The following is a 72,089-nucleotide window of genomic DNA, read 5'->3' on the forward strand; positions in this document are numbered from 1 at the left end:
GGAAACTTTAGAGGTTTATCATAATAAGTATATGCATATTCTAGTTACTGGGTAGGATTAGTAACCAGATTAAATCGGGTTAATTTTTTTATCAGACGCAAATGCTGCCCCCATTCAACAGGTTAAACAACTCTTCTTCCCCTCATTTCGGAATATTCAATAAGGTACATTTCCAACTGTTGGAATGTGGATATCTTACAAAAAAAAATGTTTAAGTACTATCCTCTAGCTAATACCTTTTCCTAACTACACTACTATATTTCCCTTGACACATTGCTTAGCCTATGTATCAATATTACTGTGTATCCACAATAATGTTTGCAGGATAAGTAAATATCCTTATGTCAGACCTTCTCTTGTAAGGCCCCATTTCATTTTCCACATGTCCAACCCTCCCTGGGGCCTTCATCCTTGGCTATAATTTAACAATCCTCTGTCATGCTCTTACCTTCTTTAAGATGTATCTGTGCTGTTTTGTATGGTTTTAAATGTCTATGTGCTTGTCTGTTAACAGTAACTTTCTCTCCTTTTCTGCTTCAACGTTCTAGCCAATGCTACTATTTCGCCTACTGTGCAGAATAGGGTGTCTGGGCAATGGTTCATGTTAACACCTGAAACCAACTAAGCTTTCATTGCCCTTTTAGTTAGGGGTAACAATTATCAAATACAAAATTATATAATCTCCTCCTAATAATTTGTTTCAAACATCATATAAATTTTTTTTAAATCAAAAACTAAAAATACATGCCTGCCAATGAGCCGATAGTCTCTCAATGAATTAATATCCTAGAGCTTAGTGTGGAACCAAATCTCTTCCTATCTACTCTCGCTGGCTCCCTCCTTTCTTCCTGCTACTCCCAACCCTCAAGGTTTCAGCAGCAGGGGAGGATTTCTCCGCCTGTCCTTCTCTGTCTCAAAGCCATAATATGGTTGTTTCCAAATATTGACTAAATGTCTCATTGTTCTTGTTGCACTCCTGAACCTTAGAAAATCCACCTGTCTTTAGATATTGCATATCTACTTAAATTTATCTCACACCCTCAATAATCCTGGATCACCTACAGATGTCATATATCCCTGTCCTGTTGACATAAGTCTACCATTATTAAACTTATTCACAACAAAAATATAGTAATATTACATCCATTCCACAGCCTTGTACCCTTACATCTAGACGTTCGCTTAGTAACACCTGCTCCAATATCCAATACGATGGGCGACACAACACAAACTCCTCTAAAACCGAAACTTCAATTTTTCAAACATATGACTATTTTACAGCATTTTAAAGACAAGACTCTCGTTAATCTAACCACACTGTCCGAGTTTAAAAAAAGGCTTTAAGTTAAAGCAAAACATTACATTATATTAGCAGAGTACCCAGCCAGAAATAATCAGACACCCATTTTTTTCAAATAGCAAATGTCAAAACCACAAAACAGTAAATGCAGCACTAACCTTTGATGATCTTCATCAGATAAATTTTTCCTAGGACATTATATTATACAATGCAAACAGTTTTTGTTCAATCAAGTTCATATTTATATCAAAAACCAGCTTTTACATTAGCATGTGACGTTCAGAACTAAGATACCCCCAGGAATTTTCTCCGGAATTTACCAAATTACTCAACATAAGGTTCACCAAAAAACACAACAATTATTTTAAGAATTGCTAGTACAGAACTCCGTATGCACCGAGGTGTCCCGATTTTAAGAAGCTTTTAGGGTAAAACATTTAAAATATTCTCAGTAGATAGCCAGCCATCACGGGCTAGCTATTTAGACACCGAACAAGCTTTAGCCGGACCACAAACTCCGATTTACGATTACAAAAGTTTGATTACCTTTGTTGTCTTGGTCAGAATGCAATCCCAGGACTGCTATCAATAACTAAATGTTGGTTTGTTCAAAAAGAATCCATAGTTATATCCAAATAGCGGCGTTTTGTTCGTGCGTTCGGACACTCATCGAAAGGGTGAAATAAAGGTTACGAGCTGGCGCAATTCGCGACAAAAGATTTCAAATATTCCAATGCAACCTTGAACTCGCATGTCAACCACTGTTTAAAAATCAATTTTTATGCCATTTTTCGCAGAAAAAGTGAAATATTCCGACCGGGAATCTCGTTTGAGTAAACAGAGGAAAGAAAAAGAAAGCAGTGGGTCGAACGGGCTCGCGGCGTTAGATCTCACAGTACTGTAACCAGCCACTACCCGAACGGCGCTTTCTCTTTTTTCAAAGCGTAGAGCCTGCAAAGCCACGATTCAGCTTTTTGCCGCCTTCTGAGAGACCATGGAGCGGAGGAAGTAACATGTAGCATGGGAGATCCTTTTTAATGGACGGAGATGGCAAGAAGGCCAAGAGAAATGGTACAGACAGGGTACTTCCTGGTACCTAAAATCTTCTCAGGTTTTGGCCTGCCAATTGAGTTTGTTCGCCTCACAGACACCATTCAAACAGTTTTAGAAACTTTCGGAGTGTTTTCTTTCAGAAGCCAATTATATGCATATTCTAGTTTCTGGGCAGGAGTAATAACCGTTCGTCGAGTTTTATCCAGCCGTGTTACTGCCCCCTGCTAGAGGGGCAGGATTTTTCGGGCTCGGGATTTACCAAAACTCTAACCAATACTCCTCCAACCTCTTGGGGCTGGGTGGGACGCTAGCGTGCCGCCCGTGGTGCACCCATCAACAGCAGGTGATTTCAAGAGCCGGCGGAAATTTGAATCCAAATAAATGTCAAAATTCAAATTTTTCAAAAAATTTGCCAACAATTTTGACCAAAGATAAACATCTCCTTAATCTAACCACGTTTTAAATTTCAAAAAGGTTTTACAAGTGAAAGCATAAATTTAAGTATGTTAGACAATTGCATTTACAAGAGTTTGTGTGTAATGTTTTGTCAAGTCAAAGACAGGGTCACCAAAACCATAAAACCAGCAAAATGATGTACTAACCTTTACAATCTCCATCAGATGACACTCCCTAGGACATTATGTTAGACAATGCATGCATTTTAGTTCCCTATCAAGTTCATTTTTATATCCAAAAGCAGCGCGTTTTACTATGGCATTGATGTTGGAGGAAATCGTTTCTCCAATAACCCGCAGTCAAGTCAGCCGTCAGAAATTAAATAATTAAAATTAGAAAACATTGTTAAAAGTATTATATTGTCATTTAAAGAATTATCCATCTCTTTGACGCTAACCAACGTCCAGATTTAAAAATAACCTTACTGGGAAATCACACTTTGCAATAATCCGAGCACTGGCAGAAAAATACGTTGCATACAGACTAGATGCATGTTTGGGGAGATCTAAAATCGAATACCATGTAAATAATCCATTACCTTTGATTCCCTTCAGATGTACTTCCCAGGTATCACAGGTCCTACGAATGTAGTTTTGTTCAAAAAAAGCTCCATCATTTATGTCCCAAAATCTCCGTTCGTTAGCACATGACGTAAGCCGCCGGACTTCGTCGTCATGAACAGGGGAAAATATATTTCCGTTCGTTCAAACATGGTCACCGTTGTATAGCATAAATCATTAGGGCCTTTTTAACCAGAACATGAATAATATTCAAGGTGGGACCAATGCATACTCTTTTTATAACGTATTGGAACGAGGGTATCCCAACGATGAAGGTAGCGCAGGTGCTCCAATGGGCCATCACCGTTCCATGGCTCTTTAATTCGGTCAGATCTCCCCAGAAGACTCAAAACACTTTTGTAAAGGCTGGTGACATCTAGTGGAAGCAATAGGAAGTGCCTAAAACATTTCCTAAACCCCTGTGTTTTTCAATGGGATAGGTTTAAAGTCAATACAACACATCAGTAATCCACTTCCTGTACAGAATCTTCTCAGGGTTTGGCCTGCCAAATGAGTTCTGTTATACTCACAGACACCATTCAAACAGTTTTAGAAACTTTGGAGTGTTTTCTATCCAAAGCTAATAATTATATGCATATTCTAGTTTCTGGGCAGGAGTAATAATCAGATTAACCTGTTATGGCTAGGGGGCAGTATTTTCACGGCTGGATAAAAAACTTACCCGATTTAATCTGGTTACCACTCCTACCCAGTAACTAGAATATGCATATACTTATTACATATGGATAGAAAACACCCTAAAGTTTCTAAAACTGTTTGAATGGTGTCTGTGAGTATAACAGAACTCATTTGGCAGGCAAAAAACTGAGAAGGTTTCATGCAGGAAGTGGCCTGTCTGACAAGGTGTCGTTCTTCTTGTCTCTGTTTATTGAAGAGTGAGGATCTTAGCTGTCCCGTGACACTTCCTACGGCTGCCATAGGGTCTCAGAAGGCGGTAAAAAGCTGAATCGTGGCTTTGCAGGCTCTGGCTGAAACAAAGTAGCGCGTTTGGGTAGGGGCTTGTTACAGTACTGTGAGACTCAGGCTCGTGCCCGCGTCGACCGAAAGCTTTGTTTACTTTCCTCTGTTTAGCTAAATGGACATTCCCGGTCGGATTATTATCGCTTTTTTTACGAGAAAAATGGCATAAAAATGGATTTTAAACAGCGGTTGACATGCTTCGAAGTATGGTAATGGAATATTTAGATTTTTTTTTGTCACGAATTGCGCCATGCCCTTCGACCCTTCTTTACCATTCGGATAGTGTCTGGGACGCACGAACAAAACGCCGCTATTCGGATATATAACGATGGATTATTTTGGACCAAACCAACATTTGTTATTGAAGTAGCAGTCCTGGGAGTGCATTCTGACGAAGACAACAAAAGGTAATCAAACTTTTATAATAGTAAATCTGATATTGGTGAGTGCTAAACTTGCCGGGTGTCTAAATAGCTAGCCCGTGATGCCTGGGCTATGTACTTAGAATATTGCAAAATGTGCTTTCACCATAAAGCTATTTTAAAATCGGATATATCGAGTGCATAGAGGAGTTCTGTATCTATAATTCTTAAAATAATTGTTATGCTTTTTGTGAACGTTTATCGTGAGTAATTTAGTAAATTGTTAGCAAATTCCCCGGAGTTCTGAACGTCACATGCTAATGTAAAAAGCTGTTTTTTGATATAAATATGAACTTGATTGAACAAAACATGCATGTATTGTATAACATAATGTCCTAGGTGTGTCATCTGATGAAGATCATCAAAGGTTAGTGCTGCATTTAGCTGTCTTCTGGGTTTTTGTGACATTATATGCTAGCTTGAAAAATGGGTGTCTGATTATTTCTGGCTTGGTACTCTGCTGACATAATCTAATGTTTTGCTTTCGCTGTAAAGCCTTTTTGAAATCGGACAGTGTGGTTAGATAAAGGAGAGTCTTGTCTTTAAAATGCTGTGAAATAGTCATATGTTTGAAAAATTGAAGTTTTTGTATTTTTGAGGAATTTGTAATTCGCGCCACGCCTATCATTGGATATTGGAGCAGGTGTTCCGCTAGCGGAACGTCTAGATGTAAGAGGTTAAATCGGGTACGTTTTTTATCCGGTTGTGAAAATACTGCCCCCTATCCATAACAGGTTAAATCTCTTACACTGCTTTCAACAACAGCTGACTTCCTAAGGGAAAATAAACGTATCTAGATCACGTTAAAAAAAAAATACCCCTGCTACTGGTCAAAATATTTTAAAATAACATAATCAGATCAAAATGACTAATCTGATTTACTCCACCAAGAAAAATTATTTTACCCTTATTGTTATAGGAAAATAGACTTAAGGAAGCCTACCCTTAGTCTAAAGCTTTGCCCTTTTAGTCCTCTCATTGGTTCAAATTATCAATTGTGTTTAAGAACTTTAACTCCTCATAATTATCAGTTCTACAAATTCCCTTAAAATCAATATCACCAATGACCTTAAATTCACCATCCATGGCTTTTCAATGTGGCTGATCAGACCACACAGGAAGAGTCACCAGAGGGGTCAAAAGTCATACCACCCTTTCGGAACCGTGTTTCTTACTACATTAAACAAATTAAAGCTAAGAACTTTATTTACATTTTGTATCCCAGGGTCCCAGAACATTCCCTATCAAAAGAATTTCACGTGTTTAATTAAACTCAGAAAACAAAACTTCCAAAATGCCATGTGTGTAAACCCCTTTAAGATATCATGTCCCTAGGAATTTTTTTTTTTCCAAAGAGAGCTAAGCGCTTCTTTTTCCATAAAATAAGTACTTGGTCAGCGTTTCATCCTACCACACTGATTCAAAAACCCAAAAGTTGACTATAAACAAAACTTCATAGTACTTATAACTCCATTGTACTCGCACCACCGCGGTTACACTCACCCCCTTACAAATAGCGCGTCCTCGAGTTAGCTTGCGACTCTACGTCCTACAGGAACGCGCACGCCGGCCAGGCTCACGCACAACTATAATTAATTTACACTGTTCCTGCGAAATAAAATAAACTCGCCCTGCAATCCACCTTTCTGACCTGACATTGTTTCATGCAATGAAAACATAATGTTAGCATACATCCACTTCCCGTTCAAATCACTGGTGTTACTAAACAATCAAACCACGAATCTATAACCAGAATTTATCACCAAACTTTTACGATTCCATTATTCAGACCAGAATCGCTTCCAGCCACATATGTTTTCAGTGCTCACAACCAACGCTTCTCATTTTACCCGTATTCGAAAAAAATAATATATATCTCTTTTCAAACAGCGTTCTGCCTTACCTCTATCGTAAGATTAAACCCAATGTTACAACTTTATCTCTCCTTCGGCTTCACTCTTATGAAATGTCCAAGGGTTTAAAAAATATCATGTATATCACCACAATTCTGTCGCAATTATTACTTTCCGCTCCTTATAATTCATTAGATTTAGGTAACTGCCTTTTCCTTGATTCCGTCATTGAAATACAACTCCCATTCTCTATAAATCATTTAAGCAGGCCATTTAGACCACAAACAACGTACTTTATCGAATTCGCCTCGCTATTATTTTGAATGAATCTGTCTTTCAATTTAACCTCAACAAGCTATCAAAGCATTTGGTTTCTATCTTAAACAAACACTAACAACCGTATGCTTCTAGTCATAACATAAAAATAATTAAATTAAATTTTAGTCCCATGGTGCATGGGCTGGGAACCGAACCCGGGCCCCCCCGCATAGCAGGCAAGAATTCTACCACTGAACCAAAATGCTATTGCTTAGAGCTGCAATTCCGGTGGTTGTGTCCTACTCGGTCACAACGTTTACAGGCTGTTTTACAGTTTCTGGCGAAATGTCCTGTTCTATCTCAATTAAAACACCACTTCTCTCCGTCTTTGTCAGCGCGTCTCCCTGTTTTTCCCCTTCTGTCTACAGTGACTGTCTCTATCCACTTTTCTCAATAAGTTTGCTAAATCCTGTTCTCCTCTCTGTCTATCCCTAAACTGTCTCTGTCTATGGTTCCTTGGTGGGGCCTTACAATCCTCTGCCATGTGGCCGGTTATATTGCAGTTGTAGCACTTTCTGTCCTCAGGTTCTATCCACTTTCTACTCTCCCTGTTTCCCCCTTTCTTTTTAAAATCTTTCCTGCTTTTTCCTGCAATTTCTCCAAGAGTGGCGATCAAATGTTCTGCTCCTGTCTGTTCTTTCTTACTTTTCTTTTCCTTGCCATTATGCTCATGGTGTATAGCATACCTCTTTACTTCGGCCAATGTGGCTGTTCCCCACCCTATCAGAGTCTCTTTTATGATTTGACAAATTTCAGGCTCCATACCACTCAAGAAGGCTATTTTTAACTGTTGGTGGTAAGGTCCGTCGTCTCCCTGTCTAGGCTCTACCAGTCCACTATTAGCATTGAACACATCTCTCAGTCTCTCTAAATACTGGCAAACAGTTTCCCCATCCCCTTGTTTACACTCATGTATTTTTGAAAAGTCTGCATGTCTACGGTAATAGTCCCTAAGATTATTACAGAGCTGTGTCAATTTGTCTGCATAATCCCCATCTCCTGCCCATGGTAAAACCGGTTCTTCTCCTTGCCCTGGAACCCAGGCTCCCTTCACTGCTGCCCAGTCTTTCCCCACTATCTGTCGGACAGCCCTTTCCAATTCTCCTGTATTTAGTTTAAAACTCTCGGTCAGTCCCACCATATCTCTCCTAAACCCTTCTATTCCTGTTTTTGGATGTGCTATTCCCTCAACTGCTCTTGCTACATCTCTCTGAGTCCAGGGTCGATACATTTGTAAGATATCCGATTGATCAGCTTCGCCTGCCCTAGGATTAGGAAGCTCTATGAGAGGACACTGATCCTCCTCCCAATCTGATTGAACCTCCCTCAGCCCTGGCTTATTATACAGCGCCAGTCGCTTTTTAAGGTTAGACTCTCTTGGTTCTGGCTCTTCTTTCCTCTCCTTTGAGGATTTACCACCCATGTTTATTCAATTACTGTTATTCCTATTGTCACAATATGTGTGTACTTACTCAATTACTTCGTTTATTTTCTAATATGTATTCTCACTTTCTATGGGTGTAACCTCCTTCCTCCTGTTTGGAATAATCAGACCTATTTTGCGCGCCTCTGGTAGATCTCGATTATCCCCTCTAAAATGTATTTTGACAGGCGATCTATATTCATACAAATTATGTCCCTGACCTACGTTCTTATAAATGTTATTATTATATTTCGCCTTCCATATTATGTTTTCCGCCTAATATATTATTGACCAGGTATCATTTAGGTCTCAATATTAGCTCCAATTCTCACAATCTATGTGTATGCTTCTATAATTCTGTTATTATACTTAAATCTCACAATCTATGTGTGTGCTCTACTGTTATCTCACTTACTCCTGTTAGTCCTATACTAACGTAACTTACTTATCTTTATTTCGCCTTCTATATTACGTTTTCCGGCTACTGTACTTCGACCAGTTTTACTGTTAGGTCTTACTGCAACCAGTTTTACTGTTAGGTCTTACTGCAACCAGTTTTACTGTTAGGTCTTACTGCAACCGGTTTTACTTTTAGGTCTTACTTAGATCTGTGACCCAGTGCCGCCAACACTAACATAGATACTTTTGTCTTAAACTTTCTCTACATTAGATTATATGGACGGTATACCCGATACAAATCTTACTTTTTGTTAGTTTTACGGTTAATATCCTCCCTCACATTTATCTTGACCAATGCTTAATAGGAACCTAATCCAGTCCATTCTAAGTCAATTTTTAGTAAGTTTAGAATTTAACCCCAAACTAATGAATAAAGATTACTGACCTTATTTTGCAGCTGAGAATTCAATGTAGGTTGGATCTCGTCACCGCTTCTGTCACATACCAGTTTGCCACCGGCCTGTAAAGAACCCACAGAAAAGGGCCGGGTCTTTGATTTACGGATATTTCATCCGCCCGTGCACGGTTTTGGTGTCTCCTTGGAACGACAGGAGCGGGTATTGAAATCCGGCTCGAAGGACCAATTGTTAAAGGAATTTTATATCTTGATGATAATAATCAATAATCAATTCGCCTTGACTAATGCCCAAGGTTTGTAAGACAATGGGTTAAAATAATTAGGCAAGGACTCAGCTTTCTGCAAAAGGTTTCTGTAGCTTTATTCAGAGAACGTTCTGGCGTCAGGATAACAAAACAGTCATTATATAGTTCTTGCTTACTTACGCATGTTATGAGAATTTTGTTCCCAATGTTCATAAACTGAACTTCAATTAAACTACTCAGTCTGCACCCCAGAGTTTGTAAGGTTCTGGTTAAATGACACAGACGGAGGCCCAGCCTACAATAGTCAACCAAGTTTATTCACGAGAGCTCAGAATATCATACAATGTACACAGCCTTTTATACCTAACATTTGGTCATATCATATGTCATACCCCTTACAGATGCCCCCTCCTCTTATTTAACACTGTCAATGCTTATTTACAAGTCTTCTCCATCACAAATCCTGCCCCATGTTACATAATCTACTGCAAGCCTAAAGTTTTCTCCCCTCTCTGGGTGGGGGAGACCTTCTTCCTGTTATCAGTTTCACTGTGGTCACAAGTTGTCTTCTGTCTGGTAACAGTTCCCCTTTTCCCTTGAATGTCTTGCCTATATTGCTAAATCATTAAGCTTAAACTTTTCCAACACACACACATTAGTACATTCATCTTATAATCACTCGGTTATACCTTTTCAGGGTGAAATCATTTAGTCAAACCTTTAATCATATAATTTCCATTACAACGCACATGCATTTACACACAATCCGTTGGTGACCTGCAACCCCCATAAACTTCTCACACTGTTTATCACCTTCTGGCTCAGCCTGTTCCTTTCCTTCAAGGTTAGGAACTCTCTGAAGTTTTACTCCCTTGACCATCTGCTTCTGTAGCTATACTAATTGCATACACACATTTCTTTCCCTCTCCAGTGGTTCCTGGACTTTCCGGAACTAATCAGACCAATCGATCCCTACATTGATCATTACATTGATTATTCATTAACCCTGCTGTATGACTAATAATTCATCATGGTTTATTGATTCATTTACCTTTATTAGATAATTCTCTTATCAACCACTTCCAGCAGCAACTGGTCTCCAATCTAGGGACTGACCAGGACCAACCCTGCTTAGCTTCAGAAGCAAGCCAGCTGTGGGATGCAGGGTGTTAAGCAGCGAATAAGATCCAACATGATTATACCACTCTACATGGAGAAATATACACTAATGGGTTCTTGTATTTGTTGCTATTTAATCAACTCAAAGTCACCACACTATTTCATTGATGTAGCCTAGTTTTAACCGGTCTATGAGGCACTGTTGGCCGACGGGTCAAATATGAGGTTATTACAGTAGCCTACCTTTCACTGAAAGATGCATTTTGGTCCTTTCCTCTCCCCTTACACCTGGCTATCAAGGGAATTTGGGAAGGTTGTGGCTGTTTATACTTCGGTTATTGTGATGATTTTGTCAGAGGAAACAAATCTGAATCTCTGATAATCTAACAGTTACGCTGTAGCGGAGATTCAGCACAATGGATAGCGCCGCAGTTGATCAATTGCACGTGAATCTAAACCCGCAGTTTATCATGTGCCATTCTTCAGCTATATTTACATCAAATCTTCTCAGGCCTACCTATTGCATCTGTTCTCCAGCAATAAAGTCAATTATCAAGTTAATATTCATTTAGTCACAGCATAAATTAAACGTGAGCCTACACAATCAAATTAACTTGTCAAGACCCTGCAATTCTTCTCCGTTATTACTTTTATTCAGGACAAAATACCCCCAGTTCTCGCATTATTTTACAGACTTGGTCAGAAAGGGTAACTGATTCTCAAGACCCAGACAAACAAATGTAGAATAACATTCAATACACAATCTTAGGCTACATAACAGGGGCGGAAATCCCAGGGGGGACGGGGGTACACGACCCCCCCATCCTGGGAAAAATATGATTTGTCCCCCCAATATATCACTGTAAACATAACTCTGTAATTTAAATAATAATAATAATACGCAATGAAAGCAATTGTGCTGATTATAGACACTTAATAGAGCTTTTTTAAGTTTCAAAAGATTGCGACCCCCCACCCTTTGCCTCACAATGGTTTGATCCACTGCCAGTTCCTTAGTTGGCAAGGTAACAGAGGGTTCGTATCTACTGTCTGAAAGGCACTCAATGCACGTGACTGACATGAGGTTAATCCAGTCAATCGCGCCATAGCAATGATTTGTTTTATGTTGGCAGGGTTCACACACACACACACACTAGCTGAATTTGCAGAGCTAGCGTGCAAATATTAACTATTAAGCTAGCTAGTACCTATTCCATTTATGTGGCGTCGTCAAAGATGGAATCTTTGCTATCGTCAATTTATTCCAAGATCAGCAATGTAAGTTAGTGCTTCAAAGTCCCTGTGATAAGGTTAGCGATAAACTGAAGTCCAAACTGAACAGAACTACACTCTCTTCTACCGTTGTCTTAAATATATTTAATGGTCTCGTTGCAAAAGCTAAATTGTCGCAAGGGAACTTTTTTATTTATTTTATTTCACCTTTATTTAACCCGGGTAGCAAAGATTATAGCAAACACCACTGAAACGGAATTTGTGCTCGCTAGCTTTGCAAATTCAGCTATTGTTGGAAGCCAGCCAATATGAAACAAACGGTTAAAATTACAAAAGGTTGCAGCATATGTTGTGTAAATGGTGAACTCATACAGCTGTCAACTCTTGTCACTGCAATCCGTTTCACATTTGCTAGCTACCTTTTAGATCGAAGCCCATATAGAATGATAGAAGATATGATAGAAGCCCATCTCCTACTGTAAATAACCTACACACTGTGTGTGTGTGTGTGTGTGTGGCCAGCCAGGTAGAAAAATGGCGGACATCAGAGTATTTTTCAGTACACCAAAACGCAAAGTAAGAACCCTAGTAGCCTAATATCTCAAAGACTAGTTGATAAAATGTTCATAAGAAAGAAGTGAAATGCTAATGAAAATGTTTCACAATGATGTCATTAGGCAGAGCAGGCAACAGATGGCACACAGACGGCAGAGCTGGGGACAGACTGGCAGAGACAGGGAGTCTCAGGTAAGTTTGTTGAGTCTTTGTTTGGCAACATTATGAAAGGTTCTCCATTTTTTTGACTTGTAAAATAGGAACATAATTGGAAAATGCCATGGATACCCCCACTCTCAACTTACACTGGTGACTGAACTAAGATCTGTTAAAGGCAATGGTATTGCTGTTGTGATTAGTTGTGTAGTTTTGGGTACCGGTAGTTAGGAGTACGGCAAACACCTTATTTCTTTGGTTCCTCAATATACATTTACCATATTACAACGTAGGCTGTGTGTTACAGCACTACTTTTGGTGTCCCCCTCAGGAATTGCTCTTCAGAAAATGTCATGTAATTGTCCCCTCCAAAGTTGATATCAGATTTTCGCCCCTGCTACATAAAATAACCTGGAAGGCCTACCCTGTAGCAAACAAAATATTTGCATAGGCCGTAACGGTTTAACTTGCTTCAAAACAGGCTGAATTCAGGTTGGCATAAGTGAGTAAAGCGGTGCCACAGAAATTGTTTTGAATTAAAGCAGATACCTACCGGTAGCTCAAAAGTTGGAGCCAATTTTGTTGCTGTATTAACTGCATTTAAAGGTTGCGTGTACATGCTCTTTGAATTCATGGCGACTATAAGTACGACGCACACCCCGAGCGTTGATCATGCGGATAGAGAAGGCCTGTATGAACAGACTTCACCTCACGCTTTTCATAGAAATTAACCGGTTAATTTCTCCCATGTAATCGGAGTGGGTGGGAAATCCTGGTAAAACTGTTCCCCCCCATCAAACCCTAGGTTAGAGGCGCTACAAGCAACTCTGGGAGAGCTAGGACCTGATAGCAGCCTGCCAGCTAAAGCAGGTTAGCATTGACTTATTTAACCTGAAAGTTTGGATTGTCACTGGGATATGAAGACCAACCGCCAAAACGATGGGCTAATGAGACGAGAGCTGGTTTCACATGTAAGCATTCACTAATAGGAAACCAAGTCAGTCAGGAGAGAAGACACCCAGCAGAGTAATTTAAATGCAAGTTGACAACCGTGATATTAGTTAGCACTGAAACCCCGATTCTAGCAACATCCTCATATGTACCAACCCCAGACACTGTGTTCCACAACCATCAAGTTAAAATGAACTAGAACCCATTCCACATCAGTGATGCTACTAGCATAAATTGACCAACACTGAGCAAATGTAGCTTAAACACAGGGGTCAAAGTATTAATATATTGCAGAAAATAAATGTTGCCAAGTAGGAACCGCCAAAACAATACTGAGGACACAAGTATTACAGTTAATGTTTAATTGAGCCAAAACAAGCAAATGCAGTTACACACACAGACAACCTGGACTAGAGTACCCATGAACTCTTGCATGTCCCACGTCAGATATCCATGTTTGTGGTCAACGGGGGCTCCGATGAAGCGGTGAACAGTTCCTTAGAGGTAGCGTCGTCAGACGGGCCAGTCGCAGCTTCAGAGGTAGCGTCGTCAGACGGGGCCAGTCGCAGCTTCAGAGGTAGCGTCGTCAGACGGGCCAGTCGCAGCTTCAGAGGTAGCGTCGTCAGACGGGGGCCAGTCGCAGCTTCAGAGGTAGCGTCGTCAGACGGGCCAGTCGCAGCTTCAGAGGTAGCGTCGTCAGACGGGGGCCAGTCGCAGCTTCAGAGGTAGCGTCGTCAGACGGGCCAGTCGCAGCTTCAGAGGTAGCGTCGTCAGACGGGCCAGTCGCAGCTTCAGAGGTAGCGTGCGTCAGACGGGCCAGTCGCAGCTTCAGAGGTAGCGGCGTCGGACGGGCCAGTCGCAGCTTCAGAGGTAGCGTCGTCAGACGGGGCCAGTCGCAGCTTCAGAGGTAGCGGCGGTCAGACGGGGGCCAGTCGCAGCTTCAGAGGTAGCGGCCAGACAGTCCTCAGAGGCATGGTCAGACGGGGGGCCAGTCGCAGCTTCAGAGGTAGCGTCGCCAGACGGTCCAGCTTCAGAGGCGTGGTCAGACGGGGGCCAGTCGCAGCTTCAGAGGTAGCGGAGACAGTCCTCAGAGGCTGGTCAGACGGGGGGCCAGTCGCAGCTTCAGAGGTAGCGGCCAGAGGCAGTTCCTCAAAGGCATGGTCAGACGGGGGCCAGTCGCAGCTTCAGAGGTAGCGGCCAGACGGGCCAGTTCCTCAGAGGCGTGGTCAGACGGGGGCCAGTCGCAGCTTCAGAGGTAGCGGCCAGACGGGCCAGTTCCTCAAAGGCATGGTCAGACGGGGGCCAGTCGCAGCTTCAGAGGTAGCGGCCAGACAGTTCCTCAGAGGCGGTCAGACGGGGGCCAGTCGCAGCTTCAGAGGTAGCGGCCAACAGTTCTCAGAGGCGGTCAGACGGGGGGCCAGTCGCAGCTTCAGAGGTAGCGGCCAGACGCAGTTCCTCAGAGGCGTGGTCAGACGGGGCCAGTCGCAGCTTCAGAGGTAGCGTCGTCAGACGGGCCAGTCGCAGCTTCAGAGGTAGCGTCGTCAGACGGGGCCAGTCGCAGCTTCAGAGGTAGCGTCGTCAGACGGGCCAGTCGCAGCTTCAGAGGTAGCGTCGTCAGACGGGCCAGTCGCAGCTTCAGAGGTAGCGTCGTCAGACGGGCCAGTCGCAGCTTCAGAGGTAGCGTCGTCAGACGGGCCAGTCGCAGCTTCAGAGGTAGCGTCGTCAGACGGGCCAGTCGCAGCTTCAGAGGTAGCGTGCGTCAGACGGGCCAGTCGCAGCTTCAGAGGTAGCGTCGTCAGACGGGCCAGTCGCAGCTTCAGAGGTAGCGTCGTCAGACGGGCCAGTCGCAGCTTCAGAGGTAGCGTCGTCAGACGGGCCAGTCGCAGCTTCAGAGGTAGCGTCGTCAGACGGGCCAGTCGCAGCTTCAGAGGTAGCGTCGTCAGACGGGCCAGTCGCAGCGTCGTCAGAGGACATGCGCCTCAGCTTCTCCTCAGAGGACAGGGCATCATTTGCCTGAGAGCTACCATGGTTTGGAGAAGCTTGGGATTCTACTTCGTTAGTCTCTAAATACTCTATAGAAAAAACAAAAGGAACAGTTGGGTATTCTACAGCAACACATCTGTTCCACACGGTCTAGGCCGAATTGCCAGTCGAATGTTGAACCCAACAGTTTTCAAAGTATATGTTTCAGGCCGTACCTTCTCTGTCTTGTTTAGCGTCAGACCCTATGGATCGGAGCAAGGCCAGGGCATGCTCAATGGAGACGTCATTTGATGACAGCTCTGAAAAACGTAGGTTAAGGTACACAAGCAAAATTACCAAATCAAAGGCTTTGACAACGTTATTTAGACTGAGTTACTCTATGGTGTTGAATGAGTGTCAAACACAGCAGCACCATAGACAGTGACAAAGAACATAGCTAGAAGGGTTGTGGAAAGAAACACTTACCTCCAAGTCTCCTCTGCAGAGAGACTTGATCTTGCTTCTGGGACTTTCCAACAGGGTAACAAGAAACTGAGGAGAAAGTGTTGACAGAAGTTGAGTTCACACAAAATAGCTACATATATTAATAATAGATGACCAATGCGGAAGAAACAGACAGTCAAATTTGAATCTCCAACTTATAAAGTTAAGCATATTTCCCAAACAAATCCCTTCAATCCAAATAAAACGTTAGTGAACCAACCTTTGACAACCCCCACAGTCATCACAAAGAGCAGCAATTCTCTCACACCTCCCATGATCATGAGAATAGTCTGTGTTATCAACAGGTAATGTCTTCCCATGGCCTGTATGAGGCTTATATAGGCCACTAATGACCGTTTACCTGACAAACATGACTTAACGATCAATTAACAAGCTTGATTGAGGTGTTACATTCAGATAGAAATAGACCATGTAGAACATATGTTGATTCTTTGGTGGGCAGGCAATCTTTTCTACTCCATATATTGCATTTATATCTGTAATGTTTAACCCTAATGGTCTCAGAATCTTCAAAGATATTAGGGGGAAATAAACACTGTACCCAAATCCACTTTTTACAATGCTCCTGGGAAATGGGTAGGCCTCCACCATACAGTTTTACAGCTGTGATATATTTATTTATTTACATAGATCACATACTTAAATATATATATGTTAGCTGTAGGTAGCTTTGGGATAAAATTCCCATATTGTATTGTTACTAACATAAATCATAATATATCATATTTTCCTCATTTGCTCTGTAGGAGGTTCGTCATATGAAGGACATTCAAGTGGATGTGACCCCTAACCTGACATAATGTAAACGTTATACATTAAGCTCTCTCCCTCAGTGACATGAATTAGTATATTTCATATTCTCAGAACCCAACAGTAGGTTTTAAGGTGTGGCTGCATGTTTGTCGTGGACGCATCGTCACTCTTGATGTTCTTTTTCCAGATTGCAAGTGAAACACCTTTAGATGTGGTAAGTGCCAGTTGGTAACTTTTCCTCACACTTGCTTGTTTAAGGTATGGATGCAACACCCCAGTATGTCTGCAGGGGCTGGTCACTGAGATTTACCATGTTACACATGCTACTAGACTAACCTTCCAAGTAAATATGTTACAAGTCTGAACTGGCCGTCCTTGTCTTTCCTCAACTAATTGAAAGCTCAGGGACAGACATCCTGAACGACTTTGATGTCAGAGCTCCCATCAGCCCTCTACACCTCGCTGTGAGTAAAGCCTACCTGCTCCTGTAGTGGTCTCCATATGACAAATGGCACCCTATTCCCTATTTAGTACACTACTTTTGACCAGATCCTTATAGGCCCTGATCAAAAGTAGTTCACTACATAGGGAATAGGGTGCTATCTGGGAAGCAGGCATGGTGTTGATTTTCCACAGGAAGTTGACTGTCCAGACAGACTCACACACCAAATTCCTATCTATTCCTGATTCGTGTAAAATACATGCATATTCTACACAGTGATGATGAGGATGATTTCCTTATTTTGCCATTTGAGTTAATCAACCTCAGAGGAGAAGTAGAGTGTTTGTTTCTCAATCCCACGCTTGGCAGGGACCTCCGATGTTGATGCTGGGCGGGAGCAAAAATGGGCTCCCGATTGAAAGACTCTGGTCTACTTTAGAGGTCTAGCACTGTATTTCTGTTCAGGCGTACCACTGGTCTACTATAGGACATTGATTATATATCTATTCAGGCGTACCACTGGACTTTGCTTGAGACTGTGTTTGTGTTTCTATTCAGGCGTACCACGGCCACCACCATGCTATGGAGGTTCTGGTTCAGTCTCTGCTGGATCTAGACGTGAGGGACAGCCAGGGGCGCACCCTCTGGACCTGTCTGCCTTAAAAAGCCATGTGGAGTGTGTTGACGTCCTCATCAACCAGGGAGCCTCCATCCTGGTTAAGGACTTCACCCTGAAGAGGACCCCCATCCACACTGCATGTACACATAGAATATCACATAGAGCTTCTGTAATTAAAAAGTTTTCCTGACCAAGATGGCCATTTGTTTGGTCATGTTGCTAGGACGACAATGTCCACTCTAGGGATGTTACATGGTATAGTGTGAAAATACACACTAGACACTGATCTAAGGTCATTTTTTTGTCATGTTCTCCACTAATGATTGAGGATCTAGGGAGGGTAAGCTGATCCTACATCAGTGCACAGGGGAGACTTCTATCCAGAGCCAGGTACACAGCTAGCAGGTGACAGGCTTCGATGGCCTCAGCCCCAAAATTCTTTATTATCTGCTGTGTTAACATCATGAGGATGTCATCTAGCAACACCACTGTTCTAGAAATCTGTCTGTTCATGTGAAGGTTATAGTCGTCCAGCAATCTGCTCATATCCTCTCTGTTTATCCTCCTCTAGCTACCAACGGTCAATCATCTGACATTCTTATATCCTCTCTGTTTATCCTCCTCTAGCTACCAACGGTCAATCATCTGACATTCTTATATCCTCTCTGTTTATCCTCCTCTAGCTACCAACGGTCAATCATCTGACATTCTTATATCCTCTCTGTTTATCCTCCTCTAGCTACCAACGGTCAATCATCTGACATTCTTATATCCTCTCTGTTTATCCTCCTCTAGCTACCAACGGTCAATCATCTGACATTCTTATATCCTCTCTGTTTGTCCTCCTCTAGCTACCAACGGTCATTCAGAGTGTTTGCGTTTGCTGATTGGAAATGCTGACCTCCAGAGTGCAGTGGACTTTCAAGACGGGAATAGACAGTAAGTCACTTGGGTTTTGGATACAATTCCTGAAATAAAGAGATTTTGACATTGGGGCTGCATCCCAAATGGCAACCTATACCCTACTTCGTGCACTACTTTAAACCAAAGCCCTATGGGCTCAGGTCAAAAGTAGTGTACGATATAGGGAATAGGGTTGCCATTTGGGACTCAACCCTGGTTATTACCAGTTTTTTGTCTTTTCCACCCTTGTCTGTCAGACGTGGTCAAGTGTAAATATGACTTCTTACATGAGCCTGACAGTGCATCTCACGAAAGACTGAACACTATCTCAGGCTAACATAGTTTGGAAAGCAATTGGCTATTGCTTCAAAGAGAAGACAATGAAAAGACTAATCTGTCTTTTAGTTATCAAAATTCTCAACTTAATTGAGCGAACAGTATTTTTGGCATTGGCTATATCCCCGGTGAGTGTGCATATTCACTTTCTTTATCCCTGGGTCAGTGCCACTTGAAAGTCATATTGAAAAAGATTCTGCTAATCTCTATAGTCATATAAAGTGTAGTAGAATTGCACGATAAAACATATTTTAAAAAGGCCAATTTTTTTTCCTGTAAAGAGAAACATATCTGATATAGCCTAGCCTAGCCTTACTCCATCACGCGCTGCATTGAACAGCCGTTTTTTTGCGAACGGTGATTGAGTTATATTATTAGCCTAAATAATGACTATCCAATTTACTAATCACATTAGCAATAGTTAGCTATCTTACATAAGTCTGTAAATGTGATGATGCATAGAATGCTTTATATATTTTTTATGGTGAAAATTAGCTTCCCCTTAACTTGAGACTCGCATGCCTATGAGCAAGACAGTTAGGCCTAAACACTCTGTTTTCCTTTGCTAATGTTTCCCCCGTCCGTCCGTCCGTCGGCTGTCAGTTATGTCGATGACTGTGTACATACGGCACGCCAATCACCAACACCGGAAGTCCCATGACCGTCACAGCCCTAGTTGTATGCTTGAGTTTGTTCAAGAGAGGCTTTGATGCCAGATTTTTGCAGATTTTGCTTTAGTTTTCCTCAGCCTGTGTTTTGTTTCTCTCTCCTTTTCCTGTTAGATGGTGAGGCTGCTTCTCTCCAGAGGAGCCAACATTAATGCTTTTGACAAGAAGGACCGCCGAGCAATCCACTGGGCTGCTTACATGGGTAATGAGTTGACCACATCATTTACATTCTGACTAATGTCCTTATCCCAGTGAGTGAATGAATTGGCTGTGTGTTACCCTCACAGCTCAGCTGTATGGTCTACCTCTAGTGTGTTATTATGTCAGAATGATGGACTAAGTATGTTGATAAGATGTAGGTTTTCAATTGTACTAACACGATGTAGGTATTGCTAATGGTGCTGTGTACCACTGTAAACTAACCTCTCTCCCTCTATATCTCAGCCTATCTCTTTGCATGTCTCTCTCTCTCTCCATCTCTGTTTCTCACTCTGTCTCTCTTCCCCTCCCCCATAGTGCACATTGAGGAGGTGAAACTGCTGGCCTCTCATGGATCAGAGGTGTCCTGTAAAGACAAGAAGGCCTACACCCCTCTCCACTCTGCAGCCTTCAGCGGCATGATCAGCACGGTCAAGCAACTCCTGGACCTTGGGGTGGATGTGAATCAATGCATACATACACCTCCCCGCATTCAACTGTGTAGTCCCTGTTCAATTACAACGCCACGAAAAGACAGAGCTCTAGTGTGTTGGAGAATGATTTCCTTTCAAGTAATGAAGATATGGAGGTTGGGCCAGGGGTTTGGGACCAGGGGTTGGGACCAGTGTGTTGTGGCCAGGGATTTTTCATAAGAAAGTAATGAAGAGAGGTTGGGCCAGTGCGTTGGGGCCAGGGGGTTTTCATAACCAAGTAATGAAGAGATGGAGATTGGATCCAGAGGGTTGGAGACAGGAGGTTGGAGCCAGTGGGTTGGGACCCAGTGTGTCGGGACCCAGTGTGTCAAGTTTGCTGACGACACGAAGGCGATGAGAGGTCAGAGACTTGGCATTGTGGTGCCAGGACAACCTCTCCCTCAATGCCAGTAAGACCAAGGAGCTGATCGTGGACTACAGGAGCAAGAGGGGGAGAGCACGTCCCCATCCACATCAACAGGGCTGTTCCTTGGCGACCTAACATGGCCCACACACACCTGCACAGTCGTGAAGAGGGCGCGCCAGGAGGCTGAAATATTTGGCATGGGCACTCGCATCCTCAAAAAGTTAAAGGGTCTTGCTCTGACCCTACGCACAATCACTAGACTGTATACAAAGCATATGCACACTCACACACACTACATTCACACTCCCACACACACACACACACACACACACAAACCGACACAACCCAAACACACATGCATACACATTACACACTCTCACAAACACACACATCATTTGCAGCTGCTGCTCTGTTCTTTATTTTGCTATTATTATTATATATCCTGATGCCTAGTCACTTTACCCTGCCTTCTTGTACATATCTACCTCAAATACCTCGTACCCCTGCACACTGATCTGGAACTGGTACTCCTTGTATATAGCTTTATTCTTGGGTATTTTATTCCTCGCGTTACAATATATACAGTACCAGTCAAAAGTTTATTTTTTTTACAATTTTCTACATTGTAGAACATCAAAAATATGAAATAACACATAAGGAATCCTGTAGTAACCAAAAAAGTGTTAAACAAATGAAAATATATTTTATATTTGAGATTCTTCAAAGTAGCTACCCTTTGCCTTGATGACAGCTTTGCACACTCTTGGCATTCACTCAACCAGCTTCATGAGGTACTCACCTGGAATGCATTTCATTTAACAGGTGTGCCTTGTTCAAAGTTAATTTGTGGAATTTATTTCCTTCTTAGTGCGTTTGAGCCAATCACTTGTTTTGTGACAAGGTAGGGGTGGTATACAGAAGATAGCCCTATTTGGTAAAATACCAAGTCCATATTTTTTACATTTTACATTTTAGTCATTTAGCAGACACTCTTATCCAGAGCGACTTACAGTAGTGAATGCATACATTTCATACAATTTCATACATTGTTTTTTTTCCTGTGCTGGCCCCCCGTGGGAATCGAACCCTCAACCCTGGTGTTGCAAACACCATGCTCTACCAACTGAGCTACAGGGAAGGCATATCATGGCAAGAACTTTGAATGTTTCTTCAAGTGCAGTTGCAAAATCCATCAAGCGCTATGTCTCTCATGAGGACCGCCACAGGAAAGGAAGACCCAGAGTTACCTCTGCTGTAAAGTTCAAGTAACAGACACATCTCAACATCAACTGTTCAGAGGAGACTACGTGAATCAGGCCTTCATGGTCAAATTGCTGCAAAGAAGCCACTACTAAAGAACACCAATAAGAAGAAGAGACTTGCTTGGGCCAAGAAACACCAGCAATGGACATTAGACCGGTGGAAATCTGTCCTTTTGGAAAAGCAATCCAGGTGAAGCTGGTTGAGAGAATGCCAAGAGTGTGCAAAGGGTGGCTACATTGAAGAGTCTATATAAATATAAAATTGATTTTGATATGTTCAACACTTTTTTGGTTACTACATGATTCCATATGTCTTATTTCATAGTTTTGAGTTCTTCACTATTATTTTACAATGTAGAAAATAGTCAAAATAAAGAAAAACCTTTGAATGAGTAGGTGTGTCCAAACTTTTGATTGGTACTGTATATATATATTATATACTGCTCAAAAAAATAAGGGAACACTTAAACAACACATCCTAGATCTGAATGAAAGAAATAATCTTATTAAATACTTTTTTCTTTACATAGTTGAATGTGCTGACAACAAAATCACACAAAAAGAATCAATGGAAATCCAATTTATCAACCCATGGAGGTCTGGATTTGGAGTCACACTCAAAATTAAAGTGGAAAACCACACTACAGGCTGATCCAACTTTGATGTAATGTCCTTAAAACAAGTCAAAATGAGGCTCAGTAGTGTGTGTGGCCTCCACGTGCCTGTATGACCTCCCTACAACGCCTGGGCATGCTCCTGATGAGGTGGCGGATGGTCTCCTGAGGGATCTCCTCCCAGACCTGGACTAAAGCATCCGCCAACTCCTGGACAGTCTGTGGTGCAACGTGGCATTGGTGGATGGAGCGAGACATGATGTCCCAGATGTGCTCAATTGGATTCAGGTCTGGGGAACGGGTGGGCCAGCCCATAGCATCAATGCCTTCCTCTTGCAGGAACTGCTGACACACTCCAGCCACATGAGGTCTAGCATTGTCTTGCATTAGGAGGAACCCAGGGCCAACCGCACCAGCATATGGTCTCACAAGGGGTCTGAGGATCTCATCTCGGTACCTAATGGCAGTCAGGCTACCTCTGGCGAGCACATGGAGGGCTGTGCGGCCCCCCAAAGAAATGCCACCCCACACCATGACTGACCCACCACCAAACCGGTCATGCTGGAGGATGTTGCAGGCAGCGGAACGTTCTCCACGGCGTCAGCAGACTCTGTCACGTCTGTCACGTGCTCAGTGTGAACCTGCTTTCATCTGTAAAGAGCACAGGGCGCCAGTGGCGAATTTGCCAATCTTTTTGTTCTCTGGCAAATGCCAAACGTCCTGCACGGTGTTGGGCTGTAAGCACAACCCCCACCTGTGGACGTCGGGCCCTCAAACCACCCTCATGGAGTCTGTTTCTGACCATTTGAGCAGACACATGCACATTTGTGGCCTGCTGGAGGTCATTTTGCAGGGCTCTGGCAGTGCTTCTCCTGCTCCTCCTTGCACAAAGGCGGAGGTAGCGGTCCTGCTGCTGGGTTGTTGCCCTCCTACGGCCTCCTCCACGTCTCCTGATGTACTGGCCTGTCTCCTGGTAGCGCCTCCATAGTCTGGACACTACGCTGACAGACACAGCAAACCTTCTTGCCACAGCTCACATTGATGTGCCATCCTGGATGAGCTGCACTACCTGAGCCACTTGTGTGGGTTGTAGACTCCGTCTCATGCTACCACTAGAGTGAAAGCACCGCCAGCATTCAAAAGTGACCAAAACATCAGCCAGGAAGCCTAGGAACTGAGAAGTGGTCTGTGGTCCCCATCTGCAGAACCACTCCTTTATTGGGGGTGTCTTGCTAATTGCCTATAATTTCCACCTGTTGTCTATTCCATTTGCACAACAGCATGTGAAATGTATTGTCAATCAGTGTTGCTTCCTAAGTGGACAGTTTGATTTCACAGAAGTGTAATTGACTTGGAGTTACATTGTGTTGTTTAAGTGTTCCCTTTATTTTTTTGAGCAGTGTATATATATTATATATATATATTCTATAGTTTTGTTCTCTGCATCGTTGGGGTGGGCTCGTAAGCAAGCATTTCACGGTAAAGAGTTGATTTGAGAGGGAAAGACAAAGAGCGAGGGAGTCCAAATGTATTCTGACCTAGTCTTTAGTATGAATCCATTTTTAATGAGATGAGTACAAAACATTAAAGGAACAGTTGTCTCCATGTCTCGTCCGTACCTGGTAGAGTATTCGGGTGGGGGTCCCGCAAAGTTCATCCCAATGGCTGGGGGAGGAGGGTAGGCCTCATTGGTCATGTAGGGACATATCTTTTCCAGAGAATCTACCAATTTTCTACCAAATTGCAAGAAATTACCGGGATTCCCGTTCAAACCGAAAGTGCTATTTAGAAGCATATGTTTTATTTAACCAGGTAAGTTGACTGAGAACACATTCTCATTTACAGCAATGACCTGGGGAATAGTTACAGGGGAGGGGGGGTGAATGAGCCAATAGTAAGCTTGGGATGATTAGGTGACCGTGATGGTATGAGGGCCAGATTGGGAATTTAGCCAGGACACCAGGGTTAACACCCCTACTCTAACAATAAGTGCCATGGGATCTTTAGTGACCACAGAGAGTCAGGACACCTGTTTAACGTCCCACCCGAAAGACAGCACATGTCCCCAATCACTGTCCTGGGATATTATTTTAGACCAGAGGAAAGAGTGACTCCTACTGGCCCTCCAACACCACTGTTAAAGGAATTTTATATCTTGATGATAATAATCAATAATCAATTCGCCTTAACTAATGCCCAAGGTTTGTAAGACAATGGGTTAAAATAATTAGGCAAGGACTCAGCTTTCTGCAAAAGGTTTCTGTAGCTTTATTCAGAGAACGTTCTGGCGTCAGGATAACAAAACAGTCATTATATAGTTCTTGCTTACTTACGCACATGCATTTACACACAATCCGTTGGTGACCTGCAACCCCCATAAACTTCTCACTCTGTTTATCACCTTCTGGCTCAGCCTGTTCCTTTCCTTCAAGGTTAGGAACTCTCTGAAGTTTTACTCCCTTGACCATCTGCTTCTGTAGCTATACTAATTGCATACACACATTTCTTTCCCTCTCCAGTGGTTCCTGGACTTTCCGGAACTAATCAGACCAATCGATCCCTACATTGATCATTACATTGATTATTCATTAACCCTGCTGTATGACTAATAATTCATCATGGTTTATTGATTCATTTACCTTTATTAGATAATTCTCTTATCAATTCCACCCTTAAATGATTCAATAATTCACCATGATGATCAGATGCTATATGAGAACCCTACTAATCACATTCTATATGTAATCACACATAATTATACGCTATATGGAAATACAAATAATCGCTATATGGAAATACAAATAATCACACGCTATATGGAAATACAACTAATCACACGCTATATGGAAATTAATTGTGATACAAGGATTAAACAAAACCAATACATGAATATTCCTCCTACTCCTCCATTACTGTCCTAGGCCTATTTCCAATTATGACACTTCGATTCAGGATTTTCATCATCATTTTCATTAAAGGAACAGTCTATCAAAACATTGAAAATTCTATCTAAACGTTGAAAATTGTTTCATCAAACATTGGCTCCTCGTTATTGAAAGAAACGGAGCCATCTTCCTGGCCTGGAGGCCCGCATTCGCCATCCCACTGATCGGAGCTCGGAATTGGTCCATATCTCACCATCTGCTGCGTCATCGATCTCTCTAGAGTCCTGGTGATTAAACCTCTCACACATGGGACGAGACAACATCCACACAACACAAACACACTCATATGGGTGAAAGCAGCCCATAATACAGTTCTTACAACACTTTTCCATTTCCCAAACATGGGATGTGTTATCAGGAATGTACGTGTAGCGCTGAACCTAATCATTCTACCTACACTGCCCTCTTCTGCCAATAACATATCGAGAGTCAGTCTATTTTACCAGGTCATGAGGGAGGTGGCGGATAATTGGTCAGAGAACCTCTTTACTGCATCCCCGTTTTCATTCATGAATCTCTGTTGATTATTAAAGATGTCATTAATCCAATCCACATTTCTATTTATTGTCAACCACCAAAATAATGTAGTGTTAAAGCCTTCACATATTTGATTCATAGCTTTGTATTCATCTGGAACTTCCCTGAGGATGCCAATAGCATCCATCTTGTAAAGCTACTCCCATCCTGGTCAAAACTCCTCCTGTGCCTACTTTAGCCTCCTATAACTGGCCTCTGATGACTAACTCGAACTGGTTGGACCAATAACCCCAGGGCGCAAGTTCCTAACCACCCTTTGTGGTAATTTCTGTCGTATGCATCCTTTACTGGTACTGGCCCACCCTACATCAGTTATAGGTGCTATGAGGTTAAACATTTTCTCCTGTGCTTTCAAACTTAAGTCAGTCACATTAACCTCTATGGGCTGGGTGGGACGCTTGCGTCCCACCTACTCAACAGCCAGTTGAATCCTGTGGCGCGTTATTGAAATACCTTAGATATGCTATTACTTCAATTTTTCAAAAATATGACTATTTTACACCATTTTAAAGATAAGACTCTCGTTAATCTAACCACACTGTCCGATTTCAAAAAGGCTTTACAACGAAAGCAAAACATTAGATTATGTCAGCAGAGTACCAAGCCAGAAATAATCAGACACCCATTTTTCAAGCTAGCATATAATGTCACATAAACCCAAACCACAGCTAAATGTAGCACTAAGCTTTGATGATCTTCATCAGATGACAACCCTAGGACATTATGTTATACAATACATGCATGTTTTGTTCAATCAAGTTCATATTTATATCAAAAAACAGCTTTTTACATTAGCATGTGACTAGCATGTGACTAGCATTCCCACCGAACACTGCCGGTGAATTTACTAAATTACTCACGATAAACGTTCACAAAAAGCATAACAATTATTTTAAGAATTATAGATACAGAACTCCTCTATGCACTCGATATGTCCGATTTTAAAATAGCTTTTCGGTGAAAGCACATTTTGCAATATTCTCAGTAGATAGCCCGGCATCACAGGGCTAGCTATTTAGACACCCAGCAAGTTTAGCACTCATCAAAGTCAGATTTACTATAAGAAAAATGTTATTACCTTTGTTGTCTTCGTCAGAATGCACTCCCAGGACTTCTACTTCAATAACAAATGTTGGTTTGGTCCAAAATAATCCATCGTTATATCCAAACAGCGGCGTTTTGTTCGTGCGTTCTAGACACTATCCTAAAGGGTAAATAAGGGTGGCGAGCATGGTGCAATTCGTGACAAAAAAATTCTAAATATTCCATTACCGTACTTCGAAGCATGTCAACCGCTGTTTAAAATCAATTTTTATGCCATTTTTCTCATAAAAAAGCGATAATATTCCGACCGGGAATCTGCTTTTAGGTAAACAGACAAAGGAAAAGAAAGCATTCAGTCGAAGCGGGCACGCGCCTAAGCCCATAGTACTCTGAGTGGCCAATTGCCAAACGCGATAATGTGTTTCAGCCAGAGCCTGCATCGATATCGTTCAGCTTTTTCCCGGGCTCTGAGAACCTATGGAAGCCGTAGGAAGTGTCACGTTATTGCACAGATCCTGAGTCTTCAATAAAAAGAGCCAAGATGAAAAACTACTTCTCAGACAGGCCACTTCCTGCTTGAAATCTTCTCAGGTTTTGGCCAGCCATATGAGTTCTGTTATACTCACAGACACCATTCAAATAGTTGTAGAAACTTTAGGGTGTTTTCTATCCAAAGCCAATAATTATATGCATATTCTAGTTACTGGGCAGGAGTAGTAACCAGATTAAATCGGGTACGTTTTTTATCCAGCCGTGTCAATACTGCCCCCTAGCCCTAACAGGTTAACGATTACTTTCAGCCATTAAAATCATCTAAGTTCTCGGTGCCATTCTTGTATCTATAACACTGGTATTCATCCGGAATTTAGGTGAACCGAGGTGGGTTGGCTGAGTACTTCAATCTGGCCAACCCCAATTCCTGTACAGTTGTCTGCTTCCCCAGGAAATTGTTTAATGTTTACCTTAAATTCTACATCTTGATCTTCTTTGATTCCTTATTCTGTATGTCACTCATCAGTGTATTATATAGTTTATCTTCTACTTCTTCTCAATGACAACGGTATCCAATGATTAGTACCGGAAGGTGGTGGATCTGAATGTATCAGAAAGGTTACCAAAACTATGATGCAGCTCAGAGTCTCTACTCTTCCCAAAAACCGCCAACCCTCTCCTGCCCTTAGTCGATCTGCTAGGTACCACCCCATACTCACACCTCTAGGAGCACACACAGTGATGAACGGTCGGGATAGGGAATCTTCGTTAAAGAGGTAACCCCCGGACCATGTTGGTATCGGTTCTTCTCCTAACTCTGTGTGTGATCAGCAGTGTTCATATGTGTACATACCTCCTTGCAGTGGGTAACGTGGACCCAAGTGACTCTCTCAGCTTTTCTAATGGCAAAGGCAGTGGTTTAAAAGAACCTGGTATGGGCCTTCCCAACGGTGTTGCTTCCAGTTTTTTCTCCTCAGGGACTGGATCCACACCCAGTCTCCTGGTTGGATTGAGTGAATCACCTTCTCCTGTAATTCACCTGTGGGACACAAAATCTTGGACATATGGGTTTGGTTAACAAACAGTCTTCTCATGTGCTTTGCTAGTATTTCTTCAACTTCTATGTCTACCTGTTCTGGTATCTCTAACTCTGGCATTCTATAGGCTCTACCTGATTAGCTAAACTGTCATCCATCATTTAAAGAGATGGCTCCTAGTAAACCAACTCTAGGGATAATATCTTGACTTAATATTTTAGCTACCATAATCATGTCCACCAAGTAAGTTGGGAACGCTTCTACCCATTTGCTATACTTATCTATTCTTGTTAAACACCCCTTCTTCCCCTCATTTCGGAATATCTCAATAAGGTACATTTCCAACTGTTGGAATGGATATCTTACAAAAAAAAAAAAAGTTTAAGTAATTATCCTCTAGGCCATCACTCTTTCCTAACTACTCTACTATACTTCCCTCCCCTTGATACATTGCTTAGCCTATGTATCAATATTGCTGCGTATCCATACAATGTCTTTGGTAGGATAAGTAAATTATCCTTATGTCAGACCTTCTCTTGTAGGATGCCCCATTTCATTTTCCACATGTCCAATTCTCCCTGGGGCCTTCATCCTTGGCTATAATTTAACAATCCTCTGTCAAGTGTTTTACCTTCTTTAAGATGTATCTGTGCTGTTTTGTATGGTTTTAAATGTCTATGTGCTTGTCTGTGTAAATAGTAACTTTCTCTCCTTTCTTATTTCACCGGTTCTAGTCAATGCTACTATTTCGGCCTACTGTGCAGAATAGTGTCTGGGCAATGGTTCAGTGTCTAACACCTGAAACCAACTAAGCTTTCATTGCCCTTTTAGTTAGGGTAACAATTACTTTCAACAAAATTATACTAATCTCCTCCTAGCGAATTTACCAAACATAAACTTAAAATCAAAACTAAAATACATGCCTGCCAATGGAGCCGATAGTCTCTCCATGAATTAATATCCTAGAGCTTAGTGAACCAAATTCTCTTCCTATCTACTCCTGCTGGCCCCCCTCCTTTCTTCCTACTACTCCCCAACCCTCAAGGTTTCAGCAGTGCAGGGGAGGATTTCTCCGTCTGTCCTTCTCTGTCTCCAGTTTTTTCTCATAATATGGTTGTTTCCAAATATTGACTAAATGTCTCATTGTCTCCTTGGTTGCACTCCTGAACCTTAGAATAATCCACCTGTCTAGATATTGCATATCTACTTAAATTTATCTCGATACCCTCAATAATCCTGGATCACCTACAGATGTCATATATCCCTGTCCTGTTGACATAAGTCTACCATTATTAAACTTATTCACAACAAAATATAGTAATATTATATCCATTCCACAGCCTTGTTGTGTTAACCTCTTACATCTAGACGTTCCGCTAGCGGAACACCTGCTCCAATATCCAATGATGGGCGTGGCGCGAAATACAAACTCCTCTAAAATCCGAAAACTTCCATTTTTCAAACATATGACTATTTTACAGTATTTTAAAGACAAGACTCTCGTTAATCTAACCACACTGTCCGATTTCAAAAAGGCTTTACAGCGAAAGCAAAACATTACATTATGTCAGCAGAGTACCCAGCCAGAAATAATCAGACACCCATTTTTCAAGCTAGCATATAACGTCACAAAAAACAAAACCACAGCTAAATGCAGCACTAACCTTTGATGATCTTCATCAGATGACAACCCTAGGACATTATGTTATACAATACATGCATGTTTTGTTCAATCAAGTTCATATTTATATCAAAAACCAGCTTTTTACATTAGCATGTGACGTTCAGAACTAGCATACCCCCCGCAAACTTCCGGGGAATTCGCTAACATTTTACTAAATTACTCACGATAAACGTTCACAAAAAGCATAACAATTATTTTAAGAATTATAGATACAGACCTCCTCTATGCACTCGATATGTCCGATTTTAAAATAGCTTTTTGGTGAAAGCACATTTTGCAATATTCTAAGTACATAGCCCAGGCATCACGGGCTCGCTTATTTAGACACCCGGCAAGTTTAGCACTCACCATAATCATATTTACTATTATAAAAGTTTCATTACCTTTTGTTGTCTTCGTCAGAATACACACCCAGGACTGCTACTTCAATAACAAATGTTGGTTTGGTCCAAAATAATCCATCGTTATATCCGAATAGCGGCGTTTTGTTCGTATGCGTTCAAGACACTATCCGAAATAGTAAAGAAGTGTCACGCGCATGGCGCAATTCGTGACAATAAAATTCTAAGTATTCCATTACCGTACTTCGAAGCATGTCAACCGCTGTTTAAAATCAATTTTTACGACATTTTTCTCGTAGAAAAGCGACAATATTCCGACAGGGAATCTCCTTTTCGGCAAACAGAGGAAAAAATCCCAAAGGCGGGGGCGGTCGGGGTCACGCGCATAAGCCAGTGTCTCTTGATCGGCCACTTGAGAAAGGCGATAATGTGTTTCAGCCTGGGGCTGGAATGACGACATTCTGTTTTTTCCCGGGCTCTGAGCGCCTATGGACGACGTGGGAAGTGTCACGTTAGAGCAGAGATCCTTAGTAAATGATAGAGATGGAAAAGAAGTTCAACAAATGGTCAGAGAGGCCACTTCCTGTAAAGGAATCTCTCAGGTTTTGACCTGCCATTTGAGTTCTGTTATACTCACAGACACCATTCAAACAGTTTTAGAAAATTTAGGGTGTTTTCTATCCATATGTAATAAGTATATGCATATTCTAGTTACTGGGTAGGAGTGGTAACCAGATTAAATCGGGTATGTTTTTTATCCAGCCGTGTCAATGCTGCCCCCTAGCCCTAACAGGTTAAGGAAGCCTACCCTTAGTCTAAAGCTTTGCCCTTTTAGTCCTCTCATTGGTTCAAATTATCAATTGTGTTTAAGAACTTTAACTCCTCATAATTATCAGTTCTACAAATTCCCTTAAAATCAATATCACCAATGACCTTAAATTCACCATCCATGGCTTTTCAATGTGGCTGATCAGACCACACAGGAAGAGTCACCAGAGGGGTCAAAAGTCATACCACCCTTTCGGAACCGTGTTTCTTACTACATTAAACAAATTAAAGCTAAGAACTTTATTTACATTTTGTATCCCAGGGTCCCAGAACATTCCCTATCAAAAGAATTTCACGTGTTTAATTAAACTCAGAAAACAAAACTTCCAAAATGCCATGTGTGTAAACCCCTTTAAGATATCATGTCCCTAGGAATTTTTTTTTTCCAAAGAGAGCTAAGCGCTTCTTTTTCCATAAAATAAGTACTTGGTCAGCGTTTCATCCTACCACACTGATTCAAAAACCCAAAAGTTGACTATAAACAAAACTTCATAGTACTTATAACTCCATTGTACTCGCACCACCGCGGTTACACTCACCCCCTTACAAATAGCGCGTCCTCGAGTTAGCTTGTGACTCTACGTCCTACAGGAACGCGCACGCCGGCCAGGCTCACGCACAACTATAATTAATTTACACTGTTCCTGCGAAATAAAATAAACTCGCCCTGTAATCCACCTTTCTGACCTGACATTGTTTCATGCAATGAAAACATAATGTTAGCATACATCCACTTCCCGTTCAAATCACTGGTGTTACTAAACAATCAAACCACGAATCTATAACCAGAATTTATCACCAAACTTTTACGATTCCATTATTCAGACCAGAATCGCTTCCAGCCACATATGTTTTCAGTGCTCACAACCAACGCTTCTCATTTTACCCGTATGGAAAAAAATAATATATATCTCTTTTCAAACAGCGTTCTGCCTTACCTCTATCGTAAGATTAAACCCAATGTTACAACTTTATCTCTCCTTCGGCTTCACTCTTATGAAATGTCCAAGGGTTTAAAAAATATCATGTATATCACCACAATTCTGTCGCAATTATTACTTTCCGCTCCTTATAATTCATTAGATTTAGGTAACTGCCTTTTCCTTGATTCCGTCATTGAAATACAACTCCCATTCTCTATAAATCATTTAAGCAGGCCATTTAGACCACAAACAACGTACTTTATCGAATTCGCCTCGCTATTATTTTGAATGAATCTGTCTTTCAATTTAACCTCAACAAGCTATCAAAGCATTTGGTTTCTATCTTAAACAAACACTAACAACCGTATGCTTCTAGTCATAACATAAAAATAATTAAATTAAATTTTAGTCCCATGGTGCATGGGCTGGGAACCGAACCCGGGCCCCCCGCATAGCAGGCAAGAATTCTACCACTGAACCAAAATGCTATTGCTTAGAGCTGCAATTCCGGTGGTTGTGTCCTACTCGGTCACAACGTTTACAGGCTGTTTTACAGTTTCTGGCGAAATGTCCTGTTCTATCTCAATTAAAACACCACTTCTCTCCGTCTTTGTCAAGCGCGTCTCCCTGTTTTTCCCCTTCTGTCTACAGTGACTGTCTCTATCCACTTTTCTCAATAAGTTTGCTAAATCCTGTTCTCCTCTCTGTCTATCCCTAAACTGTCTCTGTCTATGGTTCCTTGGTGGGGCCTTACAATCCTCTGCCATGTGGCCGGTTATATTGCAGTTGTAGCACTTTCTGTCCTCAGGTTCTATCCACTTTCTACTCTCCCTGTTTCCCCCTTTCTTTTTAAAATCTTTCCTGCTTTTTCCTGCAATTTCTCCAAGAGTGGCGATCAAATGTTCTGCTCCTGTCTGTTCTTTCTTACTTTTCTTTTCCTTGCCATTATGCTCATGGTGTATAGCATACCTCTTTACTTCGGCCAATGTGGCTGTTCCCCACCCTATCAGAGTCTCTTTTATGATTTGACAAATTTCAGGCTCCATACCACTCAAGAAGGCTATTTTTAACTGTTGGTGGTAAGGTCCGTCGTCTCCCTGTCTAGGCTCTACCAGTCCACTATTAGCATTGAACACATCTCTCAGTCTCTCTAAATACTGGCAAACAGTTTCCCCATCCCCTTGTTTACACTCATGTATTTTTGAAAAGTCTGCATGTCTATGGTAATAGTCCCTAAGATTATTACAGAGCTGTGTCAATTTGTCTGCATAATCCCCATCTCCTGCCCATGGTAAAACCGGTTCTTCTCCTTGCCCTGGAACCCAGGCTCCCTTCACTGCTGCCCAGTCTTTCCCCACTATCTGTCGGACAGCCCTTTCCAATTCTCCTGTATTTAGTTTAAAACTCTCGGTCAGTCCCACCATATCTCTCCTAAACCCTTCTATTCCTGTTTTTGGATGTGCTATTCCCTCAACTGCTCTTGCTACATCTCTCTGAGTCCAGGGTCGATACATTTACATTACATTTACATTTTAGTCATTTAGCAGACGCTCTTATCCAGAGCGACTTACAAATTGGTGCATTCACCTTATAATATCCAGTGGAACAACCACTTTACAATAGTGCATCTAAATCTTTTAAGGGGGGGGGTTAGAAGGATTACTTTATCCTATCCCAGGTATTCCTTGAAGAGGTGGGGTTTCAGGTGTCTCCGGAAGGTGGTGATTGACTCCGCTGTCCTGGCGTCGTGAGGGAGCTTGTTCCACCATTGGGGTGCCAGAGCAGCGAACAGTTTTGACTGGGCTGAGCGGGAACTGTGCTTCCTCAGAGGTAGGGAGGCCAGCAGGCCAGCGGTGGATGAGCGCAGTGCCCTCGTTTGGGTGTAGGGACTGATCAGAGCCTGAAGGTACGGAGGTGCCGTTCCCCTCACAGCTCCGTAGGCAAGCACCATGGTCTTGTAGCGGATGCGAGCTTCGACTGGAAGCCAGTGGAGAGAGCGGAGGAGCGGGGTGACGTGAGAGAACTTGGGAAGGTTGAACACCAGACGGGCTGCGGCGTTCTGGATGAGTTGTAGGGGTTTAATGGCACAGGCAGGGAGCCCAGCCAACAGCGAGTTGCAGTAATCCAGACGGGAGATGACAAGTGCCTGGATTAGGACCTAGAGCATGAACCTACAGGATCGGGTCACCGCCTTGTTGTTGGTGGAGAACGACAGGGTGTTGTCCAGGGTCACGCCAAGATACATTTGTAAGATATCCGATTGATCAGCTTCGCCTGCCCTAGGATTAGGAAGCTCTATGAGAGGACACTGATCCTCCTCCCAATCTGATTGAACCTCCCTCAGCCCTGGCTTATTATACAGCGCCAGTCGCTTTTTAAGGTTAGACTCTCTTGGTTCTGGCTCTTCTTTCCTCTCCTTTGAGGATTTACCACCCATGTTTATTCAATTACTGTTATTCCTATTGTCACAATATGTGTGTACTTACTCAATTACTTCGTTTATTTTCTAATATGTATTCTCACTTTCTATGGGTGTAACCTCCTTCCTCCTGTTTGGAATAATCAGACCTATTTTGCGCGCCTCTGGTAGATCTCGATTATCCCCTCTAAAATGTATTTTGACAGGCGATCTATATTCATACAAATTATGTCCCTGACCTACGTTCTTATAAATGTTATTATTATATTTCGCCTTCCATATTATGTTTTCCGCCTAATATATTATTGACCAGGTATCATTTAGGTCTCAATATTAGCTCCAATTCTCACAATCTATGTGTATGCTTCTATAATTCTGTTATTATACTTAAATCTCACAATCTATGTGTGTGCTCTACTGTTATCTCACTTACTCCTGTTAGTCCTATACTAACGTAACTTACTTATCTTTATTTCGCCTTCTATATTACGTTTTCCGGCTACTGTACTTCGACCAGTTTTACTGTTAGGTCTTACTGCAACCAGTTTTACTGTTAGGTCTTACTGCAACCAGTTTTACTGTTAGGTCTTACTGCAACCGGTTTTACTTTTAGGTCTTACTTAGATCTGTGACCCAGTGCCGCCAACACTAACATAGATACTTTTGTCTTAAACTTTCTCTACATTAGATTATATGGACGGTATACCCGATACAAATCTTACTTTTTGTTAGTTTTACGGTTAATATCCTCCCTCACATTTATCTTGACCAATGCTTAATAGGAACCTAATCCAGTCCATTCTAAGTCAATTTTTAGTAAGTTTAGAATTTAACCCCAAACTAATGAATAAAGATTACTGACCTTATTTTGCAGCTGAGAATTCAATGTAGGTTGGATCTCGTCACCGCTTCTGTCACATACCAGTTTGCCACCGGCCTGTAAAGAACCCACAGAAAAGGGCCGGGTCTTTGATTTACGGATATTTCATCCGCCCGTGCACGGTTTCGGTGTCTCCTTGGAACGACAGGAGCGGGTATTGAAATCCGGCTCGAAGGACCAATTGTTAAAGGAATTTTATATCTTGATGATAATAATCAATAATCAATTCGCCTTGACTAATGCCCAAGGTTTGTAAGACAATGGGTTAAAATAATTAGGCAAGGACTCAGCTTTCTGCAAAAGGTTTCTGTAGCTTTATTCAGAGAAGGTTCTGGCGTCAGGATAACAAAACAGTCATTATATAGTTCTTGCTTACTTACGCATGTTATGAGAATTTTGTTCCCAATGTTCATAAACTGAACTTCAATTAAACTACTCAGTCTGCACCCCAGAGTTTGTAAGGTTCTGGTTAAATGACACAGACGGAGGCCCAGCCTACAATAGTCAACCAAGTTTATTCACGAGAGCTCAGAATATCATACAATGTACATAGCCTTTTATACCTAACATTTGGTCATATCATATGTCATACCCCTTACAGATGCCCCCTCCTCTTCTTTAACACTGTCAATGCTTATTTACAAGTCTTCTCCATCACAAATCCTGCCCCATGTTACATAATCTACTGCAAGCCTAAAGTTTTCTCCCCTCTCTGGGTGGGGAGACCTTCTTCCTGTTATCAGTTTCACTGTGGTCACAAGTTGTCTTCTGTCTGGTAACAGTTCCCCTTTTCCCTTGAATGTCTTGCCTATATTGCTAAATCATTAAGCTTAAACTTTTCCAACACACACACATTAGTACATTCATCTTATAATCACTCGGTTATACCTTTTCAGGGTGAAATCATTTAGTCAAACCTTTATAATATAATTTCCATTACAACGCACATGCATTTACACACAATCCGTTGGTGACCTGCAACCCCCATAAACTTCTCACACTGTTTATCACCTTCTGGCTCAGCCTGTTCCTTTCCTTCAAGGTTAGGAACTCTCTGAAGTTTTACTCCCTTGACCATCTGCTTCTGTAGCTATACTAATTGCATACACACATTTCTTTCCCTCTCCAGTGGTTCCTGGACTTTCCGGAACTAATCAGACCAATCGATCCCTACATTGATCATTACATTGATTATTCATTAACCCTGCTGTATGACTAATAATTCATCATGGTTTATTGATTCATTTACCTTTATTAGATAATTCTCTTATCAACCACTTCCAGCAGCAACTGGTCTCCAATCTAGGGACTGACCAGAACCAACCCTGCTTAGCTTCAGAAGCAAGCCAGCTGTGGGATGCAGGGTGTTAAGCAGCGAATAAGATCCAACATGATTATACCACTCTACATGGAGAAATATACACTAATGGGTTCTTGTATTTGTTGCTATTTAATCAACTCAAAGTCACCACACTATTTCATTGATGTAGCCTAGTTTTAACCGGTCTATGAGGCACTGTTGGCCGACGGGTCAAATATGAGGTTATTACAGTAGCCTACCTTTCACTAAAAGATGCATTTTGGTCCTTTCCTCTCCCCTTACACCTGGCTATCAAGGGAATTTGGGAAGGTTGTGGCTGTTTATACTTCGGTTATTGTGATGATTTTGTCAGAGGAAACAAATCTGAATCTCTGATAATCTAACAGTTACGCTGTAGCGGAGATTCAGCACAATGGATAGCGCCGCAGTTGATCAATTGCACGTGAATCTAAACCCGCAGTTTATCATGTGCCATTCTTCAGCTATATTTACATCAAATCTTCTCAGGCCTACCTATTGCATCTGTTCTCCAGCAATAAAGTCAATTATCAAGTTAATATTCATTTAGTCACAGCATAAATTAAACGTGAGCCTACACAATCAAATTAACTTGTCAAGACCCTGCCATTCTTCTCCGTTATTACTTTTATTCAGGACAAAATACCCCCAGTTCTCGCATTATTTTACAGACTTGGTCAGAAAGGGTAACTGATTCTCAAGACCCAGACAAACAAATGTAGAATAACATTCAATACACAATCTTAGGCTACATAACAGGGGTGGAAATCCCAGGAGGGACGGGGGGTACACGACCCCCCCATCCTGGGAAAAATATGATTTGTCCCCCCCAATATATCACTGTAAACATTACTCTGTAATTTAAATAATAATAATAATACGCAATGAAAGCAATTGTGCTGATTATAGACACTTAATAGCGCTTTTTTAAGTTTCAAAAGATTGCGACCCCCCACCCTTTGCCTCACAATGGTATGATCCACTGCCAGTTCCTTAGTTGGCAAGGTAACAGAGGGTTCGTATCTACTGTCTGAAAGGCACTCAATGCACGTGACTGACATGAGGTTAATCCAGTCAATCGCGCCATAGCAATGTTTTGTTTTATGTTGGCAGGGTTCACACACACACACACACACTAGCTGAATTTGCAGAGCTAGTGTGCAAATATTAACTATTAAGCTAGCTAGTACCTATTCCATTTATGTGGCGTCGTCAAAGATGGAATCTTTGCTATCGTCAATTTATTCCAAGATCAGCAATGTAAGTTAGTGCTTCAAAGTCCCTGTGATAAGGTTAGCGATAAACTGAAGTCCAAACTGAACAGAACTACACTCTCTTCTACCGTTGTCTTAAATATATTTAATGGTCTCGTTGCAAAAGCTAAATTGTCGCAAGGTAACTTTTATTTATTTTATTTCACCTTTATTTAACCCGGGTAGCAAAGATTATAGCAAACACCACTGAAACGGAATTTGTGCTCGCTAGCTTTGCAAATTCAGCTATTGTTGGAAGCCAGCCAATATGAAACAAACGGTTAAAATTACAAAAGATTGCAGCATATGTTGTGTAAATGGTGAACTCATACAGCTGTCAACTCTTGTCACTGCAATCCGTTTCACATTTGCTAGCTACCTTTTAGATCGAAGCCCATATAGAATGATAGAAGATATGATAGAAGCCCATCTCCTACTGTAAATAACCTACACACTGTGTGTGTGTGTGTGTGTGTGTGTGTGTGTGGCCAGCCAGGTAGAAAAAAAGACGGACATCAGAGTATTTTTCAGTACACCAAAACGCAAAGTAAGAACCCTAGTAGCCTAATATCTCAAAGACTAGTTGATAAAATGTTCATAAGAAAGAAGTGAAATGCTAATGAAAATGTTTCACAATGATGTCATTAGGCAGAGCAGGCAACAGATGGCAGAGCTGGGGACAGACTGGCAGAGACAGGGAGTCTCAGGTAAGTTTGTTGAGTCTTTGTTTGGCAACATTATGAAAGGTTCTCCATTTTTTTGACTTGTAAAATAGGAACATAATTGGAAAATGCCATGGATACCCCCACTCTCAACTTACACTGGTGACTGAACTAAGATCTGTTAAAGGCAATGGTATTGCTGTTGTGATTAGTTGTGTAGTTTTGGGTACCGGTAGTTAGGAGTACGGCAAACACCTTATTTCTTTGGTTCCTCAATATACATTTACCATATTACAACGTAGGCTGTGTGTTACAGCACTACTTTTGGTGTCCCCCTCAGGAATTGCTCTTCAGAAAATGTCATGTAATTGTCCCCTCTAAAGTTGATATCAGATTTTAGCCCCTGCTACATAAAATAACCTGGAAGGCCTACCCTGTAGCAAACAAAATATTTGCATAGGCCGTAACGGTTTAACTTGCTTCAAAACAGGCTGAATTCAGGTTGGCATAAGTGAGTAAAGCGGTGCCACAGAAATTGTTTTGAATTAAAGCAGATACCTACCGGTAGCTCAAAAGTTGGAGCCAATTTTGTTGCTGTATTAACTGCATTTAAAGGTTGCGTGTACATGCTCTTTGAATTCATGGCGACTATAAGTACGACGCACACCCCGAGCGTTGATCATGCGGATAGAGAAGGCCTGTATGAACAGACTTCACCTCACGCTTTTCATAGAAATTAACCGGTTAATTTCTCCCATGTAATCGGAGTGGGTGGGAAATCCTGGTAAAACTGTTCCCCCCCATCAAACCCTAGGTTAGAGGCGCTACAAGCAACTCTGGGAGAGCTAGGACCTGATAGCAGCCTGCCAGCTAAAGCAGGTTAGCATTGACTTATTTAACCTGAAAGTTTGGATTGTCACTGGGATATGAAGACCAACCGCCAAAACGATGGGCTAATGAGACGAGAGCTGGTTTCACATGTAAGCATTCACTAATAGGAAACCAAGTCAGTCAGGAGAGAAGACACCCAGCAGAGTAATTTAAATGCAAGTTGACAACCGTGATATTAGTTAGCACTGAAACCCCGATTCTAGCAACATCCTCATATGTACCAACCCCAGACACTGTGTTCCACAACCATCAAGTTAAAATGAACTAGAACCCATTCCACATCATGTGATGCTACTAGCATAAATTGACCAACACTGAGCAAATGTAGCTTAAACACAGGGGTCAAAGTATTAATATATTGCAAAATAAATGTTGCCAAGTAGGAACCGCCAAAACAATACTGAGGACACAAGTATTACAGTTAATGTTTAATTGAGCCAAAACAAGCAAATGCAGTTACACACACAGACAACCTGGACTAGAGTACCCATGAACTCTTGCATGTCCCACGTCAGATATCCATGTTTGTGGTCAACGGGGGCTCCGATGAAGCGGTGAACAGTTCCTTAGAGGTAGCGTCGTCAGACGGGCCAGTCGCAGCTTCAGAGGTAGCGTCGTCAGACGGGCCAGTCGCAGCTTCAGAGGTAGCGTCGTCAGACGGGCCAGTCGCAGCTTCAGAGGTAGCGTCGTCAGACGGGGCCAGTCGCAGCTTCAGAGGTAGCGTCGTCAGACGGGGCCAGTCGCAGCTTCAGAGGTAGCGTCGTCAGACGGGGCCAGTCGCAGCTTCAGAGGTAGCGTCGTCAGACGGGGGCCAGTCGCAGCTTCAGAGGTAGCGTGCGTCAGACGGGGCCAGTCGCAGCTTCAGAGGTAGCGTGCGTCAGACGGGGCCAGTCGCAGCTTCAGAGGTAGCGATCGTCAGACGGGGGCCAGTCGCAGCTTCAGAGGTAGCGTCGGGTCAGACGGGGCCAGTCGCAGCTTCAGAGGTAGCGTCAGGGTCAGACGGGGGCCAGTCGCAGCTTCAGAGGTAGCGAGTCGTCAGACGGGGCCAGTCGCAGCTTCAGAGGTAGCGATCCCAGGCGGCAGACGGGCCAGTCGCAGCTTCAGAGGTAGCGTCGTCAGACGGGCCAGTCGCAGCTTCAGAGGTAGCGTCGTCAGACGGGCCAGTCGCAGCTTCAGAGGTAGCGTGCGTCAGACGGGCCAGTCGCAGCTTCAGAGGTAGCGTGCGTCAGACGGGCCAGTCGCAGCTTCAGAGGTAGCGTCGTCAGACGGGCCAGTCGCAGCTTCAGAGGTAGCGTCGTCAGACGGGCCAGTCGCAGCTTCAGAGGTAGCGTCGTCAGACGGGCCAGTCGCAGCTTCAGAGGTAGCGTCGTCAGACGGGCCAGTCGCAGCGTCGTCAGAGGACATGCGCCTCAGCTTCTCCTCAGAGGACAGGGCATCATTTGCCTGAGAGCTACCATGGTTTGGAGAAGCTTGGGATTCTACTTCGTTAGTCTCTAAATACTCTATAGAAAAAACAAAAGGAACAGTTGGGTATTCTACAGCAACACATCTGTTCCACACGGTCTAGGCCGAATTGCCAGTCGAATGTTGAACCCAACAGTTTTCAAAGTATATGTTTCAGGCCGTACCTTCTCTGTCTTGTTTAGCGTCAGACCCTATGGATCGGAGCAAGGCCAGGGCATGCTCAATGGAGACGTCATTTGATGACAGCTCTGAAAAACGTAGGTTAAGGTACACAAGCAAAATTACCAAATCAAAGGCTTTGACAACGTTATTTAGACTGAGTTACTCTATGGTGTTGAATGAGTGTCAAACACAGCAGCACCATAGACAGTGACAAAGAACATAGCTAGAAGGGTTGTGGAAAGAAACACTTACCTCCAAGTCTCCTCTGCAGAGAGACTTGATCTTGCTTCTGGGACTTTCCAACAGGGTAACAAGAAACTGAGGAGAAAGTGTTGACAGAAGTTGAGTTCACACAAAATAGCTACATATATTAATAATAGATGACCAATGCGGAAGAAACAGACAGTCAAATTTGAATCTCCAACTTATAAAGTTAAGCATATTTCCCAAACAAATCCCTTCAATCCAAATAAAACGTTAGTGAACCAACCTTTGACAACCCCCACAGTCATCACAAAGAGCAGCAATTCTCTCACACCTCCCATGATCATGAGAATAGTCTGTGTTATCAACAGGTAATGTCTTCCCATGGCCTGTATGAGGCTTATATAGGCCACTAATGACCGTTTACCTGACAAACATGACTTAACGATCAATTAACAAGCTTGATTGAGGTGTTACATTCAGATAGAAATAGACCATGTAGAACATATGTTGATTCTTTGGTGGGCAGGCAATCTTTTCTACTCCATATATTGCATTTATATCTGTAATGTTTAACCCTAATGGTCTCAGAATCTTCAAAGATATTAGGGGGGAAATAAACACTGTACCCAAATCCACTTTTTACAATGCTCCTGGGAAATGGGTAGGCCTCCACCATACAGTTTTACAGCTGTGATATATTTATTTATTTACATAGATCACATACTTAAATATATATATGTTAGCTGTAGGTAGCTTTGGGATAAAATTCCCATATTGTATTGTTACTAACATAAATCATAATATATCATATTTTCCTCATTTGCTCTGTAGGAGGTTCGTCATATGAAGGACATTCAAGTGGATGTGACCCCTAACCTGACATAATGTAAACGTTATACATTAAGCTCTCTCCCTCAGTGACATGAATTAGTATATTTCATATTCTCAGAACCCAACAGTAGGTTTTAAGGTGTGGCTGCATGTTTGTCGTGGACGCATCGTCACTCTTGATGTTCTTTTTCCAGATTGCAAGTGAAACACCTTTAGATGTGGTAAGTGCCAGTTGGTAACTTTTCCTCACACTTGCTTGTTTAAGGTATGGATGCAACACCCCAGTATGTCTGCAGGGGCTGGTCACTGAGATTTACCATGTTACACATGCTACTAGACTAACCTTCCAAGTAAATATGTTACAAGTCTGAACTGGCCGTCCTTGTCTTTCCTCAACTAATTGAAAGCTCAGGGACAGACATCCTGAACGACTTTGATGTCAGAGCTCCCATCAGCCCTCTACACCTCGCTGTGAGTAAAGCCTACCTGCTCCTGTAGTGGTCTCCATATGACAAATGGCACCCTATTCCCTATTTAGTACACTACTTTTGACCAGATCCTTATAGGCCCTGATCAAAAGTAGTTCACTACATAGGGAATAGGGTGCTATCTGGGAAGCAGGCATGGTGTTGATTTTACACAGGAAGTTGACTGTCCAGACAGACTCACACACCAAATTCCTATCTATTCCTGATTCGTGTAAAATGCATGCATATTCTACACAGTGATGATGAGGATGATTTCCTTATTTTGCCATTTGAGTTAATCAACCTCAGAGGAGAAGTAGAGTGTTTGTTTCTCAATCACACGCTTGGCAGGGACCTCCGATGTTGATGCTGGGCGGGAGCAAAAATGGGCTCCCGATTGAAAGACTCTGGTCTACTTTAGAGGTCTAGCACTGTATTTCTGTTCAGGCGTACCACTGGTCTACTATAGGACATTGATTATATATCGATTCAGGCGTACCACTGGACTTTGCTTGAGACTGTGTTTGTCTTTCTATTCAGGCGTACCACGGCCACCACCATGCTATGGAGGTCCTGGTTCAGTCTCTGCTGGATCTAGACGTGAGGGACAGCCAGGGGCGCACCCTCTGGACCTGTCTGCCTTAAAAAGTAATGAAGAGAGGTTGGGCCAGTGCTTTGGGGCCAGGGGTTTTCATAACCAAGTAATGAAGAGATGGAGATTGGATCCAGAGGGTTGGAGACAGGAGGTTGGAGCCAGTGGGTTGGGACCCAGTGTGTCGGGACCCAGTGTGTCAAGTTTGCTGAAGACACGAAGGCGATGAGAGGTCAGAGACTTGGCATTGTGGTGCCAGGACAACCTCTCCCTCAATGCCAGTAAGACCAAGGAGCTGATCGTGGTCTACAGGAGCAAGAGGGGAGAGCACGTCCCCATCCACATCAACAGGGCTGTTCCTTGGCGACCTAACATGGTCCACACACACCCGCACAGTCGTGAAGAGCATGGCATGGGCACTCGCATCCTCAAAAAGTTAAAGGGTCTTGCTCTGACCCTACGCACAATCACTAGACTGTATACAAAGCATATGAACACTCACACACACTACATTCACACTCCCACACACACACACTCACACACACACACACACACACACACACACACACAAACCGACACAACCCAAACACACATGCATACACATTACACACTCTCACAAACACACACCTTTACACTCATCATTTGCAGCTGCTGCTCTGTTCTTTATTTTGCTATTATTATTATTATTATCATCTATCCTGATGCCTAGTCACTTTACCCTGCCTTCTTGTACATATCTACTTCAAATACCTCGTACCCCTGCACACTGATCTGGAACTGGTACTCCTTGTATATAGCTTTATTCTTGGGTATTTTATTCCTCGTGTTACAATATATACAGTACCAGTCAAAAGTTTGGACACACCTACTAGTTCCAGGGTTTCTTTATTTATTTTTTACAATTTTCTACATTGTAGAACATCAAAAGTATGAAATAACACATAAGGAATCCTGAAGTAACCAAAAAAGTGTTAAACAAATCAAAATATATTTGAGATTTGAGATTCTTCAAAGTAGCCACCCTTTGCCTTGATGACAGCTTTGCACACTCTTGGCATTCACTCAACCAGCTTCATGAGGTACTCACCTGGAATGCATTTCAATTAACAGGTGTGCCTTGTTCAAAGTTAATTTGTGGAATTTATTTCCTTCTTAGTGCGTTTGAGCCAATCACTTGTTTTGTGACAAGGTAGGGGTGGTATACAGAAGATAGCCCTATTTGGTAAAATACCAAGTCCATATCATGGCAAGAACAGCTCAAATAAGCAAAGAGAAACAAAAGTCTATTATTATTTTAAGACATGAAGTTCAGTCAATCCGGAAAATTTCAAGAGCTTTGAATGTTTCTTCAAGTGCAGTTGCAAAATCCATCAAGCGCTATGTCTCTCATGAGGACCGCCACAGGAAAGGAAGACCCAGAGTTACCTCTGCTGTAAAGTTCAAGTAACAGACACATCTCAACATCAACTGTTCAGAGGAGACTACGTGAATCAGGCCTTCATGGTCAAATTGCTGCAAAGAAACCACTACTAAAGGACACCAATAAGAAGAAGAGACTTGCTTGGGCCAAGAAACACAAGCAATGGACATTAGACCAGTGGAAATCTGTCCTTTTGGAAAAGCAATCCAGGTGAAGCTGGTTGAGAGAATGCCAAGAGTGTGCAAAGGGTGGCTACATTGAAGAGTCTATATAAATATAAAATAGATTTTGATATGTTTAACACTTTTTTGGTTACTACATGATTCCATATGTGTTATTTCATAGTTTTGAGTTCTTCACTATTATTTTACAATGTAGAAAATAGTCAAAATAAAGAAAAACCTTTGAATAAGTAGGTGTGTCCAAACTTTTGATTGGTACTATATATATATATATATATATTCTATAGTTTTGTTCTCTGCATCGTTGGGGTGGGCTCGTAAGCAAGCATTTCACGGTAAAGAGTTGATTTGAGAGGGAAAGACAAAGAGCGAGGGAGTCCAAATGTATTCTGACCTAGTCTTTAGTATGAATCCATTTTTAATGAGACGAGTACAAAACATTAAAGGAACAGTTGTCTCCATGTCTCGTCCGTACCTGGTAGAGTATTCGGATGGGGGTCCCGCAAAGTTCATCCCAATGGCTGGGGGAGGAGGGTAGGCCTCATTGGTCATGTAGAGACATATCTTTTCCAGAGAACCTACCAATTTTCCTTCCTGAGGAAATTGCAAGAAATTACCAGGCTTCCCGTTCAAACCGAAAGTGCTATTTAGAAGCATATGTTTTATTTAACCAGGTAAGTTGACTGAGAACACATTCTCATTTACAGCAATGACCTGGGGAATAGTTACAGGGGATGGGGGGGGTGAATGAGCCAATAGTAAGCTTGGGATGATTAGGTGACCGTGATGGTATGAGGGCCAGATTGGGAATTTAGCCAGGACACCAGGGTTAACACCCCTACTCTAACAATAAGTGCCATGGGATCTTTAGTGACCACAGAGAGTCAGGACACCTGTTTAACGTCCCACCCGAAAGACAGCACATGTCCCCAATCACTGCCCTGGGATATTTTTTAGACCAGAGGAAAGAGTGACTCCTACTGGCCCTCCAACACCACTTCCAGCAGCAACTGGTCTCCAATCTAGGGACTGACCAGGACCAACCCTGCTTAGCTTCAGAAGCAAGCCAGCTGTGGGATGCAGGGTGTTAAGCAGCGAATAAAATCCAACATGATTATACCACTCTACATGGAGAAATATACACTAATGGGTTCTTGTATTTGTTGCTATTTAATCAACTCAAAGTCACCACACTATTTCATTGATGTAGCCTAGTTTTAACCGGTCTATGAGGCACTGTTGGCCGACGGGTCAAATATGAGGTTATTACAGTAGCCTACCTTTCACTGAAAGATGCATTTCGGTCCTTTCCTCTCCCCTTACACCTGGCTATCAAGGGAATTTGGGAAGGTTGTGGCTGTTTATACTTCGGTTATTGTGATGATTTTGTCAGAGGAAACAAATCTGAATCTCTGATAATCTAACAGTTACGCTGTAGCGGAGATTCAGCACAATGGATAGCGCCGCAGTTGATCAATTGCACGTGAATCTAAACCCGCAGTTTATCATGTGCCATTCTTCGGCTATATTTACATCAAATCTTCTCAGGCCTACCTATTGCATCTGTTCTCCAGCAATAAAGTACATTATCAAGTTAATATTCATTTAGTCACAGCATAAATTAAACGTGAGCCTACACAATCAAATTAACTTGTCAAGACCCTGCCATTCTTCTCCGTTATTACTTTTATTCAAGACAAAATACCCCCAGTTCTCGCATTATTTTACAGACTTGGTCAGAAAGGGTAACTGATTCTCAAGACCCAGACAAACAAATGTAGAATAACATTCAATACACAAACGTAGGCTACATAACAGGGGCGGAAATCCCAGGGGGGACGGGGGGTACACGACCCCCCCATCCTGGGAAAAATATGATTTGTCCCCCCAATATATCACTGTAAACATAACTCTGTAATTTAAATAATATGAATAATACGCAATGAAAGCAATTGTGCTGATTATAGACACTTAATAGAGTTTTTTAAGTTTCAAAAGATTGCGACCCCCCCACCCTTTGCCTCACAATGGTTTGATCCACTGCCAGTTCCTTAGTTGGCAAGGTAACAGAGGGTTCGTATCTACTGTCTGAAAGGCACTCAATGCACGTGACTGACATGAGGTTAATCCAGTCAATCGCGCCATAGCAATGATTTGTTTTATGTTGGCAGGGTTCACACACACACACACACACTAGCTGAATTTGCAGAGCTAGCGCGCAAATATTAACTATTAAGCTAGCTAGTACCTATTCCATTTATGTGGCGTCGTCAAAGATGGAATCTTTGCTATCGTCAATTTATTCCAAGATCAGCAATGTAAGTTAGTGCTTCAAAGTCCCTGTGATAAGGTTAGCGATAAACTGAAGTCCAAACTCAACAGAACTACACTCTCTTCTACCATTGTCTTAAATATATGTAATGGTCTCGTTGCAAAAGCTAAATTGTCGCAAGGGAACTTTTATTTTATTTCACCTTTATTTAACCCGGGTAGCAAAGATTATAGCAAACACCACTGAAACGGAATTTGTGCTCGCTAGCTTTGCAAATTCAGCTATTGTTGGAAGCCAGCCAATATGAAACAAACGGTTAAAATTACAAAAGGTTGCAGCATATGTTGTGTAAATGGTGAACTCATACAGCTGTCAACTCTTGTCACTGCAATCCGTTTCACATTTGCTAGCTACCTTTTAGATCGAAGCCCATATAGAATGATAGAAGATATGATAGAAGCCCATCTCCTACTGTAAATAACCTACACACTGGTGTGTGTGTGTGTGTGTGTGTGTGTGGCCAGCCAGGTAGAAAAATGGCGGACATCAGAGTATTTTTCAGTACACCAAAACGCAAAGTAAGAACCCTAGTAGCCTAATATCTCAAAGACTAGTTGATAAAATGTTCATAAGAAAGAAGTGAAATGCTAATGAAAATGTTTCACAATGTCATTAGGCAGAGCAGGCAACAGATGGCACACAGACGGCAGAGCTGGGGACAGACTGGCAGAGACAGGGAGTCTCAGGTAAGTTTGTTGAGTCTTTGTTTGGCAACATTATGAAAGGTTCTCCATTTTTTTGACTTGTAAAATAGGAACATAATTGGAAAATGCCATGGATACCCCCACTCTCAACTTACACTGGTGACTGAACTAAGATCTGTTAAAGGCAATGGTATTGCTGTTGTGATTAGTTGTGTAGTTTTGGGTACCGGTAGTTAGGAGTACGGCAAACACCTTATTTCTTTGGTTCCTCAATATACATTTACCATATTACAACGTAGGCTGTGTGTTACAGCACTACTTTTGGTGTCCCCCTCAGGAATTGCTCTTCAGAAAATGTCATGTAATTGTCCCCTCCAAAGTTGATATCAGATTTTCGCCCCTGCTACATAAAATAACCTGGAAGGCCTACCCTGTAGCAAACAAAATATTTGCATAGGCCGTAACGGTTTAACTTGCTTCAAAACAGGCTGAATTCAGGTTGGCATAAGTGAGTAAAGCGGTGCCACAGAAATTGTTTTGAATTAAAGCAGATACCTACCGGTAGCTCAAAAGTTGGAGCCAATTTTGTTGCTGTATTAACTGCATTTAAAGGTTGCGTGTACATGCTCTTTGAATTCATGGCGACTATAAGTACGACGCACACCCCGAGCGTTGATCATGCGGATAGAGAAGGCCTGTATGAACAGACTTCACCTCACGCTTTTCATAGAAATTAACCGGTTAATTTCTCCCATGTAATCGGAGTGGGTGGGAAATCCTGGTAAAACTGTTCCCCCCATCAAACCCTAGGTTAGAGGCGCTACAAGCAACTCTGGGAGAGCTAGGACCTGATAGCAGCCTGCCAGCTAAAGCAGGTTAGCATTGACTTATTTAACCTGAAAGTTTGGATTGTCACTGGGATATGAAGACCAACCGCCAAAACGATGGGCTAATGAGACGAGAGCTGGTTTCACATGTAAGCATTCACTAATAGGAAACCAAGTCAGTCAGGAGAGAAGACACCCAGCAGAGTAATTTAAATGCAAGTTGACAACCGTGATATTAGTTAGCACTGAAACCCCGATTCTAGCAACATCCTCATATGTACCAACCCCAGACACTGTGTTCCACAACCATCAAGTTAAAATGAACTAGAACCCATTCCACATCATGTGATGCTACTAGCATAAATTGACCAACACTGAGCAAATGTAGCTTAAACACAGGGGTCAAAGTATTAATATATTGCAAAATAAATGTTGCCAAGTAGGAACCGCCAAAACAATACTGAGGACACAAGTATTACAGTTAATGTTTAATTGAGCCAAAACAAGCAAATGCAGTTACACACACAGACAACCTGGACTAGAGTACCCATGAACTCTTGCATGTCCCACGTCAGATATCCATGTTTGTGGTCAACGGGGGCTCCGATGAAGCGGTGAACAGTTCCTTAGAGGTAGCGTCGTCAGACGGGGGGCCAGTCGCAGCTTCAGAGGTAGCGTCGTCAGACGGGCCAGTCGCAGCTTCAGAGGTAGCGTCGTCAGACGGGCCAGTCGCAGCTTCAGAGGTAGCGCGCAGACGGGCAGTCGCAGCTTCAGAGGCGCGTCAGACGGGGCCAGTCGCAGCTTCAGAGGTAGCGGCAGACAGTCAGAGGCGTCGTCAGACGGGGGCCAGTCGCAGCTTCAGAGGTAGCGCGCCAGACAGTCCCAGAGGCAGCGTCAGACGGGGGCCAGTCGCAGCTTCAGAGGTAGCGTTCGTCAGACGGGGCCAGTCGCAGCTTCAGAGGTAGCGTCGTCAGACGGGGGGCCAGTCGCAGCTTCAGAGGTAGCGTCGTCAGACGGGGCCAGTCGCAGCTTCAGAGGTAGCGTCGTCAGACGGGGCCAGTCGCAGCTTCAGAGGTAGCGTGCGTCAGACGGGCCAGTCGCAGCTTCAGAGGTAGCGTCGTCAGACGGGCCAGTCGCAGCTTCAGAGGTAGCGTCGTCAGACGGGCCAGTCGCAGCTTCAGAGGTAGCGTCGTCAGACGGGCCAGTCGCAGCTTCAGAGGTAGCGTCGTCAGACGGGCCAGTCGCAGCTTCAGAGGTAGCGTCGTCAGACGGGGGGCCAGTCGCAGCTTCAGAGGTAGCGTCGTCAGACGGGCCAGTCGCAGCTTCAGAGGTAGCGTCGTCAGACGGGCCAGTGGCTGCTTCAGAGGTAGCGTCGTCAGACGGGCCAGTCGCAGCGTCGTCAGAGGACATGCGCCTCAGCTTCTCCTCAGAGGACAGGGCATCATTTGCCTGAGAGCTACCATGGTTTGGAGAAGCTTGGGATTCTACTTCGTTAGTCTCTAAATACTCTATAGAAAAAACAAAAGGAACAGTTGGGTATTCTACAGCAACACATCTGTTCCACACGGTCTAGGCCGAATTGCCAGTCGAATGTTGAACCCAACAGTTTTCAAAGTATATGTTTCAGGCCGTACCTTCTCTGTCTTGTTTAGCGTCAGACCCTATGGATCGGAGCAAGGCCAGGGCATGCTCAATGGAGACGTCATTTGATGACAGCTCTGAAAAACGTAGGTTAAGGTACACAAGCAAAATTACCAAATCAAAGGCTTTGACAACGTTATTTAGACTGAGTTACTCTATGGTGTTGAATGAGTGTCAAACACAGCAGCACCATAGACAGTGACAAAGAACATAGCTAGAAGGGTTGTGGAAAGAAACACTTACCTCCAAGTCTCCTCTGCAGAGAGACTTGATCTTGCTTCTGGGACTTTCCAACAGGGTAACAAGAAACTGAGGAGAAAGTGTTGACAGAAGTTGAGTTCACACAAAATAGCTACATATATTAATAATAGATGACCAATGCGGAAGAAACAGACAGTCAAATTTGAATCTCCAACTTATAAAGTTAAGCATATTTCCCAAACAAATCCCTTCAATCCAAATAAAACGTTAGTGAACCAACCTTTGACAACCCCCACAGTCATCACAAAGAGCAGCAATTCTCTCACACCTCCCATGATCATGAGAATAGTCTGTGTTATCAACAGGTAATGTCTTCCCATGGCCTGTATGAGGCTTATATAGGCCACTAATGACCGTTTACCTGACAAACATGACTTAACGATCAATTAACAAGCTTGATTGAGGTGTTACATTCAGATAGAAATAGACCATGTAGAACATATGTTGATTCTTTGGTGGGCAGGCAATCTTTTCTACTCCATATATTGCATTTATATCTGTAATGTTTAACCCTAATGGTCTCAGAATCTTCAAAGATATTAGGGGAAATAAACACTGTACCCAAATCCACTTTTTACAATGCTCCTGGGAAATGGGTAGGCCTCCACCATACAGTTTTACAGCTGTGATATATTTATTTATTTACATAGATCACATACTTAAATATATATATGTTAGCTGTAGGTAGCTTTGGGATAAAATTCCCATATTGTATTGTTACTAACATAAATCATAATATATCATATTTTCCTCATTTGCTCTGTAGGAGGTTCGTCATATGAAGGACATTCAAGTGGATGTGACCCCTAACCTGACATAATGTAAACGTTATACATTAAGCTCTCTCCCTCAGTGACATGAATTAGTATATTTCATATTCTCAGAACCCAACAGTAGGTTTTAAGGTGTGGCTGCATGTTTGTCGTGGACGCATCGTCACTCTTGATGTTCTTTTTCCAGATTGCAAGTGAAACACCTTTAGATGTGGTAAGTGCCAGTTGGTAACTTTTCCTCACACTTGCTTGTTTAAGGTATGGATGCAACACCCCAGTATGTCTGCAGGGGCTGGTCACTGAGATTTACCATGTTACACATGCTACTAGACTAACCTTCCAAGTAAATATGTTACAAGTCTGAACTGGCCGTCCTTGTCTTTCCTCAACTAATTGAAAGCTCAGGGACAGACATCCTGAACGACTTTGATGTCAGAGCTCCCATCAGCCCTCTACACCTCGCTGTGAGTAAAGCCTACCTGCTCCTGTAGTGGTCTCCATATGACAAATGGCACCCTATTCCCTATTTAGTACACTACTTTTGACCAGATCCTTATAGGCCCTGATCAAAAGTAGTTCACTACATAGGGAATAGGGTGCTATCTGGGAAGCAGGCATGGTGTTGATTTTCCACAGGAAGTTGACTGTCCAGACAGACTCACACACCAAATTCCTATCTATTCCTGATTCGTGTAAAATACATGCATATTCTACACAGTGATGATGAGGATGATTTCCTTATTTTGCCATTTGAGTTAATCAACCTCAGAGGAGAAGTAGAGTGTTTGTTTCTCAATCCCACGCTTGGCAGGGACCTCCGATGTTGATGCTGGGCGGGAGCAAAAATGGGCTCCCGATTGAAAGACTCTGGTCTACTTTAGAGGTCTAGCACTGTATTTCTGTTCAGGCGTACCACTGGTCTACTATAGGACATTGATTATATATCTATTCAGGCGTACCACTGGACTTTGCTTGAGACTGTGTTTGTGTTTCTATTCAGGCGTACCACGGCCACCACCATGCTATGGAGGTTCTGGTTCAGTCTCTGCTGGATCTAGACGTGAGGGACAGCCAGGGGCGCACCCTCTGGACCTGTCTGCCTTAAAAAGCCATGTGGAGTGTGTTGACGTCCTCATCAACCAGGGAGCCTCCATCCTGGTTAAAGACTTCACCCTGAAGAGGACCCCCATCCACACTGCATGTACACATAGAATATCACATAGAGCTTCTGTAATTAAAAAGTTTTCCTGACCAAGATGGCCATTTGTTTGGTCATGTTGCTAGGACGACAATGTCCACTCTAGGGATGTTACATGGTATAGTGTGAAAATACACACTAGACACTGATCTAAGGTCATTTTTTTGTCATGTTCTCCACTAATGATTGAGGATCTAGGGAGGGTAAGCTGATCCTACATCAGTGCACAGGGGAGACTTCTATCCAGAGCCAGGTACACAGCTAGCAGGTGACAGGCTTCGATGGCCTCAGCCCCAAAATTCTTTATTATCTGCTGTGTTAACATCATGAGGATGTCATCTAGCAACACCACTGTTCTAGAAATCTGTCTGTTCATGTGAAGGTTATAGTCGTCCAGCAATCTGCTCATATCCTCTCTGTTTATCCTCCTCTAGCTACCAACGGTCAATCATCTGACATTCTTATATCCTCTCTGTTTATCCTCCTCTAGCTACCAACGGTCAATCATCTGACATTCTTATATCCTCTCTGTTTATCCTCCTCTAGCTACCAACGGTCAATCATCTGACATTCTTATATCCTCTCTGTTTGTCCTCCTCTAGCTACCAACGGTCATTCAGAGTGTTTGCGTTTGCTGATTGGAAATGCTGACCTCCAGAGTGCAGTGGACTTTCAAGACGGGAATAGACAGTAAGTCACTTGGGTTTTGGATACAATTCCTGAAATAAAGAGATTTTGACATTGGGGCTGCATCCCAAATGGCAACCTATACCCTACTTCGTGCACTACTTTAAACCAAAGCCCTATGGGCTCAGGTCAAAAGTAGTGTACGATATAGGGAATAGGGTTGCCATTTGGGACTCAACCCTGGTTATTACCAGTTTTTTGTCTTTTCCACCCTTGTCTGTCAGACGTGGTCAAGTGTAAATATGACTTCTTACATGAGCCTGACAGTGCATCTCACGAAAGACTGAACACTATCTCAGGCTAACATAGTTTGGAAAGCAATTGGCTATTGCTTCAAAGAGAAGACAATGAAAAGACTAATCTGTCTTTTAGTTATCAAAATTCTCAACTTAATTGAGCGAACAGTATTTTTGGCATTGGCTATATCCCCGGTGAGTGTGCATATTCACTTTCTTTATCCCTGGGTCAGTGCCACTTGAAAGTCATATTGAAAAAGATTCTGCTAATCTCTATAGTCATATAAAGTGTAGTAGAATTGCACGATAAAACATATTTTAAAAAGGCCAATTTTTTTTCCTGTAAAGAGAAACATATCTGATATAGCCTAGCCTAGCCTTACTCCATCACGCGCTGCATTGAACAGCCGTTTTTTTGCGAACGGTGATTGAGTTATATTATTAGCCTAAATAATGACTATCCAATTTACTAATCACATTAGCAATAGTTAGCTATCTTACATAAGTCTGTAAATGTGATGATGCATAGAATGCTTTATATTTTTTTTATGGTGAAAATTAGCTTCCCCTTAACTTGAGACTCGCATGCCTATGAGCAAGACAGTTAGGCCTAAACACTCTGTTTTCCTTTGCTAATGTTTCCCCCGTCCGTCCGTCCGTCCGTCGGCTGTCAGTTATGTCGATGACTGTGTACATACGGCACGCCAATCACCAACACCGGAAGTCCCATGACCGTCACAGCCCTAGTTGTATGCTTGAGTTTGTTCAAGAGAGGCTTTGATGCCAGATTTTTGCAGATTTTGCTTTAGTTTTCCTCAGCCTGTGTTTTGTTTCTCTCTCCTTTTCCTGTTAGATGGTGAGGCTGCTTCTCTCCAGAGGAGCCAACATTAATGCTTTTGACAAGAAGGACCGCCGAGCAATCCACTGGGCTGCTTACATGGGTAATGAGTTGACCACATCATTTACATTCTGACTAATGTCCTTATCCCAGTGAGTGAATGAATTGGCTGTGTGTTACCCTCACAGCTCAGCTGTATGGTCTACCTCTAGTGTGTTATTATGTCAGAATGATGGACTAAGTATGTTGATAAGATGTAGGTTTTCAATTGTACTAACACGATGTAGGTATTGCTAATGGTGCTGTGTACCACTGTAAACTAACCTCTCTCCCTCTATATCTCAGCCTATCTCTTTGCATGTCTCTCTCTCTCTCCATCTCTGTTTCTCACTCTGTCTCTCTTCCCCTCCCCCATAGTGCACATTGAGGAGGTGAAACTGCTGGCCTCTCATGGATCAGAGGTGTCCTGTAAAGACAAGAAGGCCTACACCCCTCTCCACTCTGCAGCCTTCAGCGGCATGATCAGCACGGTCAAGCAACTCCTGGACCTTGGGGTGGATGTGAATCAATGCATACATACACCTCCCCGCATTCAACTGTGTAGTCCCTGTTCAATTACAACGCCACGAAAAGACAGAGCTCTAGTGTGTTGGAGAATGATTTCCTTTCAAGTAATGAAGATATGGAGGTTGGGCCAGGGGTTTGGGACCAGGGGGTTGGGACCAGTGTGTTGTGGCCAGGGATTTTTCATAAGAAAGTAATGAAGAGAGGTTGGGCCAGTGCGTTGGGGCCAGGGGGTTTTCATAACCAAGTAATGAAGAGATGGAGATTGGATCCAGAGGGTTGGAGACAGGAGGTTGGAGCCAGTGGGTTGGGACCCAGTGTGTCGGGACCCAGTGTGTCAAGTTTGCTGACGACACGAAGGCGATGAGAGGTCAGAGACTTGGCATTGTGGTGCCAGGACAACCTCTCCCTCAATGCCAGTAAGACCAAGGAGCTGATCGTGGACTACAGGAGCAAGAGGGGAGAGCACGTCCCCATCCACATCAACAGGGCTGTTTCTTGGCGACCTAACATGGCCCACACACACCTGCACAGTCGTGAAGAGGGCGCGCCAGGAGGCTGAAATATTTGGCATGGGCACTCGCATCCTCAAAAAGTTAAAGGGTCTTGCTCTGACCCTACGCACAATCACTAGACTGTATACAAAGCATATGCACACTCACACACACTACATTCACACTCCCACACACACACACACACACACACACAAACCGACACAACCCAAACACACATGCATACACATTACACACTCTCACAAACACACACATCATTTGCAGCTGCTGCTCTGTTCTTTATTTTGCTATTATTATTATATATCCTGATGCCTAGTCACTTTACCCCTGCCTTCTTGTACATATCTACCTCAAATACCTCGTACCCCTGCACACTGATCTGGAACTGGTACTCCTTGTATATAGCTTTATTCTTGGGTATTTTATTCCTCGCGTTACAATATATACAGTACCAGTCAAAAGTTTATTTTTTTTACAATTTTCTACATTGTAGAACATCAAAAATATGAAATAACACATAAGGAATCCTGTAGTAACCAAAAAAGTGTTAAACAAATGAAAATATATTTTATATTTGAGATTCTTCAAAGTAGCTACCCTTTGCCTTGATGACAGCTTTGCACACTCTTGGCATTCACTCAACCAGCTTCATGAGGTACTCACCTGGAATGCATTTCATTTAACAGGTGTGCCTTGTTCAAAGTTAATTTGTGGAATTTATTTCCTTCTTAGTGCGTTTGAGCCAATCACTTGTTTTGTGACAAGGTAGGGGTGGTATACAGAAGATAGCCCTATTTGGTAAAATACCAAGTCCATATTTTTTTACATTTTACATTTTAGTCATTTAGCAGACACTCTTATCCAGAGCGACTTACAGTAGTGAATGCATACATTTCATACAATTTCATACATTGTTTTTTTTCCTGTGCTGGCCCCCCGTGGGAATCGAACCCTCAACCCTGGTGTTGCAAACACCATGCTCTACCAACTGAGCTACAGGGAAGGCATATCATGGCAAGAACTTTGAATGTTTCTTCAAGTGCAGTTGCAAAATCCATCAAGCGCTATGTCTCTCATGAGGACCGCCACAGGAAAGGAAGACCCAGAGTTACCTCTGCTGTAAAGTTCAAGTAACAGACACATCTCAACATCAACTGTTCAGAGGAGACTACGTGAATCAGGCCTTCATGGTCAAATTGCTGCAAAGAAGCCACTACTAAAGAACACCAATAAGAAGAAGAGACTTGCTTGGGCCAAGAAACACCAGCAATGGACATTAGACCGGTGGAAATCTGTCCTTTTGGAAAAGCAATCCAGGTGAAGCTGGTTGAGAGAATGCCAAGAGTGTGCAAAGGGTGGCTACATTGAAGAGTCTATATAAATATAAAATTGATTTTGATATGTTCAACACTTTTTGGTTACTACATGATTCCATATGTCTTATTTCATAGTTTTGAGTTCTTCACTATTATTTTACAATGTAGAAAATAGTCAAAATAAAGAAAAAACCTTTGAATGAGTAGGTGTGTCCAAACTTTTGATTGGTACTGTATATATATATTATATACTGCTCAAAAAAATAAAGGGAACACTTAAACAACACATCCTAGATCTGAATGAAAGAAATAATCTTATTAAATACTTTTTTCTTTACATAGTTGAATGTGCTGACAACAAAATCACACAAAAATAATCAATGGAAATCCAATTTATCAACCCATGGAGGTCTGGATTTGGAGTCACACTCAAAATTAAAGTGGAAAACCACACTACAGGCTGATCCAACTTTGATGTAATGTCCTTAAAACAAGTCAAAATGAGGCTCAGTAGTGTGTGTGGCCTCCACGTGCCTGTATGACCTCCCTACAACGCCTGGGCATGCTCCTGATGAGGTGGCGGATGGTCTCCTGAGGGATCTCCTCCCAGACCTGGACTAAAGCATCCGCCAACTCCTGGACAGTCTGTGGTGCAACGTGGCATTGGTGGATGGAGCGAGACATGATGTCCCAGATGTGCTCAATTGGATTCAGGTCTGGGGAACGGGTGGGCCAGCCCATAGCATCAATGCCTTCCTCTTGCAGGAACTGCTGACACACTCCAGCCACATGAGGTCTAGCATTGTCTTGCATTAGGAGGAACCCAGGGCCAACCGCACCAGCATATGGTCTCACAAGGGGTCTGAGGATCTCATCTCGGTACCTAATGGCAGTCAGGCTACCTCTGGCGAGCACATGGAGGGCTGTGCGGCCCCCCAAAGAAATGCCACCCCACACCATGACTGACCCACCACCAAACCGGTCATGCTGGAGGATGTTGCAGGCAGCGGAACGTTCTCCACGGCGTCAGCAGACTCTGTCACGTCTGTCACGTGCTCAGTGTGAACCTGCTTTCATCTGTAAAGAGCACAGGGCGCCAGTGGCGAATTTGCCAATCTTTTTGTTCTCTGGCAAATGCCAAACGTCCTGCACGGTGTTGGGCTGTAAGCACAACCCCCACCTGTGGACGTCGGGCCCTCAAACCACCCCTCATGGAGTCTGTTTCTGACCATTTGAGCAGACACATGCACATTTGTGGCCTGCTGGAGGTCATTTTGCAGGGCTCTGGCAGTGCTTCTCCTGCTCCTCCTTGCACAAAGGCGGAGGTAGCGGTCCTGCTGCTGGGTTGTTGCCCTCCTACGGCCTCCTCCACGTCTCCTGATGTACTGGCCTGTCTCCTGGTAGCGCCTCCATAGTCTGGACACTACGCTGACAGACACAGCAAACCTTCTTGCCACAGCTCACATTGATGTGCCATCCTGGATGAGCTGCACTACCTGAGCCACTTGTGTGGGTTGTAGACTCCGTCTCATGCTACCACTAGAGTGAAAGCACCGCCAGCATTCAAAAGTGACCAAAACATCAGCCAGGAAGCCTAGGAACTGAGAAGTGGTCTGTGGTCCCCATCTGCAGAACCACTCCTTTATTGGGGGTGTCTTGCTAATTGCCTATAATTTCCACCTGTTGTCTATTCCATTTGCACAACAGCATGTGAAATGTATTGTCAATCAGTGTTGCTTCCTAAGTGGACAGTTTGATTTCACAGAAGTGTAATTGACTTGGAGTTACATTGTGTTGTTTAAGTGTTCCCTTTATTTTTTGAGCAGTGTATATATATTATATATATATATTCTATAGTTTTGTTCTCTGCATCGTTGGGGTGGGCTCGTAAGCAAGCATTTCACGGTAAAGAGTTGATTTGAGAGGGAAAGACAAAGAGCGAGGGAGTCCAAATGTATTCTGACCTAGTCTTTAGTATGAATCCATTTTTAATGAGATGAGTACAAAACATTAAAGGAACAGTTGTCTCCATGTCTCGTCCGTACCTGGTAGAGTATTCGGGTGGGGGTCCCGCAAAGTTCATCCCAATGGCTGGGGGAGGAGGGTAGGCCTCATTGGTCATGTAGGGACATATCTTTTCCAGAGAATCTACCAATTTTCTACCAAATTGCAAGAAATTACCGGGATTCCCGTTCAAACCGAAAGTGCTATTTAGAAGCATATGTTTTATTTAACCAGGTAAGTTGACTGAGAACACATTCTCATTTACAGCAATGACCTGGGGAATAGTTACAGGGGAGGGGGGGTGAATGAGCCAATAGTAAGCTTGGGATGATTAGGTGACCGTGATGGTATGAGGGCCAGATTGGGAATTTAGCCAGGACACCAGGGTTAACACCCCTACTCTAACAATAAGTGCCATGGGATCTTTAGTGACCACAGAGAGTCAGGACACCTGTTTAACGTCCCACCCGAAAGACAGCACATGTCCCCAATCACTGTCCTGGGATATTATTTTAGACCAGAGGAAAGAGTGACTCCTACTGGCCCTCCAACACCACTGTTAAAGGAATTTTATATCTTGATGATAATAATCAATAATCAATTCGCCTTAACTAATGCCCAAGGTTTGTAAGACAATGGGTTAAAATAATTAGGCAAGGACTCAGCTTTCTGCAAAAGGTTTCTGTAGCTTTATTCAGAGAACGTTCTGGCGTCAGGATAACAAAACAGTCATTATATAGTTCTTGCTTACTTACGCACATGCATTTACACAATCCGTTGGTGACCTGCAACCCCCATAAACTTCTCACTCTGTTTTATCACCTTCTGGCTCAGCCTGTTCCTTTCCTTCAAGGTTAGGAACTCTCTGAAGTTTTACTCCTTGACCATCTGCTTTTGTAGCTATACTAATTGCATACACATTTCTTTCCCTCCAGTGGTTCCTGGACTTTCCCGAACTAATCAGACCAATCGATCCCTACATTGACTCATTACATTGATTATTCATTAACCCTGCTGTATGACTAATAATTCATCGATGGTTTATTGATTCATTTACCTTTATTAGATAATTCTCTTATAATTCCACCCTTAAATGATTCAATAATTCACCATGATGATCAGATGCTATATGAGAACCCTACTAATCACATTCCTATATATGTAATACACTAATTATACGCTATATGGAAAAAGTTACAAATAGTAACGCTATATGGAAAACAAATAATCACACGCTATATGGAAACACAACAATCACACGCTTATATGGAAATTAATTGTGACAAGGATTAAAAACCAAACCAATACATGAATATTCATCCTCTCCTATTACTGTCCTAGGCCTATTTCCAATTATGACACCGATTCAGGATTTTCATCTCATTTTCATTAAAGGAACAGTCTATCAAAACATTGGAAAATTTATCCTCCCCTAATAGTGAAAATTGTTTCATCAAACATTGGCTCCTCGTTATTGAAAGAAACGGAGCCATCTCTGCGCCTAGGCCCGGACCATCCCACCGATCGGAGCTCGGGAATTGGTCCATACTCTCACCATCTGCTGCGTCATCGATCTCTCTAGAGTCCTGGTGATTAAAACCCTCACACATGGGACGAGCAGACAACATCCACACAACACAAACACACTCATATGGGTGAAAAGCAGCCCATAATACAGTTCTTACAACACTTTTCCATTTCCCAAACATGGGATGTGTTATCAGGAATGTACGTGTAGCGCTGAACCTAATCATTCTACCTACACTGCCCTCTTCTGCCAATAACATATCGAGAGTCAGTCTATTTTACCAGGTCATGAGGGGAGGTGGCGGATAATTGGTCAGAGAACCTCTTTACTGCATTCTTTCATTCGATGTGGAATCTCTGTTGATTATTAAAGATGTCATTATTCCAATCCACATTTCATTTATTGTCAACCACTGCAAAATAATGTGAGTGTTAAAGCCTTCCAGTTTGTGATTCATAGCTTTGTATTCATCTGGAACTTCCCTGAGGATGCCAATAGCATCCATCTTGTAAAGCTACTCCCATCCTGGTAAAACTCCTCCTGTGCCTACTACTTTAGCCTCCCTATAACTTTGGCCTCTGATGACTAACTCGAACTGGTTGGTTTAATAACCCAGGGCGCAAGTTCCCTAACCACCCTTTGTGGTAATTTCTGTCGTATGCACATCCTTTACTGGTACTGGCCCACCCTACATCAGTTATAGGTGCTATGAGGTTAAACATTTTCTCCTGTGCTTTCAAACTTAAGTCAGTCACATAACCTCTATGGGCTGGGTGGGACGCCTTACGTCCACCTACTCAACAGCCAGTTGAATCCTGTGGCGTGTATTGAAATACCTTAGATATGCTATTACTTCCAATTTTTCAAAAATACGACTATTTTACACCATTTTAAAGATAAGACTCAAGTTAATCTAACCACACTGTCCGATTTCAAAAAGGCTTTACAACGAAAGCAAAACATTAGATTATGTCAGCAGAGTACCAAGCCAGAAATAATCAGACACCCATTTTTCAAGCTAGCATATAATGTCACATAAACCCAAACCACAGCTAAATGTAGCACTAAGCTTTGATGATCTTCATCAGATGACAACCCTAGGACATTATGTTATACAATACACGCATGTTTTGTTCAATCAAGTTCATATTTATATCAAAAAACAGCTTTTTACATTAGCATGTGACTAGCATGTGACTAGCATTCCCAACCGAACACTGCCGGTGAATTTACTAAATTACTCACGATAAACGTTCACAAAAGCATAACAATTATTTTAAGAATTATAGATACAGAACTCCTCTATGCACTCGATATGTCCGATTTTAAAATAGCTTTTGGTGAAAGCACATTTTGCAATATTCTCAGTAGATAGCCCGCATCACAGGGCTAGCTATTTAGACACCCAGCAAGTTTAGCACTCATCAAAGTCAGATTTACTATAAGAAAAATGTTATTACCTTTGTTGTCTTCTCGTCAGAATGCACTCCCAGGACTTCTACTTCAATAACAAATGTTGGTTTGGTCCAAAATAATCCATCGTTATATCCAAACAGCGGCGTTTTGTTCGTATGCGTTCTAGACACTATCCTAAAGGGTAAATAAGGGTGGGAGCATGGTGCAATTACGTGACAAAAAAATTCTAATATTCCATTACCGTACTTTCGAAGCATGTCAACCGCTGTTTAAAATCAATTTTATGCCATTTGTTCTCATAAAAAAGCGTATAATATTTCGACCGGGAATCTGCTTAGGTAAACAGACAAAGGGAAAAGAAAGCATTCAGTTCGCGGGCGTCGCCTAAGCCCATAGTAGCTCTGATGGCCAATTGCCAAAGCGATAATGTGTTTCAGCCAGAGCCTGCACCGATATCGTTCAGCTTTTCCGGCTCTGAGAACCTATGGGAAGCCGAGGAAGTGTCACGTTATTGCACAGATCCTGAGTCTTCTAATAAAAAAAGAGCCAAGATGAAAAACTACTTCTCAGACAGGCCACTTCCTGCTTGAAATCTTCTCGGAGTTTTGGCCAGCCATATGAGTTCTGTTATACTCCCAGACACCATTCAAATAGTTGTAGAAACTTTAGGGTGTTTTCTATCCAAAGCCAATAATTATAGTGCATATTCTAGTTACTGGGCAGGGAGTAAGTAACCAGATTAAATCGGGTACGTTTTTTTATCCAGCCTTCCGTGTCAATACTGCCCCCTAGCCCTAACAGGTTAACGATTACTTTCAGCCATTAAAATCATCTAAGTTTCGGTGCCATTCTTGTATCTATAACACTGGTATTCATCCGGAATTTAGGTGAACCGAGGTGGGTTGGCTGAGTACTTCAATCTGGCTAACCCCAATTCCTGTACAGTTGTCTGCTTCCCCCAGGAAATTGTTTAATGTTTACCTTAAATTCTACATCTTGATCTTCTTTGATTCCTTATTCTGTATGTCACTCTTATCAGTGTGACTATATAGTTTATCTTCTACTTCTTCTCAAGACAACTGCAGTATCCAATGATTAGTACAGGAAGGTGGTGGATCTGAATGTATCAGAAAGGTGTACCAAACTATGATGCAGCTCAGAGTCTCTACCTTCCCAAAAACCTGTCAATTCTCTCCTGCCCTTAGTCGATCTGCTAAGGTAACACCCCCATACTCACACCTCTATGAGACACAGTGATGAACGGTCGGATAGGGAATCTTCGTTAAAGAGGTAACCCCGGACCATGTTGGTATCGGTTCTTCTCCCTAACTCTGTGTGTGATCAGCAGTGTTCATATGTGTACATACCTCCTTGCATGGGTAACGTGGACCCAAGTGACTCTCAGCTTTTCTAATGGCAAAGGCAGTGGTTTAAAAGAACCTGGTATGGGCCTTCCCAACGGTGTTGCTTCCAGTTTTTTCTCCTCAGGGACTGGATCCACACCCAGTCTCCTGGTTGGATTGAGTGAATCACCTTCTCCTGTAATTCACCTGTGGGACACAAAATCTTGGACATATAGGTTTGGTTAACAAACAGTCTTCTCATGTGCTTTGCTAGTATTTCTTCAACTTCTATGTCTACCTGTTCTGGTATCTCTAACTCTGGCATTCTATAGGCTCTACCTGATTAGCTAAACTGTCATCCATCATTTAAAGAGATGGCTCCTAGTAAACCAACTCTAGGGATAATATCTTGACTTAATATTTTAGCTACCATAATCATGTCCACCAAGTAAGTTGGGAACGCTTCTAACCATTTGCTATACTTATCTATTCTTGTTAAACACCCTTCTTCCCCTCATTTGGAATATCTCAATAAGGTACATTTCCAACTGTTGGAATGGATATCTTACAAAAAAAAAAAAAGTTTAAGTAATTATCCTCTAGGCCATCACTCTTTCCTAACTACTCTCTACCTCCCCTTGATACATTGCTTAGCCTGTATCAATATTGCTGCGTATCCATACAATGTCTTTGGTAGGATAAGTAAATTATCCTTATGTCAGACCTTCTCTTGTAGGATGCCCCATTTCATTTTCCACATGTCCAATTCTCCCTGGGGCCTTCATCCTTGGCTATAATTTAACAATCCTCTGTCAAGTGTTTTACCTTCTTTAAGATGTATCTGTGCTGTTTTGTATGGTTTTAAAATGTCTATGTGCTTGTCTGTGTAAATAGTAACTTTCTCCTTTCTTATTTCACCGGTTCTAGTCATACTGCTACTATTTGGCCTACTGTGCAGAATAGTGTCTGGGCAATGGTTCAGTGTCTAACACCTGGAAACCAACTAAGCTTTCATTGCCCTTTTTAGTTACGGTAACAATTACTTTCAACAAAATTATACTAATCTCCTCCTAGCGAATTTACCAAACATAAACTTAAAATCAAAACTAAAATACATGCCTGCCAATGGAGCCGATAGTCTCTCCATGAATTAATATCCTGGAGCTTAGTGAACCCAAAATTCTCTTCCTATCTACTCCTGCTGGCCCCCTCCTTTCTTCCTACTACTCCCCAACCCTCAAGGTTTCAGCAGTGCAGGGGAGGATTTCTCCGTCTGTCCTTCTCTGTCTCCAGTTTTTCTCTCATAATATGGTTGTTTCCAAATATAGACTAAATGTCTCATTGTCTCCTTGGTTGCACTCCTGAACCTTAGAAAAATCCACCTGTCTAGATATTGCATATCTACTTAAATTTATCTCGATACCTCAATAATCCTGGATCACCTACAGATGTCATATATCCCTGTCCTGTTGACATAAGTCTACCATTATTAAACTTATTCACAACAAAATATGGTAATATTATATCCATTCCACAGCCTTGTTGTGTTAACCTCTTACATCTAGACGTTCCGCTAGCGGAACACCTGCTCCAATATCCAATGATGGGCGTCGCGAAATACAAACTCCTCTAAAATCCGAAAACTTCCATTTTTCAAACATATGACTTTTACAGTATTTTAAAGACAAGACTCTCGTTAATCTAACCACACTGTCCGATTTCAAAAAAGGCTTTACAGCGAAAGCAAAACATTTACATTATGTCAGCAGAGTACCCAGCCAGAAATAATCAGACACCCATTTTCAAGCTAGCATATAACGTCACGCAAAAACAAAACCACAGCTAAATGCAGCACTAACCTTTGATGATCTTCATCAGATGACAACCCTAGGACATTATGTTATACAATACACATGTTTTGTTCAATCAAGTTCATATTTATATCAAAACCAGCTTTTACATTAGCATGTGACGTTCCGAACTAGCATACCCCGCAAACTTCCGGGAATTCGCTAACATTTTACTAAATTACTCACGATAAACGTTCACAAAAAGCATAACAATTATTTTAGAATTATAGATACAGACCTCCTCTATGCACTCGATATGTCCGATTTTAAAATAGCTTTTGGTGAAAGCACATTTGCAATATTCTAAGTACATAGCCCAGGCATCACGGGCTCGCTTATTTAGACACCCCGGCAAGTTTAGCACTCACCATAATCATATTTACTATTATAAAAGTTTCATTACCTTTTGTTGTCTTCGTCAGAATATACACCCAGGACTGCTACTTCAATAACAAATGTTGGTTTGGTCCAAAAATAATCCATCGTTATATCCGAATAGCGGCGTTTTGTTCGTATGCGTTCAAGACACTATCCGAAATAGTAAAGAAGTGTCACGCGCATGGCGCAATTACGTGACAATAAAATTCTAAGTATTCCATTACCGTACTTCGAAGCTATGTCAACCGCTGTTTAAAATCAATTTTTACGACATTTTTCTCGTAGAAAGCGACAATATTCCGACATGGGAATCTCCTTTTCGGCAAACAGAGGAAAAAATCCCAAAGGCGGGGGTGGTCGGGGTCACGCGCTAAGCCAGTGTCTCTTGATCGGCCACTTGAGAAAGGCGATAATGTGTTTCAGCCTGGGGGCTGGAATGACGACATTCAGTTTTTTTCCCGGGCTCTGAGCGCCTATGGACGACGTGGGAAGTGTCACGTTAGAGCAGAGATCCTTAGTAAATGATAGAGATGGAAAAGAAGTTCAACAAATGGTCAGAGAGGCCACTTCCTGTAAAGGAATCTCTCAGGTTTTGACCTGCCATTTGAGTTCTGTTATACTCACAGACACCATTCAAACAGTTTTCCAAAATTTAGGTGTTTTCTATCCATATGTAATAAGTATATGCATATTCTAGTTACTGGGTAGGAGTGGTAACCAGATTAAATCGGGTATGTTTTTTTATCCAGCCGTGTCAATGCTGCCCCCTAGCCCTAACAGGTTAAGGAAGCCTACCCTTAGTCTAAAGCTTTGCCCTTTTAGTCCTCTCATTGGTTCAAAATTATCAATTGTGTTTAAGAACTTTAACTCCTCATAATTATCAGTTCTACAAATTCCCTTAAAATCAATATCACCAATGACCTTAAATTCACCATCCATGGCTTTTCAATGTGGCTGATCAGACCACACAGGAAGAGTCACCAGAGGGGTCAAAAGTCATACCACCCTTTCGGGAACCGTGATTTCTTACTACATTAAACAAATTAAAGCTAAGAACTTTATTTACATTTTTGTATCCCAGGGTCCCAGAACATTTCCTATCAAAAGAATTTCACGGTTTAATTAAACTCAGAAAACAAAACTTCCAAAATGCCATGTGTGTAAAAACCCCTTTAACCTGTTGGGTCTAGGGGGCAGCATTTGCACGTCTGGATAAAATTTTACCCGATTTAATCTGGTTACTAATCCTACCCAGTAACTAGAATAGCCATATACTTATTATATATGGATAGAAAACATCCTAAAGTTTCCAAAACTGTTTGAATGGTGTCTGTGGAGTATAACAGAACTCATTTGGCAGGCAAAACCCTGAGACATTTTCTGACTGGAAGTGGATAACCTGATGTGTTGTATTGACTTTTAAACCTATCCCATTGAAAACACAGGGGTTTAGGAATATTTTGGCACTTCCTATTGCTTCCACTAGATGTCACCAGCCTTTACAAAGTGTTTTGAGTCTTCTGGAGGGAGATCTGACCGAACAAGAGCTATGGAACGGTGATGTCCCATTAGACACCTCGGGTTACTTCATGTTGGGTACCCTTTTCAATACGTTATAAAAGACTGTGCATTCGCTCACCTTGAATACTATTCATGTTCTGCTAAAAAGGCCCAAAGATTTATGCTATACAACGTTTGACATGTTTGAACGAACGGAAATATATTTTTCCCCTCGTTCATGACGAGAAGTCCGGCTGGCTTACATCATGTGCCTAACGAGACGGAGATTTTTGGATATAATTGATGAGCTTTTTGAACAAAACTACATTCGTTATGGACCTGTGATACCTGGAAGTGACATCTGATGAAGAGAATCAAAGGTAATGGATTATTTACATAGTATTTTCGATTTTAGATCTCCCCAACATGACGTCTAGTCTGTATCGCCCAACGCGTATTTTTCTGGGCACAGTGCTCAGATTATTGCAAAGTGTGATTTCCCAGTAAGGTTATTTTTTAAATCTGGCAAGTTGATGTGCGTTCAAAAGATGTAAATCTATAATTCTTTAAATGACAATATAATATTTTACCAATGTTTTCTAATTTTAATTATTTAATTTGTGACGCCTTGACCTTGACTGCGGTTATTGGAGGGAAACGATTTCCTCAACATCAATGCCATAGAAACGTTTGTTTTTGTATATAAATATCAACTTGATAGAACTAAAAATGCATGCATTGTCTAACATAATGTCCTAGGAGTGTCATCTGATGGAGATTGTAAAAGGCTAGTGTATCATTTTAGCTGGTTTTATGGTTTTGGTGACCCTGTCTTTGACTTGACAAAACATTACACACAACTCTTGTAAATGTACTGTCCTAACATACTCTAAATTTATGCTTTCGCGTAAAACCTTTTTGAAATCGTAAAACGTGGTTAGATTAAGGAGATGTTTATCTTTCAGATGGTGTAACATAGTTGTATTTTTGAAAAAATTTGAATTTTGACATTTATTTGGATTCAAATTTGCCGCTCTTGAAATGCACCTGCTGTTGATGGAGGTGCACCACGGGTGGCACGCTACGTCCCACCTAGCCCCAAGAGGTTGAGATATCATGTCCCTAGGAATTTTTTTTTTCCAAAGAGAGCTAAGCGCTCTTTTTCCATAAAATAAGTACTTGGTAGCAAGCGTTTCATCCTACCACACTGATTCAAAAAACCCAAAAGTTGATCTATAAACAAAAACTTCATAGTACGTATAACTCCATTGTACTCGCACTACCGCGGTTACACTCCATTCCCCCTTACAAATAGCGCGTCCTCGAGTTAGCTTGTGACTCTACGTCCTACAGGAACGCGCAGACGGCCAGGCTCACGCGACAACTATAATTAATTTACACTGTTCCCTGCGAAATAAAATAAACTCGCCCTGTAATCCACCCCTTTCTGACCTGACATTGTTTCATGCAATGAAAACATAATGTTAGCATACATCCACTTCCCGTTCAAATCACTGGTGTTACTAAACAATCAAACCACGAATCTATAACCAGAATTTATCACCAAACTTTTTACGATTCCATTATTCAGACCAGAATCGCTTCCAGCCACATATGTTTTCAGTGCTCACAACCAACGCTTCTCATTTTACCCGACGCATTTAAAAAATAATATATATCTCTTTTCAAACAGCGTTCTGCTTACCTCTATCGTTAAGATTAAACCCAATGTTACAACTTTATCTCTCCTTGCTTACTCTTATGAAATGTCCAAGGGTTTAAAATATCATGTATATCACCACAATTCTGTCGGCAATTATTACTTTCCGCTCCTTATAATTCATTAGATTTAGGTAACTGCCTTTTCCTTGATTCGTCATTGAAATACAACTCCCATTCTCTATAAATCATTTAAGCAGGCCATTTAGACCACAAACAACGTACTTTATCAATTCGCTTCCGCTATTATTTTGAATGAATCTGTCTTTCAATTTAACTCAACAAGCTATCAAAGCATTTGGTTTCTATCTTAAACAAACACTAACAACCGTATGCTTCCTAGTCATAACATAAAAATAATTAAATTAAATTTTAGTCCCATGGTGCATGGGCTGGGAACCGAACCCGGCCCCCCGCATAGCATGGCAAGAATTCTACCACTGAACCAAAATGCTATTGCTTAGAGCTGCAATTCCGGTGGTTGTGTCCTACTCGGTCATAACGTTTACAGGCTGTTTTACAGTTTCTGGCGAAATGTCCTGTTCTATCTCAATTAAAACACCACTTCTCTCCGTCTTTGTCAGCGCGTCTCCCTGTTTTTTTCCCCTTCTGTCTACAGTGACTGTCTCTATCCACTTTTCTCAATAAGTTCATAAATCCTGTTCTCCTCTCTGTCTATCCCTAAACTGTCTCTGTCTATGGTTCCTTGGTGGGGCCGCCTACAATCCTCTGCCATGTGGCCGGTTATATTGCAGTTGTAGCACTTTCTGTCCTTAGGTTCTATCCACTTTCTACTCTCCCTGTTTCCCCTTTCTTTTTAAAATCTTTCCTCTTTTTCCCTGCAATTTCTCCAAGAGTGGCGATCAAATGTTCTGCTCCTGTCTGTTCTTTCTTACTTTTCTTTTCTTGCCATTATGCTCATGGTGTATAGCATACCTCTTTACTTCGGCCAATGTGGCTGTTCCCCACCCTATCAGAGTCTCTTTTATGATTTGACAAATTTCAGGCTCCATACCACTCCAAGAAGGCTATTTTTAACTGTTGGTGGTAAGGTCCGTCGTCTCCCTGTCTAGGCTCTACCAGTCCACTATTAGCATTGAACACATCTCTCAGTCTCTCTAAATACTGGCAAACAGTTTCCCCATCCCCTTGTTTACACTCATGTATTTTTTGAAAAGTCTGCATGTCTATGGTAATAGTCCCTAAGATTATTACAGAGCTGTGTCAATTTGTCTGCATAATCCCCATCTCCTGCCATGGTAAAACCGGTTCTTCTCCTTGCCCTGGAACCCAGGCTCCCTTCACTGCTGCCCAGTCTTTCCCCACTATCTGTCGGACAGCCCTTTCCAATTCTCCTGTATTTAGTTTAAAAATTCTCGGTCAGTCCCACCATATCTCTCCTAAACCCTTCTATTCCTGTTTTTTGGATGTGCTATTCCCTCAACTGCTCTTGCTACATCTCTCTGAGTCCAGGGTCGATACATTTACATTACATTTACATTTTAGTTCATTTAGCAGACGCCTTATCCAGAAGCGACTTACAAATTGGTGCATTCACCTTATAATATCCAGTGGAACAACCACTTTACAATAGTGCATCTAAATCTTTTAGGGGGTTAGAAGGATTACTTTATCCTATCCCAGGTATTCCTTGAAGAGGTGGGGTTTCAGGTGTCTCCGGAAGGTGGTGATTGACTCCGCTGTCCTGGCGTCGTGAGGGAGCTTGTTCCCACCATTGGGGTGCCAGAGCAGCGAACAGTTTTGACTGGGCTGAGCGGGAACTGTGCTTCCTCAGAGGTAGGGAGGCCAGCAGGCCAGCGGTGGATGAGCGCAGTGCCCTCGTTTGGGTGTAGGGACTGATCAGAGCCTGAAGGTATGGAGGTGCCGTTCCCCTCACAGCTCCGTAGGCAAGCACCATGGTCTTGTAGCGGATGCGAGCTTCGACTGGAAGCCAGTGGAGAGGAGCGGAGGAGCGGGGTGACGTGAGAGAACTTGGGAAGGTTGAACACCAGACGGGCTGCGGCGTTCTGGATGAGTTGTAGGGGTTTAATGGCACAGGCAGGGAGCCCAGCCAACAGCGAGTTGCAGTAATCCAGACGGGAGATGACAAGTGCCTGGATTAGGACCTGCGCCGCTTCCTGTGTGAGGCAGGGTCGTACTCCGCGAATGTTGTAGAGCATGAACCTACAGGATCGGGTCACCGCCTTGATGTTGGTGGAGAAACGACAGGGTGTTGTCCAGGGTCACGCCAAGATACATTTGTAAGATATCCGATTGATCAGCTTCGCCTGCCCTAGGATTAGGAAGCTCTATGAGAGGACACTGATCCTCCTCCCAATCTGATTGAACCTCCTCAGCCCTGGCTTATTATACAGCGCCAGTCGCTTTTTAAGGTTAGACTCTCTTGGTTCTGGCTCTTCTTTCCTCTCCTTTGAGGATTTACCACCCATGTTTATTCAATTACTGTTATTCCTATTGTCACAATATGTGTGTACTTACTCAATTACTTCGTTTATTTTCTAATATGTATTCTCACTTTCTATGGGTGTAACCTCCTTCCTCCTGTTTGGAATAATCAGACCTATTTTGCGCCTCTGGTAGATCTCGATTATCCCCTCTAAAATGTATTTTGACAGGCGATCTATATTCATACAAATTATGTCCCTGACCTACGTTCTTATAAATGTTATTATTATATTTGCTCCATATTATGTTTTCCGCCTAATATATTATTGACCAGGTATCATTTAGGTCTCAATATTAGCTCCAATTCTCACAATCTATGTGTATGCTTCTATAATTCTGTTATTATACTTAAATCTCACAATCTATGTGTGTGCTCTACTGTTATCTCACTTACTCCTGTTAGTCCTATACTAACGTAACTTACTTATCTTTATTTCGCCTTCTATATTACGTTTTCCGGCTACTGTACTTCGACCAGTTTTACTGTTAGGTCTTACTGCAACCAGTTTTACTGTTGGGTCTTACTGCAACCAGTTTTACTGTTAGGTCTTACTGCAACCGGTTTTACTTTTTAGGTCTTACTTAGATCTGTGACCCAGTGCCGCCAACACTAACATAGATACTTTTGTCTTAAACTTTCTCTACATTAGATTATATGGACGGTATACCCGATACAAATCTTACTTTTTGTTAGTTTTACGGTTAATATCCTCCCTCACATTTATCTTGACCAATGCTTAATAGGAACCTAATCCAGTCCATTCTAAGTCAATTTTTAGTAAGTTTAGAATTTAACCCCAAACTAATGAATAAAGATTACTGACCTTATTTTGCAGCTGAGAATTCAATGTAGGTTGGATCTCGTCACCGCTTCTGTCACATACCAGTTTGC

The 72,089-nt window shown here is 42.3% G+C and overlaps 2 pseudogenes across 1 annotated transcript; both read right to left on the reverse strand.

The window, feature by feature from the left end:
* Positions 1-13,789: 13,789 nt before the first annotated feature.
* LOC123743193 (polysialoglycoprotein-like) lies at positions 13,790-42,061 on the reverse strand (annotated as a pseudogene). Its single transcript, XR_006770018.1, has 9 exons — positions 41,956-42,061; positions 41,718-41,783; positions 41,468-41,551; positions 41,063-41,341; positions 40,925-41,024; positions 40,723-40,855; positions 40,400-40,585; positions 14,917-15,420; positions 13,790-14,341 (listed from the first exon to the last, which is right to left on the reverse strand). The product of XR_006770018.1 is annotated as a polysialoglycoprotein-like (transcript).
* A 7,381-nt stretch (positions 42,062-49,442) lies between these two features.
* LOC123743057 (polysialoglycoprotein-like) overlaps positions 49,443-72,089 on the reverse strand; it is a 32,520-nt pseudogene continuing 9,873 nt past the window's right edge.

Source organism: Salmo salar, chromosome ssa05, assembly GCF_905237065.1.
Source record: "Salmo salar chromosome ssa05, Ssal_v3.1, whole genome shotgun sequence".
NCBI lineage: Eukaryota > Metazoa > Chordata > Actinopteri > Salmoniformes > Salmonidae > Salmo > Salmo salar.